The sequence below is a fragment of the Tachyglossus aculeatus genome, chromosome 11 (genome assembly GCF_015852505.1).
Source record: "Tachyglossus aculeatus isolate mTacAcu1 chromosome 11, mTacAcu1.pri, whole genome shotgun sequence".
Taxonomy (NCBI): Eukaryota; Metazoa; Chordata; class Mammalia; order Monotremata; family Tachyglossidae; genus Tachyglossus; species Tachyglossus aculeatus.
This window is the reverse complement of record NC_052076.1, coordinates 49532352-49592783: the sequence shown is the minus strand read 5'-3', so window position 1 is coordinate 49592783 and position 60432 is coordinate 49532352. Positions and strand designations below refer to the sequence as shown.

Below are 60432 nucleotides of genomic sequence, written 5' to 3'. Positions count from 1 at the left end.
CTCCCCACTTCTAGACTGTGAGCCCGCTGTTGGGTAGGGACCGTCTCTAGATGTTACCAACTTGGACTTCCCAAGCGCTTAGTACAGTGCTCCGCACACGGTAAGCGCACAATAAATACGATTGATTGATTGATTGATGAATGATAAGGGAGAGTCGGGACTTCAACTCCCAGCAAGCAGTGCGGCCCGGGCCGCCGAAAATGGGGGCGGGCGGCCGCACGGAATCCTGGGAATTGTAGTCCTTTCGGCGGCCCCGCGGCTTCCCGCCGCCAATATGGCGGAGGGGGGAGCCCGCTTCCGGCGGGCGGGCTTGCGTGGCTTGACGTCACTTCCGGGCGAGGGGAGGGGCGGGCAGGAGGCGATGGCGGGAGGCAGCGGCGATGGCGGCGGCGGCGGCGGCCGGGCCTCGGGGCGCCGGCCGTCCAAGAGCATCGGGCGGTCCCGGCGGGCGCGGCAGGAGCCGGCCCTGAGGGGGGAAGTGGGCCGGGGAGCCGAGGAGGCAAGGCTGGAGGAGGCGGTGAATCGATGGGTGCTGAAGTTCTACTTCCACGAGGCGCTGCGGGCCTTTCGGAGCGGCCGGTACGGGGACTTCAGGCAGATCCGGGACATCATGCAGGGTGAGAGCAGGCGCGCGCGCGCGCGCTCTGGGGGGGGGGGCGGGGGAGGGACGGGGGGACGCGTCTGCGCACGCGCACTCCAGCCTGGAGGAGGGGCGGGGAAAAACGAGGCCTCCTGCGCATGCGCGCGCCCGAGGAGGGCTGGCCATTCATTCATTCCTTCCCTCGTATTTATTGAGCGCTTACCGTGTGGAGACATATATGTATATATGTCTGTACATATTTATTACTCTATTTTACTTGTACATATCTATTTTATTTATTTTATTTTGTTAGTATGTTTGGTTTTGTTCCCTGTCTCCCCCTTTTATCATCACCATGATGATGATCATCATCAGCATCAATCGTATTTATTGAGCGCTTACTGTGTGCAGAGCACTGTACTAAGTGCTTGGGAAGTACAAATTGGCAACATATAGAGACAGTCCCTACCCAACAGTGGGTTCACAGTCTAAAAGGGGGAGACAAAACCAGACATACTAACAAAGTAAAATCAATAGAATAGATATGTACAAGTAAAATAAATAAATAGAGTAATAAATACGTGCAAACATATCATCATCATCAATCGTATTTATTGAGCGCTTACTGTGTGCAGAGCACTGTACTAAGCGCTTGGGAAGTACAAGTTGGCAACATATAGAGACAGTCCCTACCCAACAGTGGGCTCACAGTTTAAAAGGGGGAGAACATATATACATATATATATATATATACATATACATAGATACAGGTGCTGTGGGGAAGGGAAGGAGGTAAGATGGGGGGAGGGGGAGGAGGGGGAGAGGAAGGAGGGGGCTGAGTGTGGGAAGGCCTCCTGGAGGAGGTGAGCTCTCAGTAGGGCCTTGAAGGGAAACTGTGAGCCCTTTTAGACTGTGAGCCCACTGTTGGGTAGGGACTGTCCCTATATGTTGACAACTTGGACTTCCCAAGCGCTTAGTACAGTGCTCTGCACACAGTAAACGCTCAATAAATGCGATTGATATTGATTGAGAGCACTGTACTAAGTGCCTGGGAAGTCCCAAGTCGGCAACATCTAGAGACGGCCCCTACCCGACAGCGGGCTCACGGTCTAGGAGGGGGAGACAGATGACAAAACAAAACATATCAATAAAATAAATAGAATGCATATGTACAAGTTAAATAAATAAATAAATAAATAGAGTAATAAAGCAATCGGTAATAATTGATTACTTACATCGGCAATGGCGGGCGGGCCTGAGACGGGGTGGGGAGCAGCATTCAGTCCGTCATATTTGATAATAATAAATTTATTGTTAATATTAGTAAATATCAATGATATTGTGTATGTCATTCATTCAGTCAGCCGTATTCTCCACACGCTTACGGTGTGGAGAGCACTGTACTAAGCGCTTGGGAAGTCCAAGTTGGCAACATCTGGAGACGGCCTCTACCCGACAGCGGGCTCACAGTCTAGAAGGGGGAGACAGGCAACAAAACAAAACATATTAACAAAATAAAATAAATAGAATAAATATGTACAAATTAGAGTAATCAATCAATCAGCAAATAATTGATGACTTACATCGGCGATGGCGGGCGGGCCTGAGGCGAGGGGGGGGAGCAGCATTCATTCAGTCAGTCATATTTATTAGATTTATTGTTTTAATTAATTAAATTTAATAAGTGTATTGGTTTATTAATATTAATAAATATTAATGATCATGATATTATGTATGTCATTCATTCAGTCGTATTTATTGAGCGCTTACTGTGTGGAGCGCACTGGACTAAGCGCTTGGGAAGTCCAAGTCGGCAACATCTAGAGACAGCCCCTACCCGACAGCGGGCTCACAGTCTAGAAGGGGGAGACGGAGAACAAAACCAAACATACTAATAAAATAAATAGAATACATATGTACAAGTTAAATAAGTAAATAGGGTAATAAATCAATCAGTAATAATTGATTACTTACATCGGCGATGGCGGGCAGGCCTGAGACGGGGAGGGGGGAGCAGCATTCAGTCAGTCATATTTGATAATAATAAATTTATTGTTCATATTAATGATCATGATATTATGTATGTCATTCATTCAGTCGTATTTATTGAGCGCTTACCGTGTGGAGAGCACTGTACTAAGCGCTTGGGAAGTCCAAGTTGGCAACCTCTAGAGACAGTCCCTACCCGACAGCGGACTCACAGTCTAGAAGGGGGAGACAGACCACAAAACAAAACATATTAAATAAATAGAATACATATGTACAAATTAGAGTAATCAGTCAATCAGTAATAATTGATTACTTCCATCGGCGATGGCGGGTGGGCCTGAGGCGGGGTGGGGGGAGCAGCATTCATTCAGTCAGTCATATGAAATTTATTGTATTAATTAATTAAATTTAATAAATTTATTGTTAATGTTAATAAATATTAATGATCATGACGTTATGTATATTATTCATTCTGTTGTATTTATTGAGCGCTTACCGTGTGGAGAGCACTATACTAAGCACTTGGGAAGTCCAAGTTGGCAACATCTAGAGACAGTCCGTACCCGACAGCGGGCTCACAGTCTAGAAGGGGGAGACAGACAACAAAACAAAACATATTAAATAAATAGAATACATATGTACAAATTAGAGTAATCAATCAATCAGTAATAATTGATGACTTACATCGGCGATGGCGGGCGGGCGGGCCTGCGGGGGCGGGGGGGGGGGAGCAGCAGTCAGTCAGTCATATTAAATTTATTGTATTAATTAATTACATTTAATAAATGCATTGTTAATATTAATAAATATTAATGATCGTGATATTAAGTATGTCATGTATTCATTCTGTTGTATTTATTGAGCGCTTACCGTGCGGAGATCACTGTACTAAGCTTTTGGGAAGTCCAAGTCGGCAACATCTAGAGACAGTCCCTACCCAACAGCGGGCTCACGGTCTAGAAGGGGGAGACAGACAACAAAACAGAACATATTAACAAAATAAAATAAATAGAATAAATATGTACAAATTAGAGTAATCAATCAGTCAGTAATAACAATGCAGTTAGAATACATATGTACAAATTAGAGTAATCAATCAATCAGTAGTAATTGATGACTTACATCGGCAATGGCGGGGGGGGAGCAGCATTCAGTCATATTTTCTGAATTTATTGCTTTAATTAAATTTAATGAATTTATTGTCATTGCTAAAATTAATAAGTATTAATGACCATGATATTATGAATGTCATTCATTCATTCAGTCGTATTTATTGAGCGCTTACCATGTGGAGAGCACTGGACTAAGCGCTTGGGAAGTCCAAGTTGGTAACATCTAGAGACGGCCCCTACCCGACAGCGGGCTAACGGTCTAGAAGGGGGAGACAGGCAACAAAACAAAACATATTAACAAAATAAAATAAATGGAATAAATATTTACAAATTAGAGTAATGTAATAAGAATACATATGTACAAATTAGAGTAATCAATCAATCAGTAATAATTGATGACTTACATCGGCGATGGCGAGCGGGCGGGCCTGAGGTGGGGGGGGGCGGCTGGATTCAGTCAGTCAGTCATATTTATTAAATTTATTGTTTTAATCAATTAATTAAATGTAATAAATGTATTGGTTTGTTGTTAATATCAATAAATATTAATGATAATGATATGTATGTCATTCATTCAGTCGTATTTATTGAGCGCTTACTACGTGCAGAGCACTGTACTAAGCGCTTGGGAAGTCCAAGTTGGCAACATCTAGAGACGGTCCCTACCCAACAGCGGGCTCACAGTCTAGAAGGGGGAGACAGACAACAAAACAAAACATATTAACAAAATAAAATAAATAGTATACATATGTACAAATAAAATAAAAACATAGAGTAATAAATCAATCAATCAGTAATAATTGATGACTTACATCGCCAATGGCGATGGCAGGTGGGCGGGCCTGTAAGTGGAGTAATAAATCAATCAATCAGTAATACTTGCATCACCAATAGTGATGGCGGGGCGGGGGGAGCAGCATTCACTCAGTCAGTCATTTTTATTAATAATAATGATATTCATTCAGTCGTATTTATTGAGTGCTTACTGTGTGCAGAGCACTGGACTAAGCACTTGGGAAGTCCTAGTTGGCCACATCTAGAGACAGTCCCTACCCAACAGCGGGCTCACAGTCTGGAAGGGGGAGACAGAACAAAACAAAACATATTAACAAAATTAAATAAATAGAATAAATATGTACAAATCAAAGAAATAAATAAATAGAGTAATAAATAAATCAATCAGCAATAATTGATTACTTACATCTCCGATGGTGGGCCGGGGGGCCAGGCGGGGAGAGCAGCATTCAGTTAGTGGGCTTACAATCTAGATGTTATAATAATAATGATAATAATTAATTATCATTAATAATAATGATGCAGAATGCCTTCCCAGACTGAGCCCCCTCCTTCCTCTTACCCTCCTCTCCCTCCCTCCTGCCTTAATAATAATAATAATGGCATTTATTAAATGCTTACCATGCGCAAAGCACTGTACTAAGCACTGGGGAGGTTACAAGGTAATCAGGTTGTCCCACGTGGGAATCACAGTCTTAATCCCCATTTTACAGATGAGGGAACTGAGGCCCAGAGAAGTGAAGTGACTTGCCCAGAGTCACCCGGCTGACAAGCGGCAGTCGGAATTTGAACCCATGACCTGACTCCAAAGCCCCTGCTCTTTCCACTGAGCCATGCTGCTTCTCCTGCCTTACCTCCTCTCCCTCCCCACAGCATCTGTATATTCATTCAGTCGTTTTATTGAACGCTTACTGTGTGCAGAGCACTGTACTAAGCGCTTGAAAATGCATTTGTAGTCGGCAGGATTCGAACCTGCGCGGGGACACCCCAATGAATTTCTGGTCCATTACATTAACCACTCGGCCATGACTACCGATATGTATATATACATACATACATACATACATACATGTATGTATGTATATATGTTTGTACGTACTTATTACTCTACTTGTTTATTTTGTCTGCACATATTTTTTCTATTTATTTTATTTGGTTAGTATGTTCTGTTTTGTTGTCTGTCTCCCCCTTCTAGACTGTGAGCCCGCTGTTGGGTAGGGTCCGTCTCTAGATGTTGCCAACTTGGACTTCCCAAGCGCTTAGTACAGTGCTTTGCACACCGTAAGCGCTCAATAAATACGATTGAATGATGCACTGTACTTCCCAAGCACTTAGTACAGTGATCTGCGCACAGTAAGCGCTCAATAAATACGATTGAAAGAATGAATGAATGTTGGTATCTGTTAAGCGCTTACTATGTGCCAAGCCCTGTTCTAAGCACTAGGGAGGTTACAAGGTGATCAGGTTGTCCCACTTGGGGCTCCCAGTCTTCATCCCCATTTGACAGATGAGGCAACTGAGGCACAGAGAAGTTAGGTGGCTTGCCCAAGGTCATTCATTCAGTTGTATTTATTGAGCGCTTACTGTGTGCAGAGCACTGTACTAAGCGCTTGGGAAGTACAAGTCGGCAACATATAGAGATGGTGCCTACCCAGCAGCGGGCTCACAGTCTAGAAGGGGGAGAGAGAAAACAAAACATATTAACAAAATAAAATAAAATAAATATGTACAAGTAAAAGAAATAGAGTAAGAAATCTGTACCAACATATATACAAATCACCCAGCTGACACCAATTGTCAGCTGTGTGACTTTGGGCAAGTCACTTCACTTCTCTGGGCCTCAGTGACCTCATCTGTAAAATGGGGATTAAGACTGTGAGCCCCCCGTGGGACAACCTGATCACCTTGTAACTTCCCCAGCGCTTAGAACAGCGCTTTGCACATAATAAGCGCTTAACAAATGCCATCATTATTATTATTATTATTATTATTTACCTCATCTGTAAAATGGGGATTATGACTGTGAACCCCACGTGGGACAACCTGATCACCTTGTATCCCCCAGCGCTTAGAACAGTGCTTTGCACATAGTAAGCGCTTAACAAATGCCATCATTATTATTATTATTTTTTTTTTTACCTCATCTGCAAAATGGGAATAATGACTGTGAGCACCATGTGGGACAAGTGGCAGAGCTGGGATTCGCACCCATGACCTCCGACTCCAAATCCCATACGCCTTCCACTGAGCCAGGCTGCCTCTCTCATTCAATCAGTCGTATTTAATAACAACAATAATAATAATAATTTCGGTATTTGTTCAGCGCTTACTAGATGCAAAGCACTGTTCTAAGCGCTGGGGAGGGTACAGAGTGATCAGGTTGTCCCATGTGGGGCTCACAGTCTTAAACCCTATCTTACAGGTGAGGTAACTGAGGCTCAGAGAAGTGAAGTGACTTGCCCAGAGTCACACAGCTGACAAGCGGCGGAGCCGGGATTTGAACCCACGACCTCTGACTCCCAAGCTCTTTCCACTGAGCCCCGCTTATTTTTTTATTTATTTTATTTGTATGTATTTATTCTATTTATTTTATTTTGTTAATATGTTTGGTTTTGTTCTCTGTCTCCCCCTTCTAGACTGTGAGCCCACTGTTGGGTAGGGACCGTCTCTAGATGTTGCCAACTTGGACTTCCCAAGCGCTTAGTACAGTGCTCTACACACAGTAAGTGCTCAATAAATACGATTGATTGATTGATTGCAGAGCACTGGACTAAGCGCCTGAGAAGTCCAGTTTGGCACCAGATGGAGACGGTCCCGACCCAGCAGTGGGCTCATAGGCTAGAAGGGCGGAGACGGGCAACAAAATCAATCAATAAATAGAATTATAGCTACATTCGTATCAGCGCTTAGAACAGTGCTTTGCACGTAGTAAGCGCTTAATAAGTGCCATCGTTGTTATTAATAAAATAAATAGAATAATAAATATGTACAAGCGCCTGGGAAGTCCAGTTCGGCACCAGATAGAGATGGTCCCTATCCAGCAGCGGGCTCACAGGCTAGAAGGGCGGAGACGGGCAACAAAAACAATAAATAAATAGAATTATAGCTACATTCGTATCAGCGCGTAGAACAGTGCTTTGCACGTAGTAAGTGCTTAATGAATGCCATCAGTATTATTAATAAAATAAATAGAATAATAAATATGTACAAGGGCCTGGGAAGTCCAGTTCGGCATCAGATAGAGACGGTCCCCATCCAGCAGCGGGCTCACAGGCTAGAAGGGCGGAGACGGGCAACAAGAACAATAAATAAATAGAATTATAGCTACATTCGTATCAGCGCTTAGAACAGTGCTTTGCACGTAGTAAGCGCTTAATAAGTGCCATCGTTGTTATTAATAAAATAAATAGAATAATAAATATGTACAAGCGCCTGGGAAGTCCAGTTCGGCAACAGATAGAGATGGTCCCTATCCAGCAGCGGGCTCACAGGCTAGAAGGGCGGAGACGGGCAACAAAAACAATAAATAAATAGAATTATAGCCACATTCGTATCAGCGCGTAGAACAGTGCTTTGCACATAGTAAGCGCTTAATAAATGCCATCATTATTATTAATAAAATTAATAGAATAATAAATATGTACAAGCGCCTGGGAAGCCCACTTCAGCACCAGATAGAGATGGTCCCTATCCAGCAGCGGGCTCACAGGCTAGAAAGGCGGAGACGGGCAACAAAAACAATAAATAAATAGAATTATAGCCACATTCGTATCAGCGCTTAGAACAGTGCTTTGCACGTAGTAAGCGCTTAATAAATGCCATCATTATTATTAATAAAATTAATAGAATAATAAATATGTACAAGTATGTACACCGGGAGGATTAGAGGAAGGGAATAGGGGCGATGGCAAGGGGAAGAAGAGGAGGGGATAATGGGGGCTCGGTGTGGGAAGGCCTCCTGGAGGAGGTGAGCTCTCAGTAGGGCTTTGAAGGGAGGAAGAGAGCTAGTTTGGTGGATGTGTGGAGGGAGGGCATTCAGTCAGATATATTTGTACATATTTATTACTCTCTTTGACTTGTACATACTTATTATTCTGTTTATCTTACTAATCAGGAGGCCTTCCCAGACTGAGCCCCTTCCTTCCTCTCCCCTTCGTCCCCCTCTCCATCCCCCCCATCTTACCTCCTTCCCTTCCCCACAGCACCTGTATATCGGTATATATGTTTGTACATATTTATTACTCTATTTATTTTACTTGTACATATCTATTCTATTTATTTTATTTTGTTAGTCTGGTTTTGTTCTCTGTCTCCCCCTTTTAGACTGTGAGCCCACTGTTGGGTAGGGACTGTCACTATATGTTGCCAATTTGTACTTCCCAAGCACTTAGTACAGTGCTCTGCACATAGTAAGCGCTCAATAAATGCGATTGATGATGATGATGATGATAATCAATCAATCAATCGTATTTATTGAGCGCTTACTGTGTGCAGATCATAGCTATCGTTCCGTTTGTTCTGACGGTTTTGACGTCTGCCTACTTGATTTATTTCGTTGTCCATCTCCCCCTTTTAGCCTGGGAGCCCACTGTGGGGTAGGGCCCGTCTCTGTCGCCGAGTTGGACTTCCTTAGCGCTGTAGTCCAGTGCTCTGCACCCAGTAAGCGCTCAATAAGTTCATTCGGTCGTATTTATTGAGCACTTACTGGGTGCAAAGCACTGTACTAAGCGCCTGGGAAGTACAGGTCGGCAACATAGAGAGACGGATCCTGCCCAACAACGGGCTCACACAGTCTAGAAGGGTGAGGCGGACAACAAAACAAAATATGACAGGTGTCAAAATCGCCAGAACAAATAGAATTAAAGCTAGAGGCACATCATTAGCAAAATAAAAAGAATAGTCAATAACTACGATTGAATGAATGAACTGTGGATTTGGGGATGCCCGTCTGCTTCTTCTGTTGTCTTGTCTCCCCGCTTCTGGACTGTGAGCCCATTATGGGGTAGGGACCGTCTCTATCTGTTGTTGACTTGTACTTCCCAAGCGCTTAGTACAGTGCTGTGCACACAGTAAACATTCAATCAATCAATCAATCGTATTTATTGAGCATTCAGTAAATACGATTGAATGAATGAATGACGGCAGGGCAGCCACCTTGCCCTCCGTCAGAATGGAAGCTCGTTGTGGGCAGGGAATTCCCCCGGCGATTGTGCCCTCCCCAACACGTTCAGCACAGTGCTCCGCACCCGGGCCGATCGATCAACCGGGGGCGTCCAGTGACCCCTGGGGACCCTCTAAGGAGAGCTGGGCCTTGGTGTGTATCTAGCTGTAATTCTATTTATTCCGATGGTATTGACACCTGTCTGTTTGGTTTTGCTGTCTGCCTCTTTTAGACTGTGAGCCCACCGTTGGGTAGGGACCGTCTCTATATGTTGCCAACTTATACTTCCCAAGCGCTTAGTCCAGTGCTCTGCACACAGTAAGCGCTCAATAAATACGATTGAATGAATGAATGAATGAATGAATACGATTGATTTGTGATTGATTGACTGATTGTCTCCCCCTTCTAGACTGTGATCCCGTCGTCGGGTAGGGACCGACTCTAGATGTTGCCGAATTGTACTTTCCACGCGCTTAGTCCAGGGCTCTGCACACAGTAAGCGCTCAATAAATACGACTGAGGGACTGAATGAACGGGCGGTTTGGAGGCGCGGGTTAAGAGTTGGAGATGTGAACCCCGGCGCCTTGTTTTCCAGCTCTGCTCGTGCGGCCCTTGGGAAAGGAGCACACGGTGTCCCGCCTGCTACGGATCATGCAGTGTCTGTCCCGTATCGACGAAGGGGAGAATTTGGGTATGGAGGACTCCTCTCCCCGTTTGGCCCTGTGTTTATCTTCCTTGTTAATAATAATAATAATGATGGCATTTACTAAGCGCTTACTATGTGCGAAGCACTGTTCTAAGCACTGGGGAGGATACGAGGTGATCGGCTTGGGAGTCAGAGGTCATGAGTTCTAATCCCGGCTCCGCCACTTTGTCAGCTGTGTGACCTTGGGCAAGTCACTTCACTTCTCTGGGCCTCCGTTACCGCATCTGTAAAATGGGGATCAAGACTGTGAGCCCCAAGTTGGACGACCTAATAACCTTGTATCTATCCCAGCACTTAGAACAGTGCTTGGCACATAGTAAGCGCTTAACAAATACCAACATCATCATTATTGTTATTATTATTAATACCAGGTTGTCCCATGTGGGGCTCACAGCCTTAATCCCCATTTTCCAGATGAGGGAACCGAGGCACAGAGAAGTGAAGTGACTTGCCCAAAGTCATGTTGTTCATCTCCTCGGTGGGCTTTGAACTGACATCTTTAATTAATAATAATAATTATGGGACAGCCTGATTACCTTGTGTCTGCCCCAGCACTTGGAACAGTGCTTGGCATATAGTAAACACTTAACAAATACCATCACTATTATTATTATTAGCAATAACAAGCTCTTACTGTGTGGCAGGCGCTGTTCTAAGCGCCGGGGTAGATACAAGTAAATGAAGTTGGGCACAGTCCCTCTCTCACATGGGGCTCACAGGCCCAATCCCCGTTTTACAGATGAGGGAACTGAGGCACAGAGAAGTGAAGTGACTTACCCAAAGTCATGTTGTTCATCTCCTCAGTGGGCATTGAACTTACATCTTTAATTAATAATAATTATTATGGGACAGCCTGATTGCCTGGTATCTGCCCCAGCACTTGGAACAGTGCTTGGCATATAATAAGCACTTAACAAATACCATTATTACTAACAATAACAAGCACTTACTATGTGGCAGGCGCTGTTCTAAGCACCGGGGTGGATGCAAGTAAATTAAGTTGGACACAGTCCCTCTCTCACGTGGGGCCCAAAGGCTCAATCCCCATTTTACAGATGAGGGAACTGAGGCACAGAGAAGTGAAGTGACTTGCCCAAAGTCATGTTGTTCATCTCCTCGGTGGGCTTTGAACTGACATCTTTAATTAATAATAATTATTATGGGACAGCCTGATTACCTTGTATCTGCCCCAGCACTTGGAACAGTGCATGGCATATAATAAGCGCTTAACAAATACCATTATTACTAACAATAACAGGCGCTTACTATGTGGCAGGCGCTGTTCTAAGCACCGGGGTGGATGCAAGTAAATTAAGTTGGACACAGTCCCTCTCTCACGTGGGGCCCAAAGGCTCAATCCCCATTTTACAGATGAGGGAACCGAGGCACAGAGAAGTGAAGTGACTTGCCCAAAGTCATGTTGTTCATCTCCTCGGTGGGCTTTGAACTGACATCTTTAATTAATAATAATTATTATGGGACAGCCTGATTACCTTGTATCTGCCCCAGCACTTGGAACAGTGCATGGCATATAATAAGCGCTTAACAAATACCATTATTACTAACAATAACAGGCGCTTACTATGTGGCAGGCGCTGTTCTAAGCGCCGGGGTGGATGCAAGTAAATTAAGTTGGACACAGTCCCTCTCTCACGTGGGGCTCACAGGCCCAATCCCCATTTTACAGATGAGGGAACTGAGGCACAGAGAAGTGAAGTGAGTTGCCCAAAGTCATGTTGTTCATCTCCTCGGTGGGCTTTGAACTGACATCTTTAATTAATAATTTTTATTATGGGACAGCCTGATTACCTTGTATTTGCCCCAGCACTTGGAACAGTGCTAAGTTGGACACAGTCCCTCTCTCACATGGGGCTCACATTTTACGGATGAGGGAACCGAGGCACAGAGAAGTGAAGTGACTTGCCCAAAGTCATGTTGTTCATCTCCTCGGTGGGCTTTGAACTGACATCCTTAATTAATAATAATTCTTATGGGACAGCCTGATTACCTTGTATCTGCCCCAGCACTTGGAACAGTGCATGGCATATAATAAGCGCTTAACAAATACCATTATTACTAACAATAACAGGCGCTTACTATGTGGCAGGCGCTGTTCTAAGCACCGGGGTGGATGCAAGTAAATTAAGTTGGACACAGTCCCTCTCTCACGTGGGGCCCAAAGGCTCAATCCCCATTTTACAGATGAGGGAACCGAGGCACAGAGAAGTGAAGTGACTTGCCCAAAGTCATGTTGTTCATCTCCTCGGTGGGCTTTGAACTGACATCTTTAATTAATAATAATTATTATGGGACAGCCTGATTACCTTGTATCTGCCCCAGCACTTGGAACAGTGCATGGCATATAATAAGCACTTAACAAATACCATTATTACTAACAATAACAAGCACTTACTATGTGGCAGGCGCTGTTCTAAGCGCCGGGGTGGATGCAAGTAAATTAAGTTGGACACAGTCCCTCTCTCACGTGGGGCTCACAGGCCCAATCCCCATTTTACAGATGAGGGAACCGAGGCACAGAGAAGTGAAGTGAGTTGCCCAAAGTCATGTTGTTCATCTCCTCGGTGGGCTTTGAACTGACATCTTTAATTAATAATTTTTATTATGGGACAGCCTGATTACCTTGTATTTGCCCCAGCACTTGGAACAGTGCTAAGTTGGACACATTCCCTCTCTCACATGGGGCTCACATTTTACGGATGAGGGAACCGAGGCACAGAGAAGTGAAGTGACTTGCCCAAAGTCATGTTGTTCATCTCCTCGGTGGGCTTTGAACTGACATCTTTAATTAATAATCTTTATTATGGGACAGCCTGATTACCTTGTATCTGCCCCAGCACTTGGAACAGTGCTTGGCATATAATAAGCGCTTAACAAATACCATTATTACTAACAATAACAGGCGCTTACTATGTGGCAGGCACTGTTCTAAGCGCCGGGGTGGATGCAAGTAAATTAAGTTAGACACAGTCCCCCTCTCACGTGGGGCTAACAGGCTCAATCCCCATTTTACAGATGAGGGAACCGAGGCACAGAGAAGTGAAGTGAGTTGCCCAAAGTCATGTTGTTCATCTCCTCGGTGGGCTTTGAACTGACATCTTTAATTAATAATAATTATTATGGGACAGCCTGATTACCTTGTATCTGCCCCAGCACTTGGAACAGTGCTTGGCATATAATAAGCGCTTAACAAATACCATTATTACTAACAATAACAGGCGCTTACTATGTGGCAGGCACTGTTCTAAGCGCCGGGGTAGATGCAAGTAAATTAGGTTGGACACAGTCCCTCTCTCACGTGGGGCTCACAGGGTCAATCCCCATTTTACAGATGAGGGAACTGAGGCACAGAGAAGTGAAGTGACTTGCCCAAAGTCATGTTGTTCATCTCCTCGGTGGGCTTTGAACTGACATCTCTAATTAATAATAATTATTATGGGACAGCCTGATTACCTTGTATCTGCCCCAGCACTTGGAACAGTGCTTGGCGTATAATAAGCGCTTAACAAATACCATTATTACTGACAATAACAGGCGCTTACTATGTGGCAGACGCTGTTCTAAGCGCCGGGGTGGATGCAAGTAAATTAAGTTGGACACAGTCCCTCTCTCACGTGGGGCTCACAGGCTCAATCCCCATTTTACAGATGAGGGAACCGAGGCACAGAGAAGTGAAGTGACTTGCTCAAAGCCACACAACAGACAAGCAGCAGAGCTGGGATTACAGATGAGGGAACTGAGGCACTGAGAAGACCTTCCGGGCCTGTGCTCTAGCCACAACGCCATGCTGCTTCTCTAAGCAGATTTAAGTCCTCTTGAAATCTGCCAACGGTGACGCGCTGTGCATGTTTCCGAGAGAGTAACTTTAGTGTTCTCTCAGTATTTTTCCCATTCTGCACCAAGGTTATTCTCTTTTAACCTGCAAATTCTTTTGGGGGCTCGGGCCTGACTGACCTCATGTTGGCTGTTTTCCTCCGGCACACCTCCCACACCGGAGCTTCTTAAGGTGGCAAAGTGAAACGGACAGTTTTTTAATTCACTTTGCTGTCCATGTGCTGGGAAACCTTCAGTCTGATTGCCGAACTGGATTTTTCTTTTTAACCTCTTTCTGTATCACACTGTAATTTTTGGTACACACAGGTGGGGCAAGCGCCTTGAGTTATAGAAGAAAATTGTATGGTGGATGGGTTGAGGTGGGTTCTCTACTTGCACAGGAAAAGGGCTCCTATCAATAATTCGACAGCTACAAGTGAAAACCTTTCTTCCTTCTCCTAGACTGCTCCTTCGATATGGAGGCTGAACTCACGCCTCTGGAATCCGCTATCGTTGTGCTGGAGACGATTAAGACAGAGTTTCCCCTGACAGAAGCTGTGGTAGAGTCCAGCCGAAAACTGGTAAAAGAAGCTGTAAGGATCCATTTCTTATTTTTGCCTTTGCCCGTATTAGAGGTTTGGCGGATTTGGAAAGCACGCACGTTTTTCAAGCAACGGGCGGCACCTTCCTGCTTTTGTGGTGTGGCGTTTCGGGTGTGGGCTGGGGCCTCTGTTCTAGCTTCTACCGTCGCAGAGATGCCTTTCAGATAACGGTGGTGGGTACAGATGCTAAGATAGCAGTGGAGATACGTTATAAAAGTGGCCATCATCCACTTCTGTGCCCGTACCGTCAAGGAAGAGTTGAGGGTTAGGGGAAAATAATCAAATAATCGAGTGTTTTCTCACCCCCTTTCATAAAGGAATCCCATGTATTAAACGCGTCTAATCCTCTGCCAAAGTTGCGGGGGAAAAAACCCGACTTAAATCAGATTAGCTCTGCCACTTGTCGGCTGTGTGACTTTGGGCAAGTCACTTAACGTCTCTGTGCCTCAGTTACCTCATCTGTAAAATGGAGATTAAAATTGTGAGCCCCACGTGAGACAACCTGATCACCTTGTAACCCCCCAGTGCTTAGAACAGTGCTTTGCACATAGTACTTAACAAATACCATCATTATCATACTCCACCCGCTTCACTTTGTCCCTTTCTGTAGTCACACCAGCTTTTAGGCTAGGTTCAATCATCATCATCATCAATCGTATTTATTGAGCGCTTACTGTGTGCAGAGCACTGTACTAAGCGCTTGGGAAGTACAAATTGGCAACATATAGAGACAGTCCCTACCGAACAGTGGGCTCATAGTCTAACCCAGCACTTAGAACAGTGCTTTGCACATAGTAAGCGCTTAATAAATGCCATTATTATTATTATTATTATCAGAGCTTGGAACCCTGTTTACCTTGATCTCTTCTTTGCCTCTGATCTCTTGATGTCACCAGTTCCTGCGTCCTCCCGTCATTAGAAAACCAGAAAAAGATTCTTAGGTTTAGAGAGCCCTTTTTTACATCTTTAGTTAAGTATCCTTATAACTTGTCCAAAGTCCACTAGATAAATTATTCAGAAAGTGATTAATCAAATCCACACTGACTAGATTGGCATGCTCGCTCATAAATGCAGGTCAGGTTCCTCCTTGTTGAATTTTCTTGAGTAGGAGGGGGAAGCAAAGAGGAGAATGAAGCTCTCTTCATGGGGAAGAGAAAATGTAAATATGTGTAAAAAAAAAAAAAATGAAGTTCCTGTTGAAACATCCCGCAGGAAATGCAAATGAAATGTAAATAGCTCATTTTGTAACCTCAGCTTTGAAGAAGAGCTTGCTGGAAAATTTCTTTGCAGCTACTTTAATTCTTAAGCAATAGAATTAAACATTAGTAGGAAGAATCATGCTTAGATTCATCAAGAATAATAATGTTGGTATTTGTTAAGCGCGTACTATGTGCCGAGCACTGTTCTAAGCGCTGGCGGGGGGGATACAAGTTAATCAAGGTTGTCCACGTGGAGCTCACAGTCTTCATCCCCATTTTACAGATGAGGGAACTGAGGCACAGAGAAGTGAAGTGACTTGCCCAAAGTCACGCAGCTGAAAGTGGTGGAGCCGGGATTAGAACCCATGACCTCTGACTCCCCGAGCCCGTGTTCTTTCCACTGAGTCACGCTGCTTCTCTAATCTAAGAATCTGCTCCTTAGTATTAGAAACTTAGTTAACTTGAAACTTCTTCCTTTGAACTCATTCTGGCCAGGCTGTCCAGGTTGACATCATTTGATTTCACCACTCTGTCACTTGTTTGGTGACTGGGTTTTTATGCAGTAGCTTTTCATATTTCGAGTACTTCTCTTTCTGCTTCTGAACGACTGAAAACTTTTATCACCTGATTCTTAGTGTGCCTTCTGTTTACAGTTGGCATCCCTCATTTTTAGGGTAATTTTCGTAGCGATGTGATTTTCAGTTTCCAGAATGCTAAGGAGTGAAGTGGTAAATATTAATCTTTTATTAGTAGTTCATTTTGAGTAAATCTTTGATAATCAACCGCTTATTTAGCACAAATTTATTACAATCAGTTATTAAAGTTACAAAGCAGACACCCTGAATATTCTTAACTGGTAGCACACCGGCATCATAGACTTCCTAGCAGACCATCTTTGTATGTGAATAAAGGATCTTCCCAGAACCCAGAAAATCCAGCCATGAACTCTTCCAACTTTGCTAAAAACCAGCTCTTTCTCTTCTGATACCCAAGACTTTTAGCCATTGATCAATCCTGCCGTAAATTCTAGATCTTAGAACTAACATCTACAAGTTTTCCGTAAATTTTAGATCTTAGAATAAAACTAACATCTACAAGTTTTAGAGTTGCTGAAGCTTCAAGTGGAAGAAGAAAAATTCAAGTGAAGAGAAGCTGCAGTCTCTATAGGATGTATTAATTCAGGAACTATACCAGAAGTGATGTAAACTTCTGCAGCTTTAATTATCTGGAGAAAGCCGATGCTTTTTTAAACGTATTCATGTTCTTGTTGGCCCCAGCATAGTGTTATGTTACAGTCTAAATCTGTGAGTGGGTTTGGGAATCTGATCGTTGTTAATAGCCGCGCTTCTGGACAGTAACTGTAAGATGTTATCAAGACAGCAGTGAAAGAAAATGTGGTTGTACCTGTCCACAGAAGCACATTTGACACCATTTTTCTTTTGCCCTGTATAGCTGGGCTAAAGAGCCAGGAGAAAGTGAATATTCTGAGTCTTCGTAAGTGACATTTCCTAAAGCTTTTGCTTCTTTTGGTGTATCTGCCGTAGTTTGCATGCTGGATACAGTCATGATAATGGTATTGGTTCTTTTTCTCTCTCTAGAGCCGTCTCCCCTTCATAAAGCTCTTCTTTCTTTTTCTTGGTAATCTATGTGAATGCAGGCAACAGCATTCTCTCACTTTGAGAGAGATGGCACAGTATACTAAGGCTTGATCGTATCCCTTTCTCCTCCCAAAGGATGATTTTGACTCATTTGAATAAAGTGATGAAAGCCCATTTCAATTTATTTACTGGAGATCATAGCCAGTCTCTAGTCTGTTAGCAAAAGAGATGAAAGACCACTTCAGTTTTCATTAAAAGCACCTATTTACTGGAGATCATAGCAAATCTTGAGTCTGTTAACACTGGTACCTTTTTGCTGGGAGAGGCTCTGAAAGATAACACTTTGAAAAGTAAGAACTTTACTTTCTTTGTTACTCTTTCCCTTAATCTAATTCAGAATCTTTCCTTATGGGTATTTTAGATTGTGAGTCATCACCCCCACCCCCACCCCAGGGACCATATCTAAACTCCACCTTTGTCTTGTCTCTCAGCACTCAGTACAGTGTTCTGCAGACAGTAAGCGCTTTAGACTATTATCGTTACTACGTTTTTACATTGCTCTTTGATAATAAATCCAGATTTATTGCATTTCTCACTATTTTAAAGTATACTTATTATGGCCATTTTTTTTTTAGCCTGGGAATACAGTTGTATTCCCAAATTAGATTGTCTAGCGCTTTTTCATTTCACTTAACACTCTTTTCAGGAAACCAGTAAAGAGCGCTAACTGGGGTGTAGCAGTACTTTTCTCATGAATCCTGTATCTTATACAGAATTTCCCTATTTGAGTCTTTAAAAAAATCACATTTTTCACAAGCCTCAACCCATACTTTATAGATAATTCCAAGTGTACCTAACTAAAATATTCTCAATTTTCACCTGCTTTTTATTTATTTCATACGTCTCTGTGTGCTGTTTTTTTAAAAATCCGTAGTTTACCCCTCAGTACTTTACACTAGCCTTGCCCCTCGGGTCTGGATGGGTGGCAACTGTTCTTATTAACACTCTTGGCAGACCGAAACTTCCTTTTCCTTGGGAGATAGGGCACACTTTGGTGAAGTTCCTGTGTCCCTGCTGTAGCCTCCAAGGCCTCTTAATATACCATGTAGAATGACAGTGTATGATGTAGATGAACCAGGATTGTCTTCCTTGTTTATTCCCTGAACTGTCAATTGAAATTGCTGTTTAAGGGGTTTGTTTTTTAAAGCGGGAGGTCTGGTGGTTCTTTACCAAACTGGCTTCAGGGTTTTCCTATGCCAAATTTGCAGAAAGCTGTGGGTAGCAAACAATTTGTTTTTAAATGGCAATCTAAAAAGATTTCGTGAGGAACCCTGACTTGAACAGAAATCATTAAAGCTAATGCTTGCATACAGAACTGAGCTAACTAAATATGTTGGCTATGGGAATGAACTACCTGGAATTCATCCTGCCTCTTTTGCGAGGACGTTGTATTAAAATAGGCTGCACTTGCAAACGTTAGGGGTTTTCACCCCTTAAGAAAATCGAACTCACTGTGGAATAGATTCCCATCTTTAAAAGAATGAAGACGGGAAGGGTCTTCCTCTGTAAACGGGTTAAGAGTTGTTTGCAGTGATTTTAAAACAGGGTCATTTTCATTTACGGGAATTTGGTTTACTTGTGGGCAAATCCTCTTGTTGTTAAAAGTCCTTTTTAGAATGGTAAAGGAGTTCATTGTGAGTCGTAGAATCCTGAGTCCATATTTAGTTATTATTAAAGCAGATCACAACTAAGCCTTGTTTTGTTTTTTATAGGCTGTTATTATTTGTATCAAAAATAAAGAATTTGAAAAGGCCTCAAAAATTTTGAAAAAGCATATGTCCAAGGATCCCAGTACCCAGGTAAATTAATTCTGGCTTTATCTGTCAGGGTGGGAGAGCAGGGGGATTCCTAGGTTGATTTTTTGAGTAGTTTGAGTTCATTTCATTGCCTCTGTTGGGAAGCAAGGAGAGGCACTGTCTTCTCTCAGAGTATTAATAAGTAGTTCTCGACCTCAGATGTCTTAGGCAGGAACAGGGGCACAGTAGAGATGCCAAGGGCATGTGAGGGGGGCTTGGGGGTTGTTTGCCAACTCAGTACACCAGTGCCAAATACCCAGGGGGTTGCTCTTTTAACTTTGAACTGCTAACTTTGCCTTTGACACCACATCACAAACATTTAGGCAGCTATCTTTGCAGCCTTTGGCGCCAAGTGTTTAATGGAGGCGGTTGTTGTGTTTATTCATCATTCAGAAACTGAGAAACGATCTCCTGAACATTATCCGTGAGAGGAATTGGGCACATCCTGTGATACAGAACTTCTCTTATGAGACTTTCCAACAGAAGATGCTGCAGTTCCTGGAGAGTCACACAGATGATGCAGAGCCCTTTTTGCTTACGGTATGTAAATATTTTGTCCTCCCTTCTCTTCTGTACCCTTCTGACAGAGGGTCCAGAGAAGGTCTTATCCCAGGTTAATTATTATTATAATTGTTATTACTACTGCTAAAAATAATAATAATTGTAGAGGTTTTATGGTATTTGTTAAGCCTTTACTATGTGCCAGGCATTGTTGTAAGCGTTGGGATAGATACAAGGTAATCAAGCTGGACATGGTCCCTATCCCACATGGGGCTCACAGTCTTAATCCCCATTTTACAGATGAGGTAACTGAGGCCCAGAGAAGTGAGGTGACTTGCCGAAGGTCACACAGCAGATAAATTGGGGAGCCGGGACTAGAACCCAGGTCCTCCTGACTCCCAAGCCTGTGCTCTAACTACTAGGCCACGCTGCTTCTCCGAAATGCATACTAAATTCCAAGCACTGTACTAAGTGCTGGGGTAGATAGACTCCAGTCATCCCTGTCCCACATGTCCCACAGTGTGAGGGCAAGAGTGAGTAGATATTTAATTCCAGTTTTCTAAGCCAGTAATAATAATGATGGCATTTGTTAAGCACTTACTATGTGCAAAGCATTGTTCTAAGCATGGGGTGGGGGGGGGGATACAAGATTAGGTTGTCCCATGTAGGGCTCATAGCCTTAATCCTAATTTTCCAGATGAGGTAACTGAGGCACAGAGAAATTAAGTGACTTGCCCAAAGTCACACAGCAGACAAGTGGTGGAGCAGGACTAGAACCCATGACCTCTGCCTCCCAAGCCCATACTCTTTTCACTGAGCCATGCTGCTTTACTGCTTTCTAATATTTCATCTATATGGGATATCATTCATTCATTCATTCATTCAATCATATTTAGTGCTTACTGTGTGCAGAGCACTGTACTAAGCGCTTGGGAAGTACAAGTTGGCAACATAGTCTACATAGTTGGCAACATAGTTTATAATTCTCACCATCTCCAACTTCAGTCAAGTACTTCTGAGTGACCAATGTATCACCCGCTTTTTAGAGGCATATATTCTGAGACCTTTTTCTTATATCTTTTTTTATGGGCTCTATTGGCTGTATTTAAAATAGATGGGAATTTATTCCTCACAATCAGGGAAGGCCAGACTGTGAAGTGAATTTTGAAGGGATGGCATTAACTTGGCTGCTGCTCTCCCAAGTGCTTAGTACAGCACTCTGACCCCAGTAAGCATTCAATAAATACCTTTGATTAATTGACTGAAAATCTGGAAGGTGCACAATCAGACATGGATGAAAGAGACCTAAAGGGGTTATCTTTTACAAAATCAAAAGAAGAGAAATGATAGAGGTGATCATGTAAAGAACCAAGATTGAAACGTTTGGACTTGATATTGAAGCAGTATGGCCTTGTACGGGTCTGGCGATGAGAAGACCTGGGTTCTAATCCCATCTCTGCCACTCGTCTGCTGTGTTAGGCAAGTCACTTTCCTTTTGTGTGCGTCAGTTTCCTCATCTCTAAAATGTAGATTAAATCCCACTCCCTCGTATTTAGACTGCGAGCCCCATGCGGGACAGAGACTGTGTCCACCCTGATTACCTTAGTACAGTGTTTGGCACTTAGTAAACGTGTAATACTTATTAATTATTGATATGGAGATTTTTTGGTGTCATTTTGGAAACAGTTTTTACTTCTATAATGGCATTAACTTTATAGTGACCCAGAGCTGAGCTGATAGTTTGCCCGTTCTTTGGACTGAAAAGCTAAATGGCACCCACAGCCCTCATCCGCCACAGGTCTAGAATACCTCCGCTTGCCTTCCGATTTCTTCTGAATTTGTCTGGCCTACTTTTCGCAGTATTGTCTCCCTGCACGCGTCCAATCGTTGGAACAGAGAATACAAACATTGTCATTTCAGGATTGACACATTGTTGTTAGATCACTAGCACTGTACATGGCTCTCACCCTGCTCTAGAATGAGTGTGCTTTAGAGATGACAAGCGAATTGACTGTAGATGGCAAATACCCAGAAAATCCTTTAGCACCTTCTTCTTCAAATTGCCGTTGGCTTCCTATCCATAGCGACTCCATGGACACCCTCTTCAGAACGGTCCATCTTCTGTGATGAAGTCGAAGAAAACAGAGTTTTTTTGCCGTAGATACGGAAGTGGTTTACCATTGCCGCCTTCCGCACAGTAAAAACTCGTTGTCTTTGATCACTTGATCATCCGCCTTTTATTCCGCTGCCCAGCACGGGCGAATCGACTCCGACGTTTCGGCTTAGACTTTCCATTAGCCCTGTGTGTCATAGCTCTAAGCTTCATCAGTGCACGCAAACTCTCCTGCCGCGACAGGCGTCGGTTCATAGAGCATTAACACCTTGGGAAGCCCTCATTAGGGGGGTGGGATCCAGAGGAGCGCTTTTGGCAAAAGAGCCGGGAGTGGTGATAGAGATGGATATGAGACTCATGAGAACCCGGTAAGTAGGAGAAAGATCCAGGGAATAAAGATATGTAGTGCTGCTGTCAAAACTTTATATGACCAAGGGCAGTCTGGATAAATGGGGGAGTTTGTGGGACTAAAACTTTCCTTCTAGAATAGGGGACCTTTCTATGGTATTTATTAAGCGCTTACTAAATGCGCCAGTTGCTGTACTAAGCGCTGGATTAAATGCAATTTAATTAGGCTGGACACAGCCCCTCAAGGAGCTCACCATCATAGTCCCCATTTTACAGATGTGGTAACCGAGGCACAGAGAAGTTATGTGACTTGCCCAAGGTCACACAGCGGACAAGGGGCAGATCCGGGGAACCCAGGTCCTTCGAACTCCCAGGCCTGGGCTCCATCCACTGGGTCACGCCGCTTTTTTCGGGCCTGCTGAGCCGACTGCCATCTTGAGAAGAGATTGCCAGAATGGAGTGTTTGCCGGCTGTTTTGAGCCTACATCTTCCTAACTGCAGGGTCCACTAGGCAGCAGATAAATCTTACTGGACTCCATCTGCGATAGCTGCTGATTGAATTTGAGTTTTGGGAATCGCCGCTGGACAGGGCGTCCTTTAATACTAAAGGGAAAACAGTCCCGCTCTTTGTCCAGAGAACAGAGCACTGCTCTGGGTAGCAGAAGACCTGGGTAACAGTCCCGCTTTGCCTGTAGCTAGCTAATGTGGATGAAGACTGCACAGGAACTTCATCACGTGCTATACCTTGCCCACCTACTCATTTTACGCTGTATCCCAGAAGGAAAATGACGGACAGGGATGAAAGAATGCGAGTTAGCTGTGCAAGTAATTAGCATCACAGTCAATTCCTCTGAGTAGTAATAATAATAATAATAATAATAATAATAATGGCATTTATTAAGCGCTTACTATGTGCAAAGCACAGTTCTAAGCTCTGGGGAGGTTACAAGGTGATCAGGTTGTCCCACGGGGGGCTCCCAGTCTTACTCCCCATTTTACAGACGAGGTAACTGAGGCCCAGAGAAGATAAGTGACTTCATCATCATCATCATCATCATCAATCGTATTTATTGAGCGCTTACTATGTGCAGAGCACTGTACTAAGCGCTTGGGAAGTACAAATTGGCAACATATAGAGACAGTCCCTACCCAACAGTGGGCTCACAAGTCACACAGCTGACAGTTGGTGGAGTCGGGATTTGAACCCATGACCTCTGACTCTAAAGCCCGCGCTCTTTCCATTGAGCCACGCTGCTTCTCTGAGTAGGTTCTGTGCCCTGATATCTCAAATTTAGGCTCCTCTGTTACTCCTGACAGGAGATTCACACCCTCATAGGGAAAATCATTTTAAACATTCATTCATTCATTCAGTCGTATTTATTGAGCGCTTACGGTGTGCAGAGCACTGTACTAAGCGCTTGGGAAGTACAAGATGACGACATATAGAGACGGTCCCTACCCAAAAGCGGGCTCACAGTCTAGAACATCATTCTGGTTAATGGTTTAGTACAAAAGATTTTTTTTTCAAAATCTCAGCCAGCCACCCTTAACTGAAGTATAGTTTTGTTTCCGTCATAATGAACTTTAAAAGCCGTGACGATAAGAAAAAAAAAATCCGGTTCTGAGGTAATCAGATATGCCTGCTGATCGAATGGTCCTTTCTCCATGCAGACCTTCGTAGGTGGTAGGCAAAGAATGCAATCTCTGCATTATAGGAAAACCGGGTGGGCGGTTGAAGAACATCTTGGGGAAACGTGGACTCTCTCCTGAGAGGCGCCAAGGCATATTAGGAGGTTTCCTTCATGAGGGCAGTGGAAGTGGGGAAGCATGGAGTTGGCAAAATTCCCTGAAGTTCTTTTTCGTATTATCCTCTCTCCCTTTCCAAGACGGCAAAAAAAGTTTTGAAGTCTCAGTCTGCCGCAGAAGGTACTGTGACAGAAGATAAGCACCTAGCACCAGAGCCTGTGGAAAAGCCATCCAAAGAACCCTTTCGGTGAGAAAAGGGTTCTTAACCCTGAGTTTTTATTTCCTTGAGAACGGTTGCATTTAGAAAGGAGCATCTATGCCGAAGTTGCACGTGACATTTTTACAAATGAGCTACAGCTTTCTGTAGGCGTCACTACTGTTTCTCCCTGTACGAAGACCCATTAATGCTCGGTGTCTTTCTCTAAGACCAAGGGTTGTCCTGGTTTAGAATGGCTACCTATTCGTTCCCCACCTGGAAAGGCCAGTAATTGTGTAGGATGCTAGAAGGAAGGCTAACAGGCTCCTCTCTCAACTATTTAGTCTTCTAGGTGTCCCAGCTCTAATCTGTAGCTGGGAAGGGCTGATGTTTAGGGTGATTTGGGGGAGAGGGGCGGCTCTTTGACAGGGACGATCCCGAAATTGGGTCCAGGCCGAGCAACAAGGGTGCCGGTTCTGAGATGGGGACAGTGAAGGCCACTTAGCCTCCAAGTCTTGGAAAAACTGCTAGTTTTGCCCCCACAGCTCTTCCAGCTGCCCATCTCTAAGTAAGAAAGGGCCCAGATTCCACCCATTCCCGGCTTCGAGCAGGGGAAAGGGCACCGTGGACCTCCCCGAGCCGTGATCCGTCTCCATCTTTGGTGTGTGCCTGCATTTTGCCCATCCTGTCTTGGGTGTATATCTTAGACATTTACTTCCCTGCCAGTATTTGTGTGTCTACACGTTCGTCTCTTCAGGAGGCGGCAGGTGTACGTACGTGCCTGTGCTCCTCCTTTTTTTCCTGAGTCCCACCCTGAGTTTGCCTCTGCACTGAGAAAGAAAACTTGGCACTTCTGCTTTCAGATAAAATTGGGAGTGCATGTATGGCTCGAGACAGGAATGGATCTGAAAGGTATCAGTGGTGATACCTTGGCTAGATACCATTGCGTGGTCTGCATGAAATAGCCCTATGGGTAGATTGAAAAGATCTGGTGGATTCTGGCTGTGCCTAAACCCCATAGCTGCCTTATTAATCAGCCGAAAACAGAGATTTGCTATTAGTACTTTTTGTTGTATTACAGGGCTGAAAAATAAGTTTTGATTGTAGAGGCCAGATATTTTTGTCACGCGAGTATCCCTCTACGCATGCCTTGGAATTGGCTCGGCCCTGGAGATTGACAGAAATGCTAGCCTCCTTTTGCTTCTTTCCCCCTGCCCGCTGCCTCGTCCGTGTGCCTGGACCACCAGGGCTAGGAAACGGGTGAAATGTCCTCCGTCACTCAGCAGGCATGCTGTTCTTGGCAGGCATGGCAATTGGCTTCAAAAGCAGTGTAGTTTATATGGAACAGCCCCATGTTAGGCTGGTGTTAAATATCAGGCTTACCCTGGGCAGGTTTTAAACTTGACATTTGATTGAAAAATCCTTTTTACCTTAAAACAAGATGCCTGACCTGCACGGACCTGGGCTGTGTTTAGTAATGGGCACACACATTGCGGTGGTTCAGTTCTGGGTCCCCTTTTATTCTCCATCTACACCCACTCCCTTGGAGAGCTCATGTGCTCCCATGGCTTCAACTACCACCTCTGTGCCGCTGAAACCTAAATCTCGATCTGCAGCCCTGATCTCTCTCACTCTGCAGTCTCGCATTTCCTCTTGCCTTCAAGACATCTCAACTTGGATGTCCTCCTGTCCCCTCAAGCTTAACGTGTCTAAAACTGAACTCCTTATCTTCCCACCCAAACTCTGTCCTCTCCCTGACTTTCCCATCACTGTAGACGGCACCACCATCCTTCCTGTCTCACAAGCCCGTGACCTAGGCATTATCCTTGACTCCTATCTGTCATTCAACCCACATATTCAATTCATCACCAAGTCCTATCCGTCCCACCTTCACAACATCGCTAAAATCCTCCCTCTCTTCTCCATCCAAACTGCTACCATGTTACTACAATCACTACTCTCTTACTACAACCCAACCCACACACTTTGGTCCTCTAATGCTAATCTTTTTTACTGTGCCTAGATCTCACGTATCCCTCTGGCCTGGAATGCCCTCCCTCCTCAAATACGACAGTTATCCTCCCTGCCTTCCAAGCTTTATTGAAGGCTTCCCAAACAAAGCTCCCTTTTCCTCTTCTCCCACCCCCTTCTACATCTCCCTGACTTGCTCCCTTTGTTCACCCCACCTCACAGCCCCACAGCACTTATGTGCATATCTGTAATTTGTTTATTTATGTTGATGTGTCTCCCACCTCTAGACTGTAAGCTTGTTGTGGGCAGGGAATGTGTCAGTTGTTGTAGTCTCTCAAGTGCTTAGTACAGTGTTGCGCACACAGGAAGGGCTCGATGAACACGACTGAGTGAATGAACGAATGATAGCTGGAGGTTTTGGAGAGGGGACTGCAGAGGAGAAGAGCAGGAATCAGTGCATTCTAAAATTTCTTCTCTTTGTTTTTAGACAGCTTCCTGAGAGTCCAGCCACATTTGGAATTTCAGCTCTGAAAGGGGCTTTCAAAACCCTGTCCAGTTTTCAAGATCCCGACGCAGCCTTCACCAAGCTGGACCAGAAAGACATTTCAGTTCCTGAACAAACGTCGCCTTCGGCGGTCCTCAAAAACAAGCGGCAAAGAAGAGCCGAAAGCCCATCCTCAGAGCCTACAGACAGTTCTGAACTGCAGCACAAGAATAAACGTTTGACAATAAGTAGATTGGTTCTGGAGCAGGACAGCCAGATTAGTAGTGAGCCGAGCGAGAGCCCTGATTCCTCGCAAGAGTCCGTCGTGTCTTCCGCATCCAAGCCTATGGTTCTCAAGTTGCATAACCAACCCCTATCTGGGGAGAAGAGTCGCAAGTACGAGGTTATCCCCTGTAGCGATTTTTCAGGCTGGTTGGTAGTCCTTTCTGGGACTGTCAGTGGTTTAATAGGTGTAGCAGCATTTGGCTAAATTAAGCATAAAAAGCTTTCTCAAAAATGCTCTTTCTACCTTAGAAGGAGCAGCCACACTATTATTTAGGGTCCATAAGATTACGCTAGAAGCACTACACTAGTGAGGTGGAGGAGGCCATAGCAGAACCCAATTCTCAGGCGTAGTTACATTTTAGTAAACTTTTGTTCCGGGTGCAAGGGCAATAAAGTTTGGGCCATTCAATTTTTTAAGAGGCTGCATTTTATCTATATGTGTGTGTGTGTGTGTGTGTGTGTGTGTGTGTGTGTGTGTGTGTGTGTGTAGATATATATATGTAATCCCCTCCCTTACCTTCCCAAAAAAGATTGAACTGAACTCCTCCAGTCTTCCGGCTTCTCTTGACTCCGCATTAGGAATTTGTCCCGGGGAGTGGTTTGGTTCCTATGTAAGTCAGGAACTTAGTTGTCGTAGTAGCGATAATATTTATTAAATGCTCACTTGGTGAAGTGCACTCAACTGAGCACTTGGGAAGTTCAGAACAAGCAAGTGACATTCCCTATGCAGGAAGGGCTTATACTAGAGTGGAAGAGACAAATAATAATAGGGAAACACAAAAGTATTCACAGAGTAATCATAATAAACAACCGAGTGTACAGTGAACTTCCAGTCAGAGGCCAGTGATATTGAAGAAATGTAGGGTAAATGGGTTAAAAATCTGGAGGCTGTCTCCTAGCACCTAGTGAGGGGCAGAGCACCCCCAATTATCTTGTAAGGTTGGGGGTTTGGTATCCAATTAATTGAGCAATTGTATTTATTGAGCGCTCACTGTGTGCAGAGAACTGTACTAAGCGCTTGGGAGAGTACAAAATAACAGTCGGTAGACACGTTCCCTGCCCACAACAAGCATTCTTGCGGGACCTCGCGTTAGGAAAAACTCAGGGACATAGTGTTCACCGTGGGTCTGGCCCTGTTCACATGCACAGTCATTTCCTCTGACATCACACTGTGGTCTATCCAGGCAGGTGTGCTTTGTCTAAAGGATAATAATTGTGGTATTTGTTGAGCGCTAACTATGTGCCAGGCACTGTACTAAGCACTGGGGTAGATACAAGCAAATCAGGTTGGACACAGTCCCTGTCCCACATGGGGCTCCCAGTCTTAATCCCCATTTTACAGACGAGGTGACTGAGGCACGGAGAAGTGACTTGCCCAAGGTCACAGAGCAGACACATGGCAAAGCTGGGATTGGAACCCAGGTCTTTCTGATTCCCACACCCATGCTCTGCTCGCTAGGCCACACTGCTCTCTCTAGCATTCCTAATTCTCCTAAAACATGAACGAAAGTACGTAATGAGCCGGCTGAATGTATTTTGAAACTTCAAGATACACCGCCTTTTTTAAATTGACATAGGTCTATGAGAACTTCATTTGAATAACTAGAAGGAAATTTTGCACATTTTTGTGGTGGACAGATCATTTCACTTAAAGTAGGATTCCCTTGAGGCTAGGAGTCCACCAAAACATTTTTTTAAGTCACGGGGTTCTCAGTGGCCAAATCTCTGGGAAGCCAAGCATCTGTTGTAAATTCCTTGTTTTTTAATGAAGCAAACATTTACTGCATACTTAATCAAATGAAGGATTTCCCAACAGTGCTTTTTATTACAGTTTAGCTTGGAAGTGCCGACCTGCACATTTTGAAGTGTGTTTAAGGAAGTTCTTCTAAGCGTAGTTACTGACAGGGGAGGTACAGCGTACCTGTGCTAGTTCTTTGATTTTTCCTAAGGATTTGTAAGCATTCTTACATTAATGAATACACTAGGTATATATCCTCTAACTTGAGCCAGGAGGGCAGAGTTTGAATTAAGTTCAAGGTCACCGAGGCCGGATCAAACCCTACTTAAGTACATCTGACCTCTCTAAGATTTCGGCCTGTGCAGGGCTCTGCCAGTGTGCCTTATGGGTGGGTAGGTAATAAAGGAAAGCAAGGCTCAGATAGGCAAGAGAATATTTGTTTGTTTGCTGTGTGTATTTATGGTGTTCTTAATAGTCTTCTCTGTTCAGTGTTTTTGAACCTGGTAGAAGTCGTTTCTCTGTTTATTTCCAAATTCTAGTTAAGATTTGAATCGCGACTGGCACCGCTCCCCTTTGTCTCCAGCTTACTCTCCCCCCTACGTGGGCTGGTCTAACGTTTTTAATTGATGTGGATGCTCTTGGTTTTTCTTCAGATCGCACAAAGGCAAGTGGAACAGTTCCAATGGGGTAGAAGAAAAGGACACGTGGATAGAGGAGGATGACCTTTTTCAAGTCCAGCGTAAGTTCAGAAGTCCTTTTTTTCCCTGACTTGCTCCCCTTTCTCATCCCCCCTTCCAGCCCCACAAGACTTACGTCCATATCTGTAATTCATTTTATTTCTATTAACGTCTCCCCTTCTCGACTGCGATCTCATTGTGAGCAGGGAATGTCTGGTACTGTTGTTTTGTACTCTCCCAAATGCTCAGTGCAGTGCTCCGCGCACCGTAAGCAATCAGTAAATACAACTGAATGAGTGAGTGACCTTTACTTTAGAGCCTGGTCGTGAGCCTGTGTTTTTGTCTGTGGTATTTTTGCTGCCATTTATCATGCTCTAAGGCAGTTTTCTCGCCTTCTGGGAAATGCTCCATTTCCTTGACTTTCTCATCTGGTAGTGCAGCATTTCTATCAAAGCAGCAGTTCCCCCATCACATCTCTCTTCCTGTTATCGCTGTGGCATCAAACTCAGTCTTGCTGTGGTAGAACCCATGGTATGTAGTCCTGACGCTGATGCTTTCCGAATAATTAAACTAGGAAGGTAGGAGAGGTCGCTGTTCTCGTTAATAGGCATATTACATCTCTATGCTGACTTTAATTTTATTATCTATTTTCTAGCAGTGGCATTTCTAGAGTGGTTCCTGGGTGCAGAGCGCTGTACTAAGTATGTAGCAGAGTTCGATACAACAGAACTGGTAGAGACATTCCCTTCCCAAAAGGAGCTTACTCCAGGGGAAGAGCTTAGTGAAGGTTCCTTTTCTTAATTCACTCTATCCCTGGTATTTATCAGGCGCTTGCTGTGTGCAGAGCACTGTTCCAAAATCTTGGGAGAGTACACTACAACAAGAGTCGGTATTCACGGTCCCTGCTCGAAACGAGTTTACAGTAGCTGGTTTTTATATTAGTACAAAGTGTGACCATATACGCCTTTAATCTTATGGGTGTTGAGGTATGAAGTGGAATGCCCTTTGCTGGGCTAGAAGCAGGCTGCTGCGATAAGTAAAGAAAATGAAAAACAGTGTTCACTAGTGTCTGGTTTGTTTATCCCTCTAGAATCTGAGAACATTGAATTGAACTGAGGCAGTCTGCCTCTTTTTTTTGCAGTTAAAAGTGAACGGTGAATTGTAATTTTCCCTGTGTCTGTTTTGTAGCAGGACCAGATGGAGAGGCCAATAATTCAGCCGTCAGTACCAAGAAGCAGGTAACTTAGAGCCTTTTGAAGCTCGTCAGGAAACAGGGTGCCAGTTTTTCATTCTGACCTTGGGGGAAGTGATGGATAAACGTAATAAGGAAACAGAAGAATGGATAAATTAGTGACTAAAAGGAGAACATTAATCGGCGTATGCAGAAATGCCGAGGGTGGTTGTTGGGTTGCCACAACCCGAGGTGGTGAAAATTAATGAGGGACCGTCTCCTGAAGGAGGTGGGTTTTCAGTGTGGCTCTGAAGAAGGGGAGGGCTTTGATCTAGCGGATTTGAAGGGAGGGGTTCCAGGCGAGCATGAGTAAACGGGGGAAAGGTGTGGACAGTGAAAGGGCAGCATAGTAGACCTGGAGAAAGTACAGAGAAAGGCAGCCAAGATGATCAGGTGTTGAGGCACATTCCCTAAATGATAGGTTGAAAGGGTTCTTCCTGAAACCTGTGAAGGCTGACAGAGGCCCCAGTCGAAGACTGCAAATTAGGAAGGGTATATCAGGTCAAACATGGAATTGTTCACCAAGCCCCTCAGTCATTCAATCAATCAATGGCATTTATTGAGTGCTATTTGCAGAGCACTGTACTAAGCACTTGAAGAATACGATACAACAGAATTAACAGACACGTTCCCCATCCATAACAAGCTTACAGCCCCTCGGCCCTAGGACGTTTAGGTTCAAGGCAAAAGGAAGTGCCTCATCTGCCAGGCGGAATTTGGATCTATAGTGCAGGCAGAAAATGTTGAGGTGATCCAAGAAAAGTTTGAATAAACTCATGGGTGAGAAATCCGTATTGAGTAATCGGTAGAGGAAACATTCACTCATTCAATCGTATTTATTGAGCACTTACTGTGTGCAGAGCACTGTACTAAGCGCTTGGGAAGTACAAGTCAGCAACATATAGAGACGGTCCCTACCCAACAGTGGGCTCACAGTCTAGAAGGGGGAGACAGGTAACAAAAAACATGTAGACAGGTGTCAAAATCGTCAGAACAAATAGAATTAAAGCCGTATGCACATCATTAACAAAACAGTGATATTAAGAAGTCTCAAGAAGGATTTAAGCGCTCACTGTATGCAAAACACTGAAGGAAGCATTGGGAAGAAATACACAGGTGAGAATTAGACATGATCCCTGGCCCCCAAGGAACTCACAGACTAAGACAAAGGAGATGTGAGATGGGGATGATGAGCAGGAGGGCACTGGGACAAGGAAACAGTTTCAGGGACATTGTGGCTCAGTCTGCCGGTCCCAGCATTTGACTTGCCAAAAGTCTTGCAGATGGAAGATTGGCATATTTTAGCTAGTCAAGTGTGGGGCAATCCTCCAGGCAGTCTTGCCAAATAGTAATAAAAATGATTGCGGTATATAAGTGCTTACTATTGGCCGGGCACTGTACTAAACGTTGAGGTTAGTTGTACTTCCCTAAGTACAGGGAAGGGCAGGGAGCTTGTCAGTCAAGTGCTTAATACAGTGCTCTGCACACAGTAAGCACTCAATAAATACGATTGAATGAACCCCTACTCCGTTCACTGCACTTGGACTGCGTTTTGGAAAAATGAGTCAAATGCCCTGCCTGAAGTCTCATTTTCTAACATGTCTAAATTATGCTCATGGATCACATTTGAAAGGTGTGGTGTCTGAGTGGGAAAGGTCCACAAGATAAGTGGGTTGGACACAGTCTTCATCCCCATTTTACAGATGAGGAAACAGGTCCAGAGAAGTGAAGGGACTTGCCCGAGGTCACACAGCAGACAAGGGGCGGAGTCGGGATTAGAACCCAGGTCCTCTGACTCCGTGCCCTTTCTACTAGGCAATACAGCTGAGCTCCAGTTCCTAAACTCCAAAAAGAAATCTTACTCTTAACCGTGAGATAGTAGGCTCCATCCTAAGTGGGGCAAGGGGGTGGTCTCGTAGCTCCTCGAGGGCAGGAATCACGTCTACTGTCAGTCTCCCAAGTGTTCTGTATTGTGCTCTGCACAGAGAAAGGACTATTTATTATTGGTTTTTGCGGGAGTTTCCTCATCTAACACCTGGATTTTGGACACAGTGGGTCATCATCATCATCATCATCATCAGTCGTATTTATTGAGCGCTTACTATGTGCAGAGCACTGTACTAAGCGCTTGGGAAGTACAAATTGGCAACATATAGAGACAGTCCCTACCCAACAGTGGGCTCACAGTCTAAAAGGTCGTCATGACCGTCTCTAGATGTTGCCAACTTGGACTTCCCAAGCGCTAAGTCCAGTGCTCTGCACACGGAAAGCGCTCAATAAATACGATTGAATGAATGAATGAATTTATTTTACTTGTACATATTTACTATTCTATTCATTTTATTTTGTTAATATGTTTTGTCTGTCTCCCCCTTCTTTCTCTGTCTCCCCCTTCTTCTCTGTCTCCCCCTTCTAGACTGTGAGCCCACTGTTGGGTCGGGACCGTCTCTATATGTTGCCAGCTTGTACTTCCCAAGCGCTTAGTATAGTGCTCTGCACACAGTAAGCGCTCAATAAATACGATTGATTGATTGATTGATTGATGACTCAGGGAGATCGCTCTTGCATGGAAACGGTTAGTGTAAAACAGTGAATGGGCCAAGACCCGTAGAAGTCGGCTGCTAAATTTGGGAGAAGCTATTTTACCGATTGATCTAATTTCGGAGATCGGGATAGCTTTCAAAAGCCACAGTGAGTTGACATGCCGAATATAGGCTGAATTAGTTGTAAGTGAAACACTGGGACTCTGAAGTCGTATGTTCACGAGTGGTCGACTCTAGACTCGTTGCTGTATAGTCCAACAAACCCAGGCCCTGCCCTCTGAGGGTTTCAACTCTGCGCCCAAATATGCTGCTTTCTGAGTTGCCCGCTCCGGGCTAGGAGTATTTTTTTCTTTTCCCAGTACTCTTCAGGTAGATACAGCTGGAGTGCGCCGATTGTAATACATCTCTCTCTCTCTCTCGGTTTTCTCTTACAGAAATGGACTGTCCAAGAAAGCGAATGGGTCAGAGCCGGAGTGATGAAGTATGGGGAGGGCAACTGGGTCGTCATTTCCAAAAACTTCCCTTTCGTTAACCGTACCTCCGTGATGATCAAGGATCGCTGGAGGACCATGAAGAAGCTGGGAATGAACTGAAAATGGCTTCCCGTCCTCAGAAATCACTGGGGCCCGATTAATCACTAGCCCTTTTACATTCTGTTGTTTCTTTTCTGAAGTTGATCTAAGATAACGAGAGATCTGGGCGACCTGCTTCTTAGGGGGAGGTCTTCAGCCCCACTTCTGTGCCATGGGAGGGGTGATGGAATGAAAGAAGGGGTGGGGGAAAAGAACGAACCCAGGGCGGGTGATGGCCCAGACAGCTTTGGCGGCGGCCCGAAGCACTTCCCTTGCCTGCTCTCTTACGATTTAAATCTGGAGTTTCTAATTCTAAGCTCTCGGAAGAGTAACCGGAGCCAAGTGGAACGTGCTGTGGGCAACCGCCCACCCAGCCCCGCGTACCGAACCCAGCAATACGTAGTTACTCTCTGGATTCGTCCTGGGTGAAGCTTTAACAGAATGGTGCAACTTCGTCTATTGTGAGCCAGGTGAAATGAGACAGTCAGTGTGGAGCCAGTGTGTATATTTTTTTTTTTTCCTTTCAAAATCGATCTAATCCGTTGTGATCCACATCCAGCCCCAAACCGCCTTGGCATTTACTCGGAATATTTGCTGGGCTGTAGGGGCGGGTTTAATCCCTAACTTCCATGTGGTTGAACTGGTGTGGTTATTTTTGTTTGTTTGTTTCATTTCGGTTTGGTTTGGGGGGTTTTTTGTTTGTTTGGTTTTTTTGTAAAATAGTGTTGTAGATGACCTGATGGTTTTTTCCCCTTCCGAATTTTTAAAGCTTTAAAACAATTAATATGGCATTTGTCCCATTCTTAGCTGTGAGATGCTTTCCCCAGCTTGATGCCCTAGTCGTGCTATGCTTAAGTGTTGCTGTGTTGCACTGAAGTCCATCATTCTCTTCTCCTTTTGTACTGTAATTTTGTGCTTGCTATTAAATCTTTCAGACACCCTTGAAAGTCCCCCAGGGTCTCTTTTAGAGCTTTCAGGAAAATGACTGTTTTCTGTAATATTTTTAGAATAATCAACTCGAATTATCATGTATGATATTCATTAAAGTTCTGCTCCACTCTGTTTCCTGTACACATCTCAGTGTAATACATCATGTGGGCAGTCAGAGGGGAAAAGTGACCTGACAAAAGAGATCGGTTTGCAACTCCATGGCAGAGAGCTTGTCAATCAAGTGCTTAGTACAGTGCTCTGCACAAAGTAAGCACTCAATAAATACGATTGAATGAACCCCTGCACTTGGACTGCGTTTTGGAGAAATGAGTCAAATGCCCTGCCTGAAGTCTCATTTTCTAACATGTCTAAATTATGCTCATGGGTCACATTTGAAAGGTGTGGTGTCTGAGTGGGAAAGGTCCAGAGGGGTGGAAAACCAGCAGATCTAACCAATCTTTCAAATGACAGCAGAACTATCCTTGCCAGCCACAAAAATACAGCCTAAAACTACGTGGACTCTTTAAAGTTTAGCTCACACTCCTCTTTTTCTTCACTTCCTAGCTTAAATTTTTTGGGAAAGCCCAGAGTCTGGGTGCTGCGTTCTGATCCGACCACTTTCTTGGCAACATAGTCGGCCGCGTTCTCTCTGGACGAGCCAGCAGTGAACTGGCAAAATCAAAAAGGTTTAATAAGTTCTGTACCTTTTTCCTCCCAATATGAGGCATTTAAGTAATATCCAACATCCCCAAATTGTTCCTGTTTTTCCGTGGCACCCGGGAGGGAGCTACACAGGCTTTGCAGTTGAATTCACCAAGAGCAGACTGAAGAATCCTGCTGCACGTTGCCCGTAAGTCACGCGCTCCCGTGAGCTGCTTTTGGTTATGACTCCGCGTTTGGTTAATAGGTTTGAAGGCCGTCAGGAGATGCTTTTACTTTTGAAAAACGGTCAGGGAGTAATGATAATTGTATTAAAGTGCTTACTGTGTGCCACGCACTAGAGTAAGCATTGGCGTAGATACAAGGTAATCAGTTCCCACATGGGGCTCACAGAAAGAGGGGTGCCCCGGTTCATCTCTTCTGCTCTGTGGGAGCAAAATCTGCACACAGTAAGCACTCAATAAATACAATTGATTGACTGATTGGGCGAGAGACCTTCCCTGCAGAAACGGGGAAGAGAGGGAGATGTGGCCATTCATTCATTCATTCATTCAATTGTATTTATCGAGTGCTTACTGTGTGCAGAGCACTGTACTAAGTGCTTGGGAAGTACAAGTTGGCAACTTATAGAGATGGTCCCTACCCAACAGCGGGCTCACATTTTAAGCCCATTTGTAAACTCCTGCCTGCTAACTCTGTTGGCCTCTCCCAATCGGACTCTATTTTAAGCCCACTTGTAAACTCCTGCCTGCTAACTCTATTGGACTCTCCCAATTGGACTCTATTTTAAGACCACTTGCAAACTCCTGCCTGCTAACTCTATTGGACTCTCCCAGTTGGACTCTAATTTAAGCCCACTTGTAAACTCCTGCCTGCCAACTCTGTTGGGCTCTCCCAATCGGACTCTATTTTAAGCCCACTTGTAAACTCCTGCCTGCTAACTCTATTGGACTCTCCCAATCAAACTCTATTTTAAGCCCACTTGTAAACTCCTGCCTGCCAACTCTATTGGACTCTCCCAACTGGACTCTATTTTTTTAAGCCCACTTGTAAACTCCTGCCTGCCAACTCTGTTGGACTCTCCCAATCAGACTCTATTTTAAGCCCACTTGTAAACTCCTGCCTGCTAACTCTATTGGACTCTCCCAATTGGACTCTATTTTAAGCCCACTTGTAAACTCCTGCCTGCCAACTCTGTTGGGCTCTCCCAATCGGACTCTATTTTAAGCCCACTTGTAAACTCCTGCCTGCTAACTCTATTGGACTCTCCCAATCAAACTCTATTTTAAGCCCACTTGTAAACTCCTGCCTGCCAACTCTATTGGACTCTCCCAACTGGACTCTATTTTTTTAAGCCCACTTGTAAACTCCTGCCTGCCAACTCTGTTGGACTCTCCCAATCAGACTCTATTTTAAGCCCACTTTTAAACTCCTGCCTGCCAACTCTGTTGGACTCTCCCAATCGGACTCTATTTTAACCCCACTTGTAAACTCCTGCCTGCCAACTCTATTGGCCTCTCCCAATCGGACTCTATTTTAAGCCCACTTGTAAACTCCTGCCTGCTAACTCTATTGGACTCTCCCAATTGGACTCTATTTTAAGCCCACTTTTAAACTCCAGCCTGCTAACTCTGTTGGACTCTCCCAATTGGACTCTATTTTAAGCCCACTTGTAAACTCCTGCCTGCCAACTCTGTTGGACTCTCCCAATTGGACTCTATTTTAAGCCCACTTGTAAACTCCTGCCTGCTAACTCTGTTGGACTCTCCCAATCGGACTCTATTTTAAGCCCACTCGTAAACTCCTGCCTGCTAACTCTATTGGACTCTCCCAGTTGGAGTCTATTATAGGCCATCCATTTGCAAATACAGCACCTTGTCAGGTAGCAAGAGAACGGGGGGCACGTTTGTACTATTTACTATTAGTTATCCGCTAAAACGTTTAGAGTGTCCCATTGCAGTTTACATTTCCAGCTTTGCTTCCCTACGAGTCACTCTTGTGAAGGTATTATTTCCTCCAGCATTGGCCAGACTGACTTACCGAGTTTCCAGCTTATCTGTAGAACTGGGTACACTTTTGTTGAAACAGCTGTTTCCCTTAATGTCCTTCAGGAACGGCGAAGTAGGCACCGTTGTTGGAACTGGCGAACAGTTTTGCACAAGGCAAAAAACTTTAGAAGGAAACGCATCGGTCCGCTTGTTGGGGCCCACAGGGGCCAACTTTTCATTTTAAATGTAGGGCTTCCAGAAGGCCGAGGGTGGGTTTTTTTTATATTAAAAGGAAAAAGGCTGGGAGAGAGACTTAGCCGAGACCGGAGGCAACTTTGGAGGCAGGAGTAAAGGAAGGCCAGGTTTCTGATTGAAAGATGGGTGTGGGCCAGAACCAGACTTGCCCCTCGGTGTGCAGCAAAGGACAGCTGCCTGTTTTGCCCCGGGAGCTGTGGGAGTAAATTCAGTGACTTCATCCCCACAGCCCCATTTCTGGCGCGGTGATCTCCTCCAGTGACCCCCTCAGCCTGTAAGTCCCTGGGCTAAAAACAGCTTTCCAAAGGAGTAAACTAATCTTGAAGATCCAGATAGAGCTGACAAGGAATGCAGTGGCCATCCTGGCCGGCTCCTCTATGGCGTTACGTGTATCACCGCGTCAAAAATGTGTTTACCGACTTGTATCGTATTCACCCAAGCGCTTAATACAGTGCTATGCACACCGAGTGGTCAATAAATACCATTGAGTTTCTTTTCTAATGGCATTTGTAAAGTGCCTACTAAGTGTTAAGCGCTGGTCTGTGTACTGGGGTCGCCAAATTGTACTTCCCAAGCGCTTAGTACAGTGCTCTGCACACAGTAAGCGCTCAATAAGTACGATTGGATGAATGAATGAAATACAAAGTAATCAGGTTGGACACGGTCCCTTTCCCATATAGGACCTGTGGTTTAAGTCAGGGAGGAGGATTTAATTCCCATTTTATTTTGTCAGTATGTTTGGTTTTGTTCTCCGTCTCCCCCTTTTAGACTGTGAGCCCGCTGTTGGGTAGGGACTGTCTCTATATGTTGCCAACTTGTATTTCCCAAGTGCTTAGTACAGTGCTCTGCACACAGTAAGCGCTCAATAAGTACGATTGGATGAATGAATGAAATACAAAGTAATCAGGTTGGACACGGTCCCTTTCCCACATAGGACCCGTGGTTTAAGTCAGGGAGGAGGATTTAATTCCCATTTTATTTTGTTAGTATGTTTGGTTTTGTTCTCCGTCTCCCCCTTTTAGACTGTGAGCCCGCTGTTGGGTAGGGACTGTCTCTATATGTTGCCAACTTGTACTTCCCAAGCGCTTAGTACAGTGCTCTGCACACAGTAAGCGCTCAATAAATACGATTGAATGAATGGATGAAATACTAAGTAATCAGGTTGGACACGGTCCCTTTCCCACATAGGACCCGTGGTTTAAGTCAGGGAGGAGGATTTAATTCCCATTTTATTTTGTTAGTATGTTTGGTTTTGTTCTCCGTCTCCCCCTTTTAGACTGTGAGCCCACTGCTGGGTAGGGACTGTCTCTATATGTTGCCAACTTGTACTTCCCAAGCGCTTAGTCCAGTGCTCTGCACACAGTAAGCGCTCAATAAATACGATTGATTGAGGCATAGAGAAGTTGAATGACTTGGCCGAGGTCACAGCGGAGAAGAGGCCGGTGCAGCATTAGAACTCAGGTCCTCTGTCTCCCAGGCTTGTGAGCTTTCCTCTAGGCCCTGCTGCTTCAGTTGAGAAATCGATAACGCTGCAACCGTTGACTGTTGGTGGCTTTTGTATTTAAAAATTCTGGTGTGCACTTCACCCACCTACTCGTACCCACTACCCCCGCAGAAACATGTCTTGGAAGGGATGAGAGAAAGAGAGAGAGAGTGGTTTGCCCTCTAACCGGTTCCTTCGCACGGGTTTGTAGTCCCAAAGTGTTTGACACTGGACAGGAAGATGTCCAGTTAAAGGGAAGATGGCATTGATGACTGTGTAGATGACCGTGACTACTTCTAGACTGCGAGCCCACTGTTGGGTTTTATTTTGTTAGTATGCTTGGTTTTGTTCCCTGTCTCCCCCTTTTAGACTGTGAGCCCACTGTTGGGTAGGGACTGTCTCTCTATGTTGCCAGTTTGTACTTCCCAAGCGCTTAGTCCAGGGCTCTGCACATAGTAAGCGCTCAATAAATACGATTGATGATGATGATGATGACTGTCTCTATAGAGAAGCAGCGTGGCTCAGTGGAAAGAGCCCGGGCATTGGAGTCAGAGGTCATGGGTTCAAATCCCGGCTCTGCCAACTGTCAGCTGTGTGACTTTGGGCAAGTCACTTCACTTCTCTGGGCCTCAGTTCCCTCATCTGTAAAATGGGGAGGAAGACTGTGAGCCGCCCGTGGGACAACCTGATCACCTTGTAACCCCCCAGCGCTTAGAACAGTGCTTTGCACATAGTAAGCGCTTAATAAATGCTATTATTATTATTATTATATGTTGCCAACTTGTACTTCCCAAGCGCTTAGTACAGTGCTCTGCACATAGTAAGCGCTCAATAAATACGATTGATGATGATGATGATGGAAACGCCAACGAGGAACGCTCAAATTGCATCACTGTTGGGTAGGGACTGTCTCTATGTGTTGCCAACTTGTACTTCCCAAGCGCTTAGTACAGTGCTCTGCACATAGTAAGCGCTCAATAAATACGATTGATGATGATGATGGAAAAGACACGGCCAACTGGTGCCGGGAAGTTATGAGTAGAGTTAATTATTAGCCCTCAATCACCCGAACTGGTTGGCGCTGCTCTGCCCAAGGCAAAGCACCCGGATCCCCAAGGCAACATCATGTTCTTTTTGCTCTTCACGGCTACGCTGGTGCCCCTGAATCTGGTGACCCCGGCTAGGGGGGAGGCGTCCCAGCCCCACCACGGAGCCAGTGACCCGGCGCTCTTCCGAGGAGCCGACCGCTGTGATTTCGCCGTCGTGGTCCCGCCGGGCGGAACCGAATGCTTCTGGCAGTTTGCCCTTCGCAGTGGATACTTCTACTTCAGTTACGAGGTGGGTTTCGGGGCGCCTCCTGCCAAAAGGGCAGCTCGTACTTGATAACTTTCTTGCCGAAATGTCCTCTGCCAAAAGGACAGCTCGTACTCGATAACTTTCTTGCCAAAATATCCTCTCCCGCCTGGTTTGACCTGAAGTAACACTGCATTGTTATTATTAGTTCTTTACGGCCTGGTAGAGTCCTAAATTGGGCTACAGAAAGGAAAACCCTACTTTGGGCTGATCTTTATGACCCCCTTCTCCTGCATTTTGGACATCCGCGCCTCTATATTCATTCATTCAATAGTATTTATTGAGCGCTGTGTGCAGAGCACTGTACTAAGCGCTTGGGAAGTACAAGTCGGCAACATATAGAGACGGTGCCTACCCAACAACTATATCAACTGGAGAGGAAGAATAAGATCTATCCTCCTTGATTGATAGAGTTCTTTCACTGTGTTTGTCCACATTGATTTGTAATAGCATTTAGCATTGTACCCTTTCTACTTCAGTTACGAGGTGGGTTTCGGGGCTCCTCCTGCCCAAAGGGCAGCTTGTACTCGATAACTTTTTTGCCGAAATGTCCTCTCCCGTCTGGTTTGACCTGAAGTAACACCGCATTGTTATTATTAGTTCTTTACGGCCTGGTAGAGTCCTAAATTAGGCTACAGGAAGGAAAACCCTACTTTGGGCTGATCTTTATGACCCTCTTCTCCTGCATTTTGGACATCTGCGCCTCTATATTCATTCATTCATTCAATCGTATTTATTGAGCACTTACTGTGTGCAGAGCACTGTACTAAGCGCTTGGGAAGTACAAGTCGGCAACATATTGAGACGGTGCCTACCCAACAACTATATCAGCTGGAGAGGGAGAGTAAGGCATATCCTCCTTGATTAATCAGGGTTCTTTCACTGTGTTTGTCCACATTGATTTGTAATAGCAGCATTTAGCATTGTACCCTTTTAAATGACTCACAAAGGACTTACTATTCATCATCATCATCATCAATCGTATTTCTTGAGCGCTTACTGTGTGCAGAGCACTGTACTAAGCGCTTGGGAAGTACAAGTTGGCAACATATAGAGACAGTCCCTACCCAACAGTGGGCTCACATTGTAGACTCCCTTTTATGTCAGCAGACATATTCCCACCCCTTCCAATCTAGGCTGTGGATTTGTCCCTTCAGGTCGCCGTGGGCCAGTTCCCTTTCTTTGAAACCTATTACTTTCCATTTTGTGTTTGCACAACTGACTTTATAAAGCTTACTCCATTTTAAAGTGCTTTAAGATTTAGTCACTTCCCTAAGAACAGGGTATTTCAGGGTTCGCTGATAGTGGGGCCAGCTCGTAAGAGCTAGTGGCGGAGCTGTGGCTTGTCTACACTCCCCACCCGTTTGCCGAATTCAGAAACTGCAGTCGTCGGAATAAAAATGTGGTGTCCCAAATTCAATTTCAGCGGTGCGGAATGGGGACATCTAAAGCCTAGACCTGAACCCGGGTGTTATACACACGGGGCCTCTCAGGATACTCAATAGAATATACCGATGCCCCGAGATGGGATCGGGGGGTAGGGGAAAGGCATTTGATGAGGAGGAAGAGGTAAGTCATAAATAATAACAGCGTACTTCCCAGAACCATGCTGTTGCCATTCATGTGAGCCCACTGTTGGGTAGGGAATGTCTCTATATGTTGCCAATTTGTACTTCCCAAGCGCTTAGTACAGTGCTCTGCACATAGTAAGCGCTCAATAAATACGATTGATGATAGAAATGGTGTGGAGAGAAGGGAACACAGCCTGGCTTTTTCCTTCAGCTCTAAGAGAACTTGGATTTTTTGTCTACTTGGGGATTTTACGTCAACGCGTTACCTACTATCTCCCACCTCTGCAGCTCCTGAGGTGGTGGAAGGTCTTGGGTATAAATAGAGAATAATATCAATGACATGCAGAAGAAAGCAACGGCACCTGGGAACTCTGCAAGTGAGGCCGTTCTGTCATCCTTTGAGCCAAGGTGTTCTCATAAGTCTGAAAAATCCCCGCTAACCACCAAATGTGTTTTATCTTCAGCCAAAGGATTTAGCGCTTTATTCCTGCTTCGGGTTGGAGCAGGATACAACCTTCCTGTTTTGCGTATCGTGCCAGGTTCAGCGAACACTGGGAATTTCACAGGACCGGCATGTCAAGGCCACTGTACATACTCCAGATGGCTTTCTTGTTGACACCTCCCAGGACATCCGGGGACAGATCAATTTCTCTACCAAAGAGACAGGTCTGTCCTTGATTACCCCAGCTCTCCACCTACTATTTAAGATCAATCAATCATATTTATTGAGCGCTTACTGTGTGCAGAGCACTGTACTAAGCGCTTGGGAAGTACAAGTTGGCAACATATAGACACAGTCCCTACCCAACAGTGGGCTCACAGTCTAAAAGGGGGAGACAGAGAACAAAACCAAACATACTAACAAAATAAAATAAATAGAAATCTGCAGTTTCTAGGTGAAGATCTATGAAGAAGTTGAAATCTCCAGGACCCTACACGTAAGGGGCGAAGAGAAAAATCCCATTCTCAGATATATAAATAAGGAATTATCGTCTTAAGCCAGGCAGATTTGTGCTGCAGAATAGCGAAGTAGCTTGACTCAAGAGGCAAACTTGGCAGGCAGGATCTGAATATCCCCGAATGAGTTTAACCAGGCACGTTATCTGTAAGATACAAAATCTAAGTTGGTTCTTTACCACAGGTTCAAAGCAGGAAAAAAAAAAAAACTTTAGCCAAGTAATTTGAAGTCCAAAAGCTGTTTACTAGATGAGAACTAGTGAATGAGAACCAAAATTGAGATGGAGGAAGGATGGAGAAGATTCAGTACTCCGAGAAGCAGCGTGACAGACTGGTGGTCCGAGACCTGGGTTCTAAACCCGGGCGAGAAAGAAGCTAAATGATACCTTGGAGACAATCGAGGTAACCGATATTCCCCACAGGAAATAGATTTACGGATTAAAATGAAAACTGCTCTCCGAAATTCAGGGTAAAGAAGGGAGTCAGAACAGTCTGGAGAAACAGTAGACTTACTTGAGAACCGCTACAGCCCTAAAATCTCGTGGGCCTCAGAGTACTAATTTTTTCACGCTGATGAAGTTAAGAATGACTTAATGAGGGGTCAAGGGTATATTTATAACTGCCCTGAACTGTTACACTAGCTGAATTTACTCTTGGGATCTGCCACTTGCCTGCTGTGTGACCCTGGGCAAGTCGCTTCTTGCCTCATTTTCTTTGTCGGTTAAATAGGGATTAAATACTTGGTCTCCTTACCCCTTAGACCGTGAGCCCCAGTGAGGAACAGGGGCTGTGTCTGGTCTGATTGTATTCTAACCACCTCAGCACTTAGTACAGTATTTGGTTCATAGCGATTATTGTCATTATTGTTACTATTACTACTACCTGGGCATTCCTACAGGTTTTTACCAGCTCTGTTTGAACAATAACCATAACCGCTTTGGCTCCGTCCACGTCTTTCTCGACTTCGGAGTCTTCTATGACGGCTTTGACATGGACCATGAAGAAAAGACTGAGAGAAAGAAGCTAAATGATACCTTGGAGACAATCGAGGTAAGCGATGTTCCCCGCAGAAAATAGATTTACGGATTAAAATGAAAACTGCTCTCAGAAATTCAGGGTAAAGAAGGGAGTCAGAACAATCTGGAGAAACAGTAGACTTACTTGAGAACCGCCACAGCCCTAAAAGCTCGTGGGCCTCAGAGTACTAATTTTTTCATGCTGATGAAGTTAAGAATGACTTAATGAGGGGTCAAGGGTATATTTATAACTGTCCTGAACTGTTACACTAGCTCAATTTACTCTTGGGCTCTTGAAGCCTTTCTTCTTTACCCTTGGGTTTTAATTAAATGGGGGAATTTAAATGGCACCAGGAAGGTGGCAATTTAAAGATGATGTCTGCAACCTTCAGGCCCTGGTACAGCAGGATCTGTAGGAAAGTCAGTCTTGGAGTTGGGATTCCAAGCTGTTGTTTTTGCCAAAGTGAGCTTCCATGCCCAAGGATAAGAAGTGTCCAATAATAATAATCATACTAAATGCTTTTTAAGCGTTAACTGCTCAGCACCGAAGATTCAGGATAATCAGGTGCGATAGTCACTGTCCCACATGGGGCTTGCAGTCATCATCATCATCAATCGTATTTATTGAGCACTTACTATGTGCAGAGCACTGTACTAAGCACTTGGGAAGTACAAATTGGCAACATATAGAGACGGTCCCTACCCAAAAGTGGACTCACAGTCTAAAAAGTGGGCTCACAGTCTAAAAGGGCTTGCAGTCGAAAGGGCTTTTCCCGTCAAAGCCCTACTGAGAGCTCACCTCCTCCAGGAGGCCTTCCCAGACTGAGCCCCCTCCTTCCTCTCCCCACAGCACCTGTATATATATATATATATGTATATATACCTGTATATATATACATATATATATGCATATGCATATATATATATACACCTGTATGTATATATATATGTGTTTGCACGTATTACTCTATTTTATTTATACATATTTATTTTATTTTAATATGTTTTATTTTATTTTATTTTATTTATATTTATTTATTTATATTATTTATTTTATTTTTATTTTATTTTGTTAATGTTATTTTGTTAGTTTTGTATATATATATATATATACACACACACACACATATATATGCACATACATATATATGTATATATAATGTTTGTATGTATTTATTACTCTATTTTATTTGTACATATTTATTTTATTTTGTTAATATGTTTGGTTTTGTTGTCTCTCTCCCCCTTCTAGACTGTGAGCCCGCTGTCGGGTAGAGACCGTCTCTAGATGTTGCCAACTTGTACTTCCCAAGCGCTTAGTACAGTGCTCAGCACACAGTAAGCGCTCAATAAATACGATTGAATGAATGGATGAAAAGATATTTCACCCCTCATCCATATTTTATGGATGAGGAAATTGAGACAAAGAAAAAGTGACTTGCCCAAAGTCACACATCAGGAGGGTGTCCCAGGTCCTCTGCCCGTCCTGGCCCACGCTCTTTCCGCTATGCCAAACTGTTCCTCGAAGAATAAAGCGGAACCAAAGAGAATTCCTAATTAACAATCAGGCAAAAACATGTGAGTTAAATTCCACACTGTTAAATCAGTTTGGGATACAGAGGGAAATTTAACTCACTTCTAAATGATTCAGGATGAATATACTGTCATTTGCCTTAGTCTAAGAAACACTTTTGCTCACCTTTTACTCTGTTCCTCCCCACGGCAGGAGAGCACCCGTAAGGTGCAGCAGAACGTCTTTCATATGTGGAGGTTCTATAATTTTGCCCGCATGAGGAAGGGGACTGATTTTTTCATTCTCCAGTCCAACTACCACTATGTGAACTGGTGGTCTTCAATCCAAAGCCTGGTGATCGTCCTCTCGGGGATTCTGCAGTTGTATTTCCTGAAGCGACTCTTCAAGATCCAGACAACCACAGACTCACAGAAGCCAAGGTGCTAGGCTGAATTCTGACCCCGGCCTGTCCTTCCCAAGGGCCAGGGACCCCAAATCCTGTTCAAAACTTTACCCACCCATCCACGATGTATCCTCCAGAAACTAAAGTAGTAAAATCTGTGAAATCAGCATTCTGCCGATTTGCGTAAATCAAATATAGGAATGGCTATCTCCAAGGCTACGTAAATACAAGCGGGAATCTCTCGTGCCTGGAGGCCCGGGCTAAGGTCCTGCTTCTGTTCACCCTCGGCCCGGTGGAGAAGCCGGACTCGGGGCCGGTTCAGGAACTCAATCCTTAGGCTCCAATTCCACGGGAGCCTTGGAAGGCGGAACAAGTAGCGCAGTGGCGAGGGAGGAGCCGGAGAAGTTTCCCTTGACCGTTGCCGGAACGGGTCGGGGCAGGGACGGGGAGGAGGGCGTCCTAAAGAAACCGGCTTCCCCCTCAGCCAGGATCTCTCCATCATTTGGGGTCTATTCCAGTTCTAGGATTATCATTCAACAATTTCAGCGGTGCGGAATGGGGACATCTAAAGCCTAGACCTGAACCCGGGTGTTATACACACAGGGCCTCTCAGGATACTCAATAGAATATACCGATGCCCCGAGATGGGTGGCTCAGTGGAAAGAGTGCGGACTTGGGAGTCAGAGGTCATGGGTTCGAATCCCGCCTCAGCCACATGTCAGCTGTGTGACCTTGGGCAAGCCACTTAACTTCTCTGTGCCTCAGTTACCTCATCTGTAAAATGGGGATGAAGACTGGGAGCCCCACGTGGGACAACCTGATCACCCTGTATCTCCCCAGCGCTTAGAACAGTGCTTTGCACATAGTAAGCGCTTAACAAATGCTTAACATCATCATCATCATCATTTTGGGTGCTCTGTCTCCAGCACTTGGGTTGGGTATCTTCCCACACCTTTGCCAACAGAGAACGTGACAGTTCCAGGAGTGTTCTCCCAATCCCCGGAATCGCCACTCAGATTTTAAAAAGGAAAAAAAAGGGGGTTAATAGCTATGGAATTAGATATTGGACTATCCCCGGTTTTGAGAAAAGGAGTGTGTTTGTTTTTCTCTTCCGAGTTTATGCTATTTGACTCCCAGCCTCTCAACACTGCTCATTCTTGGCTATCAACATCAGCAATTCTGGGTGGCTTCTCCTTGCTCCGGCTCTAATGCAATCTCCCTTTGGTGCACAATATCTTTATCAATCAATCAATCAGTTGTATTTATTGAGTGCTTCCTGTGTGTAGAGCACTGTACTAAGCGCTTGGGAAGTACAAGTTGGCAACATATAGAGACAGTCCCTACCCAACAGTGGGCTCACAGTCTAAAAAGTCTAGGCCATCTTTATGGCCTAGAACCTACCCCCTTTTCCTACATAATAATAATGATGGTATTTGTTAAGCGCTTACTATGTGCAAACCACTGTTCTAAGCGCTGGGAGGGATACAAGGTGATCAGGTTGTCTCACGTGGGGCTCACAGTCTTAATCCCCATTTTACAGATGAGGGATGAGGCCCAGAGAAGTGAAGTGACTTGCCCAAAGTCACACAGCTGACAACTGGCGGAGCCGGCATTTGAACCCATGACCACCGACTCCAAAGCCTGTGCTCTTTCCACTGAGCCACGCTGCTTCTCTTGCATAAAACTTCTCTTGTTACATAAAACTCGGATAGCTTTATAGTGCCTTTTGAATTAGTCTGTACTGTCTTTCCTGATTGTAACCTTACTGTAAAGAGAGAGAAACGAAGTCATCCCAGGGAATTAAATTTAACTATAATCAATCAATCAATCGTACTTATTGAGCGCTTACTGTGTGCAGAGCACTGTACTAAGCGCTTGGGATGTCCAAGTTGGCAACCTATAGAGACGGTCCCTATACAACAGTGGGCTCACGTCTAGAAGGAAGCTGAAGGAAATAAAGACAAAATGGGCTATGAGTTCACCTAATACTACCTCGTTTCACTGCCACGAATCCAGAAGTACCCAAATAAATGCAGAAAAACTACTCAAAATTTATGCCCCTCAACTCGCAAGGGGAAAGAATCAAAGAAACTGGCAGAAGGCCACTCTGTTCCATACAAAACGCAGCATTCAATTTAATACCCTCCATAAAAAAAGATATAAAGCTGTAACTTCCCCCACGCTGGACCCACCCCATATGCAAGTCCTGCCTGCATCTGGCAACGTCTGTGACGGACTGCAGCTAGAGACCATCTCCCGGGAAAGGTCCCAGTGTGTTGTCGCCACCCGGTACTCCCGTTTCGACGGGCTGCGGAGGCAGGGCCGTCCATTCGGTCCTCCCCACCCAGTGTCAAGTTCTGGGGATGGATTTTAAGTCAGGGTCTCTTCGTGCCGCACGTACTCCCCAATGTCGGCTTGGTGAAACACCACGATCGCCATGGGGTCCAATTTCCGGCACTCCTGGGTAGACTTGGCCGCCACTCCAAAACCCTGAAGATGCAAGAGACGGGATGGTGACTCTGCTAGAAAATGATCACTCCACTCCCTCTAAGGTCTTCCATGTCTTCTGGTTTTTTGTTGATGGCATTTATTAAGCGCTTACTATGTGCAAAGCACCGTTCTAAGCGCTGGGGAGGTTACAAGGTGATCAGGTTGTCCCCCAGTTGGCTCACAGTTTTCATCCCCGTTTTCCAGCCGAGGTAACTGAGGCCCAGAGAAGTGAAGTGACTTGCCCAAAGTCACACAGCTGACAGTTGGCGGAGCCGGGATTTGAACCCATGACCTCTGACTCCAAAGCCCATGCTCTTTTCCACCGAGCCACGCCGCTGGCTCGGTACTATATTTACCCACATAAAACTGCCTCCGCTGTAGAATTCCCCACGTAGCGGAGGAAATTTTCCTGGTTCCACATTCCAGGAACTGCAAGAAGAGAGAGTATGGAAGGGGAGGACGAGGGACGGGAAGTCTCTTCTTTAAAACAGCAGGTTGAGTGAATTGTAATCCAAGTAAGAGACTCGAGTGCCCTCACCTTTCTCTTTCATCCTTCTCCCCTCCCTCAGTTGCATTTAATTCTCTGCCTAAATCCTCTCCCATCTGGGGGTTGCAAAAACGTGAGGCAGTTCTGTGAGGTAATACGGATTTTCTGTTCCTTACCCTAAAAAATCTCTCCAATAGCCCCCAAAATGAAAGCTACCTCCCACTATTATCATCATCAATTGTATTTATTGAGCGCTTACTATGTGCAGAGCACTGGACTAAGCGCTTGGGAAGTACAAATTGGCAACATATAGCGACAGTCCCTACTCAACAGTGGGCCCACAGTCTAACTCACTATTATTACTCACCAAAGGGACGTCTGCCATGGAATACACCACCAATCCCTGGTACTGAGCGGTGTTCTCCGTGATGCGACCCAGGCCGGACTTCAGTACGTGGTTCCCGTAGAGGAAGGACTGTTCCGCACCAGGTTTCACCCACACTTTATACTGTAAGACACAGCAAAAAAAAAAGGCACTGTGCTAAGCGCTCGGGCAAGTAAGAGTTAGTAGGCACAATCGCCGCCCTCACTTTACGGTCTAGCAGGGGAGAGACGCTAAAATACACCGGATAAAGGAAACCGATTGTGTTTAAAGATGCAGGGGACTGGGGAGGGAGTGGGGTAAGGACTTCCATGCCTAGTTAATTCCTTAGAGGGGAGAAACAGGGTGAGGAGATGAGATTAGTCAGGAAGGATTCCTGGAAGAGATGTGATTTCAGTACAGTTTTGAAGACGGAGTGAAGATGGAGCCAGTGAAACCAGAAAGTTCCACGCAGGAGGGAGGGCAAGAGATGAGAGCGTGACAAAGTGGTTGGGATTTACTGGGGTGACCTGCTTAACTTGTATTTACCCCGGTACTTGGAACAGTTTTTGCCACACAGTTAAGTGCTTAGCGTTCATTCATTCATTCAATCGTATTTATTGAGCGCTTACTGTGTGCGGCGCTTGGCAACATAGAGAGACGGTCCCTACCCAACAGCGGACTCACAGTCTAGAAGAGGTGTTGTTTTAGAGCAACTCTAGAAGAGTTGTCGTTAGCACAACAACAACGACAATACTACTAACAGTAATGGGAGTGGGCTGGATTTCTCTCAAACCGCCCCGGAATCCATGGAATTTATTGAGCCTGGGCCTGGAATGCCCTCCCTGAGCCATGGGCCTGGAATGGCCTCCCTCTGCCCCTCTGCCAAGCTAGCTCTCTTCCTCCCTTCAAGGCCCTGCTGAGAGCTCACCTCCTCCAGGAGGCCTTCCCACACTGAGCCCCTTCCTTCCTCTCCCCCTCGTCCCCCTCTCCATCCCCCCATCTTACCTCCTTCCCTTCCCCACAGCACCTGTATATATGTATATATGGTTGTACATATTTATTACTCTTTATTTATTTGTTTATTTTACTTGTACATATCTATCCTATTTATTTTATTTTGTTGGTATGTTTGGTTTTGTTCTCTGTCCCCCCCTTTTAGACTGTGAGCCCACTGTTGGGTAGGGACTGTCTCTATGTGTTGCCAATTTGTACTTCCCAAGCGCTTAGTACAGTGCTCTGCACAGAGTAAGCGCTCAATAAATACGATTGATGATGATGATGGTGATGATTGAGCTTTCACGGTGTGCAGAGCACTGTCCTGGGCCCTTGAGAGAGTACACCACAGCAGAGCCGGTGGACACGTTCCCTGCCCACAGCGAGTTTACAGTCTAAAGGGGAACACTCTGGGACAACGATGCTTGCACCCAAATTGTTACCGAACCTCGGCAGGGCTTTGGCTTCGATCCTACCCGTCCCCCTTTTGCTACCAATTCAATATTAGTATTTATTGAGCTCTTGCTGTGTGGAGGTCTCCGTACTAAGCGCTTAGGACGGTACCATAGAGTAACGGGCCTTGATCCCTGCTCTGAGAGTTTACAAATGTAGAGGAGGGACGGCCATGAAAAGAAATTGCAATTATTGGGAAACAGGAGTCGTCGAAACCCCAAATTGACAATTCCCTACTCCCCGCTAGACGTCAAGCTCATTGTGGGCAGAGAAAGTGTACTGCTCTCATCCAAGCGTCCAGTACAGTGATGTCTGTTTCAACCCCCCGAGACTGTGATCTTCTTGTGGGCAAGGAATGTCACTGTTTACTGCTGTACTGTACTTTCCCAGGCGCTTAGCACAGCGCTCTGCACACAGTAAGTTCTTAATAAATACGACTGAATGAATGCCGTGCACATAGCGCTCAATAAATACCACTGACTTTCTACACTGTGAGATCACAATGGGCAGCGAAGCTCAGCAGAAAGAGCCCGGGCTTTGGAGTCAGAGGTCGTGGGTTCAAATCCCAGCTCCGCCAACTGTCAGCTGTGTGGCTTTGGGCAAGTCACTTCACTTCTCTGTGCCTCAGTTACCTCATCTGTCAAATGGGGATTAAAACCGTGAGCCCCCCGTGGGACACCCTGATCATCTTGTAACCTCCCCAGCGCTTAGAACAGTGCTTTGCACATAGTAAGCGTTTGATAAATGCCATTATTATTATTATTACTATCACGATGGGCAGCAAATGTGTCTACTGTTATAGTGTCAGCGTGGCTTAGTGGAAGGAGACGGAGGACGTGGTTCTAATCCCGGCTCCGCCACTTGTCTGCTGTATGACCTTGGGCAAGCCACTTCACTTCTCTGTGCCTCAGTTACCTCATCTGTCAAATGGGGATTAAAACCGTGAGCCCCCCATGGGACAACCTGATCACCTTGTAACCTCCCCAACGCTTAGAACAGTGCTTTGCACATAGTAAGCGCTTAATAAATGCCATTATTATTATTATTACTATCACGATGGGCAGCAAATGTGTCTACTGTTATAGTGTCAGCATGGCTTAGTGAAAGGAGACGGAGGATGTGGGTTCTAATGCCGGCTCCGCCACTTGTCTGCTGTATGACCTTGGGCAAGCCACTTCACTTCTCTGTGCCTCAGTTACCTCATCTGTCAAATGGGGATTAAGACCGTGAGCCCCCCATGGGACAACCTGATCACCCTGTAACCTCCCCAGCACTTAGAACAGTGCTTTGTACATAGTAAGTGCTTAATAAATGCCATTATTATTATTATCAACGATGGGCAGCAAATGTGTCTACTGTTATAGTGTCAGCGTGGCTTAGTGGAAGGAGACGGAGGATGTGGGTTCAAATCCCGGCTCCGCCACTTGTCTGCTGGATGACCTTGGGCAAGCCACTTCACTTTTCGGTGCCTCAGTTACCTCACTTGTAAAAATGGGGATTAAGACCGTGAGCCCCAAATGGGACAGCCTAATTACCCTATATCTACCCCAGTACTTAGAACGGTACCATATGTATAGTACCATATGTATGGTAACAAGTACCATAATTATTATTATTACTCTCCCAGGCGCTCAGTCCAGTGCTTGCACACAATAAGCACTTAACAAGTACCACAATTACTACTGCTCTCCCAAGCGCTTAGTCCAGTGCTTTGCACACAGTAAGCGCTCAATAAATACGATCGAATGAACTGACTGAGGGCGTTCTCGCTCCAAGTGGGAGGGAAACGGGGCATTCGTTCATTCGATCGTATCTACTGAGCACTTGCTGTGTGCAGAGCACTGGACTAGGCGCTTGGAAAGTACAATTCGGCAGCGATCATTCATTCGATCGTATCTGTTGAGCACAGCGCTGTACTAAGCGCTCGGAAAGTACAATTCAGCAACGGGGAGAGAGAGAATCCCTGCCCACAACGGGCTCACAGTCTAGGAGGGGGGAGACGGGCATCAAAGCAAGTCAACAGGCATCAGTAGCATCAATATAAACAGAATTAAAGATATATATATACATATATATATATATGTATATATATGTGTGTGTATATATATACACATCAGAACAATTAAGCAGGCACTGATACAAATAAATAGAATTATAGATCTGTACATATACACACAAGTGCTGTGGGGTGGGGGGTAGAGCAACGGGAGCGAGTCGGGGCGACGGGGAGCTGAGGAAAAAGGGGGCTTGATCTGGGAAGGCCTCCCGGAGGAGGTGAGCCTTCAGTAGGGCTTTGAAGGGGGGGGGAAATGTGATTGTTTGGAAGAATTGAGGAGGGAGAGGGCATTCCAGGCCACAGGCCTGTTCACTTGTTCTGATGCCTGTCTTTCCCCTTCCAGTCGGTGAGCCCGCCGCGGGCAGGGATTGTCTCCCTCTGTTGCTGAATTGTACTTCCCAAACGCTCAGTACAGTGCTCTGCACACCGTAAGCGCTCACTAAACAATAATAATAATAATAATAATAATAATAATAATTATGACTGAACGAATGAGTAGGGCGTGGGCCGACAGGCAGGCCTACCTTTGCGTAGGGAGCGAGGTAATCGAGCGCTGTGATGTGCAGCCGGAACTTCTGGGTCTTTGTGAACTTCCCAAAGCAGGTCCCCAGTGACACCAGCTTATCCCCGGAGATGTTGGTGGCCAATTTGAGAATTTTCTCGCTACGTGGCAAACGAGGCGGCTGAGGGACCGCTCTCCCTCCACTCCCCCGGACCACCCCCGCCCCCGCGTCCCCAGGACTCCCTTTTGGACGCAGCGTGGCTTAGTGGGAAGAGCCCGGGCTTGGGAGTCAGAGGTTGTGGGTTCCAATAATAATAATAATAATAATAATAATAATGATGGCATTTGTTAAGCGCTTACTATGTGCAGAGCACTGTTCTAAGCCCTGGGGGGGATACAAGGTGATCAGGTGGTCCCACGTGGGGCTCCCAGTCTTCATCCCCATTTTACAGATGAGGTCACTGAGGCTCAGAGAAGTCACTTGCCCAAGGTCACACAGCAGACACGTGGCAGAGTCGGGATTCGAACCCATGACCTCTGACTCCAAAGCCCGGGCTCTTTCCACCGAGCCACGCTGTTCTGATCCCGGCTCTGCCACTTGTCAGCTGTGGGACTTTGGGCAAGTCACTTCACTGGGCCTCAGTTCTCTCATCTGTCAAATGGGGATAAAGACTGTGAGCCCCACGTGGGACAACCTGATGATCTTGTATCTCCCCCAGCGCTTAGAACGGTGCTTGGCACACAATAAGCGCTTAACAAAAACCATTATTATTATTATTATTATTATTATTATTACCTAACTTCTCTGTGGTTCAGTTCCCTCATCAGTAAAATGGGGGTGAAGACTGTGAGCCCAACGTGGACAACCTGATGATCTTGTATCTCCCCCAGCGCTTAGAACCGTGCTTGGCACATAGTAAGTGCTTAACAAATACCATTATTGTTATTATTATTACTTCTCTGAGCCTCAGTTCCCTCATCTGTAAAATGGGGATTAAGATTGTGAGCCCCACGTGGGACAACCTCATCACCTTGTATCTCTCCCGGTGCTTACAATGGTGCTTGGCGCAGAGTAAGTGCTTACCAAATGCCATCATTGTTGTTAGTACTACTTAACTTCTCTGGGCCTCAGTTCCCTCATCTGTAAAATGGGGATGAATCAATCAGTCAATCAATCGTATTTATTGAGCGCTTACTGTGTGCAGAGCACTGTACTAAGCGCTTGGGAAGTACAAGTTGGCATGAAGACTGTGAGCCCCACACGGGACAACCTGATCACCTCGTATATAGAGAAGCAGCGCGGCTCGGTGGAAAGAGCCCAAGCTTGGGAGCCAGAGGTCATGGGTTCTAATCCCGGCTCCGCCACTTGTCAGCCGTGTGACTTTGGGCAAGTCACTTCACTTCTCTGAGCCTCGGTTCCCTCGTCTGTAAAATGGGGATTAAAACAGTGAGCCCCACGTGGGGCAACTTGGTCACCTTGTATCCCCCCCGGCGCTTAGAACGGTGCTTTGCACATAGTAAGCGCTTACCAAATGCCATCGTTATTATTATTATTGCATCTCTCCCAGTGCCTAGAACAGTGCTTGGCGCAGAGTGGGCGCTTACCAAATACCATTACTAGTATTGTTATATTGGGGTATGGGGGGGGGTGGGGGTGGAGACCCCCGCCCTGCCCTGTCCTCACCTGACGTAGTAGACGCGCTCGTTGTGCAGGCGGAAGCAGTAGGCGCCGTCGGGCCTGTCCACCAGCAGCTGGATGTTCTCCCCGATGCTGCGGACACAGGGCGGACACACGGAGGATGGGTGGGTGGGTGGATGGATGGATGGGTGGGTGGGTGGGTGGGTGGATGGATGGATGGAGACGCCCAGGGGAGGACGGAGGCGCACACAGAGGACGGGCACACACACAAAACAACGGACACACTGAGGAGAACAGACACACACGGAGGACGGACGGGCAATCACACAGAGGAGGACGGACACACGCACAGAGGAGGACAGGCACACACACACACACACACACACACAGAGGACAAACACACACAGAGGAGAACAGGCACACACACACACACAGAGGACAGACACACACACACAGAGGACGGACACACACACAACACACAGAGGAGAACGGGCACACACACACACAGAGGACAGACACGCACACAGAGGACGGGCATGGAAGACGAACACACACACACACACACAACACACAGAGGCCGGACACACACACAGAGGCCGGACACACGCAGAGGACACACACACACACACACACACACACACGCCGGGCACACGGACACGGAAGACGAACACACAAACACACAGAGGCCGGGCACACAAACACACACAGAGAATGGACACACACACACAGGAGAGGACTCACACACAAACACACACAGAGGACGGACACACGCAGAGGACACACACACACACACACACAGGCCGGGCACACGGACACGGAAGACGAACACACAAACACACAGAGGCCGGGCACACAAACACACACAGAGAATGGACACACACACACAGGAGAGGACACACACACAAACACACACAGAGGACGGACACACGCAGAGGACAGACACACACACACACACACAGGCCGGGCACACGGACACGGAAGACGAACACACAAACACACAGAGGCCGGGCACACAAACACACACAGAGAATGGACACACACACACACACACACAGGAGAGGACACACACACAAACACACACACAGAGGACGGTAACACAGACACACACACACGGAGGACGGGCACACACACACACAAACACACACAGAGAACAGACACACACACACACAGAGGACGGTAACACAGACACGGAAGACGAACACACAAACACACACAGACACACACACACACACCCCGCCCGCCCCTTACTATTTGTGGAGCTTCTCGAACAGGGCGCGAGTCTCGTCCTCCGTGAGGGGCCGCATGGTCGCCCCGACAACGCCAACCCCGCCGGAAGCGGAAGTCGCCCCCCCTAGACCCGCCCCCACCGGAAGCGGAAGTCGCCCCCTCCCATTTTTTTTTCCCCCCGCGCGCATGCGCGCGCGCGCCGGCGGGGACCACTTCCGGGGTCACGGAGGAGCTGCTGGCCCTCCCAGTCAGTCAGTCAGTCGTATGTAGTGAGCGCTTATTGCGTGCAGAGCACTGTGCTAAGCGCTTGGGAAGAACAAGCTGGCGACCTAGAGAGACGGCCCCCACAATTAAATTCATTCATTCATTCATTCCATCGTATTGATTGAGCGCTGACTGCGTGCACAGCACTGGACTAAGCGCTTGGGAAGGACAAGTTGGCAACATAGACGGTCCCCACAATTAAATGCATTCATTCATTCCATCGTATTGATTGAGCGCTTTCTGTGTGCAGAGCACTGGACTAAGCGCTTGGGAAGGACAAGTTGGCCACCTAGAGGGACGGTCCCCACAATTAAATTCACTCATTCATTCATTCCATCGTATTGACCGAGCGCTTATTGCGTGCAGAGCACTGTGCTAAGCGCTTGGGAAGAACAAGCTGGCGACCTAGAGAGACGGCCCCCACAATTAAATTCATTCATTCATTCATTCCATCGTATTGATTGAGCGCTGACTGCGTGCACAGCACTGGACTAAGCGATTGGGAAGGACAAGTTGGCAACATAGACGGTCCCCACAATTAAATGCATTCATTCATTCCATCGTATTGATTGAGCGCTTTCTGTGTGCAGAGCACTGGACTAAGCGCTTGGGAAGTACAAGTTGGCAACATATAGAGACGGTCCCCACAATTAAATTCACTCATTCATTCATTCCATCGTATTGACCGAGCGCTTACTGCGTGCAGAGCACTGGACTAAGCGCTTGGGAAGAACAAGTTGGCGACCTAGAGAGACGGTCCCCACAATTAAATGCATTCATTCATACCATCGTATTGATTGAGTGCTTACTGCGTGCAGAGCACTGCACAAAGCACTTGGGTACAACAAGTTGGCAACACAGACGGTCCCCACAATTAAATTCATTCATTCATTCATTCCATGGTATTGATTGAGCGCTTACTGCGTGCAGAGCACTGGACTAAGCGCTTGGGAAGGACAAGTTGGCGACACAGAGGGATGGTCCCCACAATTAAATGCATTCATTCATTCCATCGTGTTGATTGAGTGCTTACTGCGTGCAGAGCACTGGACTAAGCGCTTAGGAAGGACAAGTACAGTGCTCTGCACATAGCGCTCAATAAATACGATTGATGATGATGACAAGTTGGCAACACAGAGGGACACGCCCCACAATTAAATTCATTCATTCATCCCATCGTATTGATTGAGCTCTCACTGCATGCACAGCACTACTAAGCACTTGGGAAGAACAAGTTGGCGACATAGTCCCCACAATTAAATTCATTCATTCATTCATTCCATCGTATTGACTGAGCGCTTACTGTGTGCAGAGCACTGGACTAAGCGCTTGGGAAGAACAAGTTGGCGACCTAGAGAGACGGTCCCCACAATTAAATTCATTCATTCATTCCATCGTATTGATTGAGCGCTTCCTGTGTGCAGAGCACTATACTAAGCGTTTGGGAAGAACAAGTTGGCGACATAGACAGTCCCCACAATTAAATTCATTCATTCATTCATTCCATCGTATTGATTGAGCGCTTACTGTGTGCAGAGCGCTGGACTAAGCGCTTGGGAAGAACAAGTTGGCGACCTAGAGAGACGGTCCCCACAATTAAATTCGTTCATTCGTTCCATCGTATTGATTGAGCGCTTCCTGTGTGCAGAGCACTGGACTAAGCGTCTGGGAAGAACAAGTTGGCGACATAGTCCCCACAATTAAATTCATTCATTCATTCATTCATTCCATCGTATTGATGGAGCGCTTACTGTGTGCGGAGCGCTGGACTAAGCGCTTGGGAAGAACAAGTTGGCGACCTAGAGAGACGGTCCCCACAATTAAATTCGTTCATTCATTCCATCGCATTGATTGAGCACTTACTGTGTGCAGAGCACTATACTAAGCGTTTGGGAAGAACAAGTTGGCGACATAGTCCCCACAATTAAATTCATTCATTCATTCATTCCATCGTATTGATTGAGCGCTTACTGTGTGCAGAGCGCTGGACTAAGTGCTTGGGAAGAACAAGTTGGCCACATCTAGAGACGGTCCCTACCCAGCAGCGGGCTCACAGTCTAGGAGGGGGAGACAGACAACAAAATAAAACATATTAACAAAATAAAATTAATAGAATAAATATGTACAAGTCAAATAACTAGAGTAATAAATATGTACAAACATATATATACATATTCACTTCCTGCTCACAACGAGCTCACAGAGGGAGGGGGGCGGGGCAGGCTTCCCAAACGCTTAGTCCAGTGCTCTGCACACAGTAAACGCTCAATAAGTACGATTGATCGAATGAATGAATAATAATAATGTTCATTCATTCATTCAATCGTATTTATTGAGCGCTTACTGTGTGCAATCATACTTATTGAGCGCTTACTGTGTGCAGGGCACTGGACTAAGCGCTTGGGCAGTCCAAGTTGGCGACATAGAGAGACGGTCCCTACCCGACAGCGGGTTCATGGTCTAGAAGGGGGAGACAGAGAGCAAAACAAAACATATTAACAAAATAAAATAAATAGAATAAATATGTACAAGTAAAATAAATAGAGTAATAAATAACAGTCATCAGTCATTCATTCAGTCAGACATTCCCTGCTCACAATGAGCTTACGGGGCAGGGGGACAGACTTCCCAAGCGCTTAGTCCAGTGTTCTGCACACCTTAAGTGCTCAATAAATACGATTGATTGAATGAATGAATAATAATAATGTTGGTATCCCGCCTCTGCCACTTACCAGCTGGCTGACTCTGGGCAAGTTACTTCACTTCTCTGGGCCTCAGTCACCTCATCTGGAAAATGGGGTTGAATAATAATAATAATAATGGCATTTATTAAGTGCTTACTATGTGCAAAGCACTGTTCTAAGCGCTGGGGAGGTTACAAGGTGATCAGGTTATCCCATGGGGGGCTCACAGTCTTCATCCCCCTTTACAGATGAGGGAACTGAGGTACAGAGAATAATAATAATGATGGTATTTATTAAGTGCTTACTATGTGCAAAGCACTGTTCTAAGCGCTGGGGAGGTTACAAGGTGATCAGGTCATCCCACGGGGGGCTCACAGTCTTCATCCCCCTTTACAGATGAGGGAACTGAGGCACAGAGAATAATAATAATAATGATGGTATTTATTAAGCACTTACTATGTGCAAAGCACTGTTCTAAGCACTGGGGAGGTTACAAGATGATCAGGTTGTCCCATGAGGGGCTCACAGTCTTCATCCCCATTTTTGCAGATGAGGTCACCGAGGCAGAGAAGTGAAGCGACTTGCCCAAAGTCACACAGCTGACAATTGGCGGAGCTGGATTTGAACCCATGACCTCTGACTCCAAAGCCTGTGCTCTTTCCACTGAGCCACGTTGAAGACTGAAAGCCCCATGTGGGACAGCCTGATCAATCTCCCCCAACGCTTGGAACAGTGCTTGGCACAAAGTAAGAGCTTAACAAATACTATTATTATTATTGTTATTATTATTATTCTCTGAACCTCAATGACCTCATCTGTAAAATGGGGATGAAGACTGTGAGCCCCACGTGGGACAGCCTGATCAGCCTGTATCTCTCCCAGCGGTTAGAACGGTGCTTGGCACATAGTAAGCGCTTAACAAATTCCATCATCATAGAAGCAACATCGCTTAGTGGAAAGAGCACAGGCTTGGGAGTGGGTCGTGGGTTTTAATCCTGCCTCTGCCACTTATCAGCTGGGTGACTTTGGGCCAGGGCCACGCTCTAACCTCTACGCCATGCTGCTTCTCTGTAAAATGGGGATTAAGACTGTGAGCCCCACGTAGGACAACCTTGTCTCTCCCCCAATGCATAGAAAAGTGCCTGGCACATAGTAAGCACTTAGTAAATACCACCATTAACAGCATTATTGTTGGGCAGGGATTGTGTCTATCTGTTGCCGAACTGTATTTTCCAAGCACTTAGTAGAGTGCTCTGCACACATATTTTTTCTCTATTTATTTTATTAATGATGTATATATATAGCTATAA

The 60432-nt window shown here is 45.5% G+C and overlaps 3 protein-coding genes and 1 non-coding gene across 5 annotated transcripts; 2 read left to right on the top strand and 2 right to left on the bottom strand.

The window, feature by feature from the left end:
* The first annotated feature begins 361 nt into the window (after positions 1 to 361).
* Positions 362 to 34896, top strand: TERF2 (telomeric repeat binding factor 2). 2 transcript variants are annotated; one of them, XM_038753947.1, is made up of 10 exons: positions 362 to 617; positions 10233 to 10328; positions 14637 to 14767; positions 19346 to 19432; positions 19823 to 19969; positions 24278 to 24384; positions 26792 to 27184; positions 29465 to 29550; positions 30680 to 30726; positions 33697 to 34896. In XM_038753947.1, exons 1-10 carry the CDS (start codon positions 362 to 364, stop codon positions 33853 to 33855), a joined length of 1509 nt encoding a protein of 502 aa, XP_038609875.1. In that variant the 3' UTR covers positions 33856 to 34896. The 2 variants fall into 2 exon arrangements, with proteins under 2 accessions (XP_038609875.1, XP_038609874.1); XM_038753946.1 differs by having other exon boundaries at positions 30677 to 30726.
* TRNAS-AGA lies at positions 5428 to 5509 on the bottom strand. The gene has a single exon. It is a non-coding gene; the product is annotated as a tRNA-Ser (tRNA).
* Positions 34897 to 40275: 5379 nt separating the features above from the next.
* On the top strand, positions 40276 to 46106 carry TMED6 (transmembrane p24 trafficking protein 6). Its single transcript, XM_038754338.1, has 4 exons — positions 40276 to 40488; positions 42614 to 42740; positions 43930 to 44081; positions 45774 to 46106. The coding sequence occupies exons 1-4, from the start codon at positions 40276 to 40278 to the stop codon at positions 46005 to 46007; spliced, it is 726 nt and encodes a 241-aa protein (XP_038610266.1). The 3' UTR covers positions 46008 to 46106.
* A 1967-nt stretch (positions 46107 to 48073) lies between these two features.
* Positions 48074 to 56270, bottom strand: NIP7 (nucleolar pre-rRNA processing protein NIP7). Its single transcript, XM_038754217.1, has 5 exons — positions 56196 to 56270; positions 54993 to 55079; positions 53331 to 53469; positions 49308 to 49448; positions 48074 to 48453 (listed from the first exon to the last, which is right to left on the bottom strand). Exons 1-5 carry the CDS (start codon positions 56249 to 56251, stop codon positions 48334 to 48336), a joined length of 543 nt encoding a protein of 180 aa, XP_038610145.1. The 5' UTR covers positions 56252 to 56270; the 3' UTR covers positions 48074 to 48333.
* Between the last annotated feature and the right edge of the window lie 4162 nt (positions 56271 to 60432).

What these genes read in the sequence shown, in the direction of transcription:
- TERF2 (XM_038753946.1), top strand. Translation starts at nt 362, where the DNA reads ATGGCGGGAGGCAGCGGCGATGGCGGCGGCGGCGGCGGCCGGGCCTCG. An exon ending in GATCCGGGACATCATGCAGG is followed by an intron (nt 618 to 10,232) that starts GTGAGAGCAGGC and finishes CTTGTTTTCCAG; the next exon opens with CTCTGCTCGTGCGGCCCTTG. An exon ending in CAGAGCCCTTTTTGCTTACG is followed by an intron (nt 19,970 to 24,277) that starts GTATGTAAATAT and finishes TCCCTTTCCAAG; the next exon opens with ACGGCAAAAAAAGTTTTGAA.
- TMED6 (XM_038754338.1), top strand. Translation starts at nt 40,276, where the DNA reads ATGTTCTTTTTGCTCTTCACGGCTACGCTGGTGCCCCTGAATCTGGTG. An exon ending in ACTTCTACTTCAGTTACGAG is followed by an intron (nt 40,489 to 42,613) that starts GTGGGTTTCGGG and finishes GTATCGTGCCAG; the next exon opens with GTTCAGCGAACACTGGGAAT. An exon ending in ATACCTTGGAGACAATCGAG is followed by an intron (nt 44,082 to 45,773) that starts GTAAGCGATGTT and finishes TCCCCACGGCAG; the next exon opens with GAGAGCACCCGTAAGGTGCA.
- NIP7 (XM_038754217.1), bottom strand. Translation starts at nt 56,251, where the DNA reads ATGCGGCCCCTCACGGAGGACGAGACTCGCGCCCTGTTCGAGAAGCTC. An exon ending in TTCGAGAAGCTCCACAAATA is followed by an intron (nt 55,080 to 56,195) that starts GTAAGGGGCGGG and finishes CTGTGTCCGCAG; the next exon opens with CATCGGGGAGAACATCCAGC. An exon ending in CCATGGCAGACGTCCCTTTG is followed by an intron (nt 48,454 to 49,307) that starts GTGAGTAATAAT and finishes TTGCATCTTCAG; the next exon opens with GGTTTTGGAGTGGCGGCCAA.